The sequence below is a fragment of the Ranitomeya imitator genome, chromosome 6 (genome assembly GCF_032444005.1).
Source record: "Ranitomeya imitator isolate aRanImi1 chromosome 6, aRanImi1.pri, whole genome shotgun sequence".
In the NCBI taxonomy this organism is placed as follows: Eukaryota; Metazoa; Chordata; class Amphibia; order Anura; family Dendrobatidae; genus Ranitomeya; species Ranitomeya imitator.
Window position 1 is genome coordinate 47031211 of NC_091287.1, and position 72089 is coordinate 47103299.

Consider the following 72089-nt stretch of genomic DNA (forward strand, 5'->3'; position numbering starts at 1 on the left):
CCTCCTCAGGCAAGCAATTCCAGATTCTCACTGCCCTAACAGTAAAGAATCCTCTTCTATGTTGGTGGAAAAACCTTCTCTCCTCCACACGCAAAGAATGCCCCCTTGTGCCCGTCACCTTCCTTAGTATAAACAGATCCTCAGCGAGATATTTGTATTGTCCCCTTATATACTTATACATGGTTATTAGATCGCCCCTCAGTCGTCTTTTTTCTAGACTAAATAATCCTAATTTCGCTAATCTATCTGGGTATTGTAGTTCTCCCATCCCCTTTATTAATTTTGTTGCCCTCCTTTGTACTCTCTCTAGTTCCATTATATCCTTCCTGAGCACCGGTGCCCAAAACTGGACACAGTACTCCATGTGCGGTCTAACTAGGGATTTGTACAGAGGCAGTATAATGCTCTCATCATGTGTATCCAGACCTCTTTTAATGCACCCCATGATCCTGTTTGCCTTGGCAGCTGCTGCCTGGCACTGGCTGCTCCAGGTAAGTTTATCATTAACTAGGATCCCCAAGTCCTTCTCCCTGTCAGATTTACCCAGTGGTTTCCCGTTCAGTGTGTAATGGTGATATTGATTCCCTCTTCCCATGTGTATAACCTTACATTTATCATTGTTAAACCTCATCTGCCACCTTTCAGCCCAAGTTTCCAACTTATCCAGATCCATCTGTAGCAGAATACTATCTTCTCTTGTATTAACTGCTTTACATAGTTTTGTATCATCTGCAAATATCGATATTTTACTGTGTAAACCTTCTACCAGATCATTAATGAATATGTTGAAGAGAACAGGTCCCAATACTGACCCCTGCGGTACCCCACTGGTCACAGCGACCCAGTTAGAGACTATACCATTTATAACCACCCTCTGCTTTCTATCACTAAGCCAGTTACTAACCCATTTACACACATTTTCCCCCAGACCAAGCATTCTCATTTTGTGTACCAACCTCTTGTGCGGCACGGTATCAAACGCTTTGGAAAAATCGAGATATACCACGTCCAATGACTCACCGTGGTCCAGCCTATAGCTTACCTCTTCATAAAAACTGATTAGATTGGTTTGACAGGAGCGATTTCTCATAAACCCATGCTGATATGGAGTTAAACAGTTATTCTCATTGAGATAATCCAGAATAACATCCCTCAGAAACCCTTCAAATATTTTACCAACAATAGAGGTTAGACTTACTGGCCTATAATTTCCAGGTTCACTTTTAGAGCCCTTTTTGAATATTGGCACCACATTTGCTATGCGCCAGTCCTGCGGAACAGACCCTGTCGCTATAGAGTCACTAAAAATAAGAAATAATGGTTTATGCTTAACCCAGCAGGAAGTGCGGCAGCGTCTAAAAATCACTAAAATTGACAAATCTCCGGGCCCGGATGGGATACACCCTCGAGTACTGCAGGAATTAAGTACAGTCATTGAAAGACCATTATTTTTAATCTTTAAAGACTCCATAATAACGGGGTCTGTACCACAGGACTGGCGTATAGCAAATGTGGTGCCAATATTCAAAAAGGGGACAAAAACTGAACTCGGAAATTATAGGCCAGTAAGCTTAACCTCTACTAGGGCAGCACGGTGGCACAGTGGATAGCACTGCAGCCTTGCAGCGCTGGGGTCCTGGGTTCTAATCCCACCCAGGACAACATCTGCAAAGAGTTTGTATGTTCTCTCTGTGTTTGCGTGGGTTTCCTCCGGGCACTCCGGTTTCCTCCCACATTCCAAAGACATACTGATAGGGATTCTAGATTGTGAGCCCCATCGGGGACAGTGATGATAATGTGTGCAAAACTGTAAAGCGCTGCAGAATATGTTAGCGCTATATAAAAAATAAAGATTACTGTGGGTAAAATCCTGGAGGGCATTCTAAGAGATGCTATACTGGAGTATCTGAAGAGTAATAACCTCATGACCCAGTATCAGCACAGGTTTACTAGGGACCGTTCATGTCAGACTAATTTGATCAGTTTCTATGAAGAGGTAAGTTCCGGACTGGACCAAAGGAAGATGTAGTGTCTATGGACTGTAGTGTAGTGTAGTGTAGATGTAGTGTCTATGGACTTTTCAAAAGCTTTTGATACGGTGCCACACAAAAGGTTGATACATAAAATGAGAATAATGGGGATAGGGGAAAATATGTGTAAGTGAGTTGAGAGCTGGCTCAGGGATAGGAAACAAAGGGTGGTTATTAATGGAACACACTCGGACTGGGTAGAGGTTAGCAGTGGGGTACCACAGGGGTCAGTATTGGGCCCTCTTCTTTTTAACATATTTATTAATGACCTTGTAGGGGGCATTCAGAGTAGAATTTCAATATTTGCAGATGACACTAAACTCTGCAGGGTAATCAATACAGAGGAGGACAATTTTATATTACAGGATGATTTATGTAAACTAGAAGCTTGGGCTGATAAATGGCAAATGAGCTTTAATGGGGATAAATGTAAGGTCATGCACTTGGGTAGAAGTAATAAGATGTATAATTATGTGCTTAATTCTAAAACTCTGGGCAAAACCGTCAATGAAAAACACCTGGGTGTATGGGTGGATGACAAACTCATATTCAGTGGCCAGTGACAGGCAGCTGCTACAAAGGCAAATAAAATAATGGGATGCATTAAAAGAGGCATAGATGCTCATGAGGAGAACATAATTTTACCTCTATACAAGTCACTTGTTCGACCACACTTAGAATACTGTGCACAGTTCTGGTCTCCGGTGTATAAGAAAGACATAGCTGAACTGGAGCGGGTGCAGAGAAGAGCGACCAAAGTTATTAGAGGACTGGGGGGTCTGCAATACCAAGAAAGGTTATTACACTTGGGGCTATTTAGTTTGGAAAAACGAAGACTAAGGGGTGATCTTATGTTAATGTATAAATATATGAGGGGACAGTACAAAGACCTTTCTGATGATCTTTTTAATCATAGACCTGAAACAGGGACAAGGGGGCATCCTCTACGTTTGGAGGAAAAAAGGTTTAAGCATAATAACAGACGCGGATTCTTTACTGTAAGAGCAGTGAGACTATGGAACTCTCTGCCGTATGATGTTGTAATGAGTGATTCATTACTTAAATTTAAGATGGGACTGGATACATTTCTGGAAAAGTATAATGTTACAGGGTATATACACTAGATTCCTTGATAGGGCGTTGATCCAGGGAACTAGTCTGATTGCCGTATGTGGAGTCGGGAAGGAATTTTTTTCCCCACGGTGGAGCTTACTCTTTGCCACATGGGTTTTTTTTGCCTTCCTCTGGATCAACATGTTAGGGCAAGTTAGGTTAGGCTATGGGTTGAACTAGATGGACTTAAAGTCTTCCTTCAACCTTAATAACTATGTAACTATGTAATTGGCTTTTGGTGGAAGGGTACCCTCCCTTGCTGCAGCATTCCAGAAGACATAATCACTCTTCATCCTCCTTGACTGCAATGACCAGGATGGCTTAAATACCTGTTGTTGGACCTTGATTGAGATGTTCTCTCTTCCCATTTTTTGGCTTCCGTCCTTAACAGCCCCTCCACTAACACAATCTAATTTTGGCACTTTTCAGATCAAGAGGGATAAAGCGATATCCTTTGTTATTAGTACACTGTGGAATGACATGCCTACGTATTGACATTTATATTCTACAACCAGGGTGTTTTTCAACTTTGGCTTGGTCCTCAGTGGCATAGGAGAAATGGGAGGTTGAAAGGGGCAACACATGAAGGAGGGGTCTTTGGATTCCCTGTATGTGGTTATACATGAATATGTTTTCCTGTCCCCTGGGATATTTGATATTCAATACTGAAATATTCTCCTGTTATCTTTTATTTTTCAGTGATTTTAATGGAATGCATAACAGTACTATTAACAGGTTATCAGTTCTTTTAGAAGATGTACCTCCTCCCGTCATCCTTTCATAGAAGCTTCCTGAACTGGATGGGGGAATGTTGTTTATTCAATCATAAGATTTCTGCTACTAAATAGCACTTTGTAGTGTGCTTATTTTTGTCCCCGTAACCTCTCTGAGGTGGGAGGTTGCTCAGGGTCGTACCCTGAGCGGTTAGCATTAGCTTTAGTCTTCTCTTCCTTTTCTCATACACTTCTCTTGTCTACTCTTTGTCCGTTTCCCTTTGCAAAGTCTTTCTTTCCTCTTGCAATATCTCCCTTCAGTGTTGATATTCCCATTCCTTTATCCCCTGTAAGAATGTATTCAGAGTATGATTCTGAGTTGATGGTGTTGTCCTTGAATGCTAAGGGCTTACATAGTCCTGGAAAAAGGTCCAGACTACTGAATTTCTTTACAAAAGTAGGCTGGATGTAGCTTTCTTGTACCCATTAGTGTCAAAGCAAACTATATAAGATTTCAAATTATAGGTTTTCTACAGCCTATCATAGTCCCTCACCAGACTCAAAATCCAGAGGCTCCTGTATACTTATACGCTCGATGCCTTGGGTGTTCTCTGTCTCGCGCACTGATGGAGAGGGACATATGATAATGGTCAAAGGTACGATTGCCTTCAACAAGGTCACATTTGCCTCCTTGCATCTTCCCAATTCAGGCCAGGACAAAGAGCTCCACAGTTATTTAGATCAGTTGACCGAGTTTGCAACATAAAGCAAAGGCTGATTATACTAATTATACTAGGTGTCATCTCCTTTACTATGAACACGGAAACAAAAGCGGTAAACCACTAGCTCGGGCCTTACGAATACAGAGAGCCAACACATGTCCCTTTCATTTTTGATTGGTCGCAGAGACGCAAACATTTACTACCTGATATTACTAATACGTTTAAATCCTCCTATTCCTCATTATACTCTGTAGACTCAGCTAATTCCGAAACGCAAAACAGTCTTTAAGTCTCGTATTCAGACATACAATAGAGTGTCTGGCTTACCCACTTTGTCAGGGGCCCTAGAGTCGACATTTAGTGAGGGGGAATTAAAGGTGGCCATTAAGGAGTCTAAATCCCTAGTCTACTATAGAGTAGACATTTCCTGGATTTCCTTTCCCCTCTTATGTTATCCAACTCCAATGAGATCCCCAAAGGCTCTTCCTTCCCGAAGGATTCCTTGAGAGCTCATATCCTTAAGGAAGGGAATGATCCTCCCCAATGTGCAAGCTATAAATCAAAATCTCTCCTTATCATGGACATTACATGAAAATATTTGCAAAAATTATCGCGTCTAGATTAATATTTAGAATTGAGAGTCCTCAGTGGTTGATACCGTTTAATGGCTAACTGAAAAGATGGTAACAAATTGCAAACTTTCGAGACTACTCAGGTCTCTTCATCAGGCATAGACTAAAAGAAATTCTAAACAATCACACATTTATGCACAACACAGTACAGATAAATGCCATAGATAAGACAGGTGACGTGAAGCCAGGGCTGAACTGGCCATCGGGCACTTCTGGCAAATGCCAGAAGGGCCTGTGCCAGTAGTGGGCCGCTGCATGCCGACTCACCCCCCCCCACCAGCGCCGTCTCTGCATTCAACTCTACCGGCGTCTATGACGCCGGCACAGTTGAATGCAATGATAGAGGAGAGAGCGTCTGCTGACGCCCCCTCTCCCATTATTCCCCGCTCTGCCTCTGACACTGCGGGTGCGCGCGCACTCACTGTGTGACAGGCAGTGAAGCGGCAGCCGCCGAGACAGGAGCAGGGAGCAACGCGGGCAAGAGGAGAGGTGAGGAGTGTTTTTTTTACTGGACTGTGGGGCTATTCTTGGGCGGGGGAGGAGAGATGCAGGCTGCGCTGTATACTACTATGTGGGCTGTGCTGTATACTGCTACTTGGGCTGTGCTGTATGCTGCTACGTGGGCTGTGCTGTATATCGCTACGTGGGCTGTGCTGTATACCGCTACGTGGGCTGTACTGTATACTGCTATGTGGGCTGTGCTGTATACTACTGTGTGGGCTGTGCTGTATACTACTGTGTGGGCTGTGCTGTATACTACTACGTGGGCTGTGTTATCTGCTATGTGGGTTGTGCTATATACTAAGCGGGTTGTGCTATATACTATGCAGGCTTTGCTATATACTATGGGGAGTATATTATATTCTATGGGGGAAGCCGTGTTGTATACTATGTGGCTGTGTTATATACTATTGTGGGGGTATATTATATTCTATAGGGGAGGCTGTGTTATATACTATGGGGGGTATATTCTATGGGGGAGGCTGTGTTATATACTATGGGGGACTGCATTATATTCTATGGGGGATACATTATATATTATGGGGAGGTGGGCTGTATTATATTCTATGGGGGCTGTATTAGATTTTATGAGGGATGATTGCATCATACTCTTTGATGGGGCTGCATTATATTCTGTGGGGAGGTGGGCTGTATTATATTCGATTCGGCGCTACATTATATTCTATGGGGGCTGTATTATATTTATATTCTTTGAGGGGTGATTGCATCATACTCTATGAGGGGGCTGCATTAAACTATGAGGGGGCTGCCTTATACTCTGGGGTGGCTGCATTATACTCTGGGTGGCTGCATTATATTCTGTAGGGTGGTGGCTGCATTATACTATATATAGATATATATATTATACAGCTGATCTGTGACTTCCTCTTCATGTTCAATACGACAGAAGACAGGGACAGTGACACCGATGCTGATTGGGCGTGTGTTATGATACGGTGGTCTAGGAGCAACATGGAACGAGCTCTGAAGGATGTGGATGTGGAGTTAAATAGAGCAGCCAGCTAACGAATTAACCTCGTCACCTGTGGAAGGAACCTCAGAAACCGCCGCCCCACTCACAACCACCAGAGGAAGCCCATGGACAGAACCAGGCGAAGCACCATTCATGACCACAGGAGGGAGCTTAACAACAGAATTCACAACACTCTGCGTGGTCTTTTTGTAGTTTTTTGTGCTGACCGCAAAGATACCTTTCCTATCCTCAGTCTGTTTAGTAAGTCTTGGCTCCTTTGCTGAAACCTGTTTCATTTCTGTGTTTGTGACTTTCATCTTAACTCACAGTCAATATATGTGGGGGGCTGCCTTTTCCTTTGGGGAATTTCTCTGAGGCAAGGTAGGCTTTATTTTCTATCTCTAGGGCTAGTTAGCTCTTAGGCTGTGAAGAGGCGTCTAGGCAGAGTTAGGTACGCTCCACGGCTATTTCTAGTGTGTGTGATAGGATTAGGGGTTGCGGTCAGCAGAGCTCCCACTTCCCAGAGCTTGTCCTGTGTTAGTTTAACCATGAGGTCTTTCTGGGTGCTCCTAACCACCAGGTCCATAACAGCCCCCCACAAATAATGACTGTGAGTGGAGAGGGAAAAGATATACACAGAATGAAACCAGGATGAGCACAGGAGGCCAGTCTAGCTAAATAGATAGGACAGGATGGAATACTGTGCGGTCAGTATAAAACACTACAAAAATCCACGCAGAGTTTACAAAAAAATCTCCACACCTGACTAAAGGTGTGGAGGGCAAATCTGCCTCCCAGAGCTTCCAGCAAGACAGAATCAATTCACACTGATAAGCTGGACAAACATAGAAAGCACAGAATGGATAAGTCCACAATCTATGGACAGAAAAGAGCAAGCAAAAACTTAGCTTAGCTGAACTGGTCAGGATAACAGGGAACTCCAAAGAGATGTGAATCCAACCAGGAACCATTTACAAGTGGCACTGGCTGAAGAAAGAGCCAGACCTAAATTGCCGAGCAGAAGAGACGATAAGTGGAGGCAGCTGAAGATAGCTAACTCCAAGGAGCAGCCATACCACTAGAAACCACAAGAGGGAGCCCAAGAGCAGAACTCACAAAAGTGCCACTTACAACCACTGGAGGGAGCCCAAGAGCGGAATTCACAACAGCGTGTCACTACAACCGCATGGGAGCCCCAGAGAGAGCGAGTGCTGACACTGCGGGATCGGTGCTGGCATGGGAGCCAGAGCTGCAGCTGATCTGTGACTTCCTCTTCATGTTCAGTTTGACAGAAGGCAGGGACAGTAATGCCAGCACTGATTAGGAGTGTCACAACCACTGCACAGGAGCCCCAGAGAGAGCGAGTGCTGACACTGCAGGAACGGTGCTTGCATGGGAGCCAGGGCTGCAGCCAAACTGTGACTTCCTCTTCATGGGCCATTTTACAGAATGCAGGGACAGTGACACAAGCACTAAATGGGTGTGTCGCAACAACCGCACGGGAGTCCCAGTGAGAGTGAGTGTCGGGACTGCGGGAATGGTGCTGGCATGGAAGGTGAGTATAAGCTTTTTAATTTTATCAGGGCCAAGCGTGGGGTATGACAAAGAGCTGTGAGCAACTTCTTTAACTTGCATGACCAAAGAATGTGTAATAGATCACTTTCCTCATTGCCACATCTCCAAGACATGGGGCTAGCCTCAGGGAAAATAGAGTGTAGTGTAGTCAGGACTCTAAACCATCAAGATAACAATTTACACTTGGTCTTGTGAAAATGAAAGCAAATCGACACAAGAGAAAATTGATCTTTCATATAGAGAAGCCTAAATCCCCTTCCCACTGTTTCTAAAGCCTAGCGATAGGAAGGTCTGGTGGGTTAATCAGCAGAGTATGAAAATGACAAAGTGTGCATCAGAGGTCCTGCACTTGAACAAGCTGCCTCGAAAGTCATTTTCTCACTATAAAAGAAGGCTCTAAGAAGGGGTGACTGGAAAAAATGCAATAGCTGACCTACTTTCCAGATGTCCAGGGTGAATGTTGAAGAAATACCAAGGAGATGGTCCTCTGAAGGCCAGTTGTGTCCTTCTCCAAAATGACAAATTGTGACATTGCCCCTATTCATACAGACTCGAAAAACACAGACATCAAGACCTGGGTGGATTACCAAAAATGGGAAACATATAAGGGTATTGCAGTATGATATGGTCACGTACTGCAGGACGGGAACAGCTGACAGTGTAGCCTCAATTCTGGGATTTGTTTAAAGCGCTTTGATTAAAGATGAGTTTAACCAGGGGGCTAATATGAGAGGGATATTTGTAAAGCTTTGCTCAATACTGACCCATGCTTTTTTAGACTAGATGTCCGTCATCTAGGTAGACCCCGTAGTGGCCGTGTACCTATCAATAAGTGTGACTATTTGTATCACTGCCTATGGGTGTGACACAAACAGTTACACTTATCGATAGGTACCCGGCCACTTCGGGGTCCACCTAGATGATGGACATCTAGTCTTTTGTGTACTCCATGTCCCACTGACTCTAATATTATTTAACTTCCCTGATGAATCCTCGTGACTGGGGAGGAAATGCATAGGGAGACCTATACTTCATATTTAGTGGATGGTGGTTTGTCCCTAGGAGGGTTCACTTGGGGCCTGTCCTTGTTAGGACAGGAGCAGTACAAGGGGCACGACAGGGAGTTCAGAGAAACCCTATACCCCCTCCCTTCCTATCCAGTGAAGATAGCAGGAGGAACCTGTCAATTCCTATTGGTGAGATCAAACCAATTTTTAATCTTGAGCACTAGTTTGCATGAGCACTTTATACATGTGTCATTTGTGTCATGTTAGTTTTTCCATTTTATCTTAGTGATTAAAAGTTAAGTTTTATTTTAGTGGGAGACTTTCCATTCTATACTTAATTGATATCCCTGAGGGTACTGTATAGCTGTGATTAATTTCACACTTCTGCTAGTTTTGCAGTAATGACCTCAATGTCAAAATGTTACGTCACATTCCTTATGGCTATGTATATGGACTATTGTACTATGTCACTTGCCGCTATTTACAAATGCGGCACATTCAGCGCCTTAGGTTTTTGCAGTTTCTTATGCAATTAAATAATTTAATTACGGTAATTTAAAAAAAGAGAAAATCTCCAGAAGGTCAAAGTTAGAACGTTTCCATCTCACTGATCTTGCATTAATTCTGGGGCACATGAGCAAGTGAGACCCAAGGGGAAAAAAAGTGGATTACTAGTACTCTGTTTTAAGACTTAAAACACTTGTAGCTTTCTAGATGAAACATTGACATTAAAAGAGAGTCATAAAACATTAGGCTATTTTAAGGTCCATGTTCAATCAGAAAGCTACAAGTTTTTTAAGTCCTGTAAATTTCCCTTCTTACACTTCTGCCTCCAGAGTGTCAGATTGACATTAGATCATGTTTTATCTAAACCCAAAAGTTTTCCTTTCTAAAACAATGAACTCCAATAATGTTAAAGAATAATGAGACTCGTTGCCAAATCTTTGCAACAATGTTTTTTTCTGCGTCCTATGTTTTGTATCATACTTGGAAAATTTCCAGCCATTGTCCAGATGCCGGTTATGATCTCTTATGTAACCTTTCATTAGGAATCACTGATTCATACTGAATGGGACTCCTAATCGAATGTCACAGTAAACTATACACAAAGCAAGATTTCAGCTCTCTGTCAAAGTAATTCTTTTCGAATCTCGACACATCATCAGCCGGCATTGTGCCCATTGACTATATTATTAGCTTTCTCTCTGCTTCCTGAATATGGTCCTAGCTGTCACTGCCACTTACCCCTATATTATTATCTGCCAATTCTCCCTTCTGAATGTAAATGTAGCCACGACTGTGCCCCCTGTATATAATCCTAGCGGCCATTACACCTCCTGAATATAGTCTTAGCTGCCTCTGTGCCCCCTGACTGTAGTATTAGCCACTTTTTGCCCCCTGAATCTAATCTTAGCAACCATTTTGTACCTCTATATATTATTAATATCTATGCGTCCCTTGACTATATTCAAAGCCACCACTGAGCTCCCTGAATATAATCTTAGTCATCACTGTGCCCCTTGAATAAAATCTTAGCCACCATTGTGCTACCTGAATATAATCTTAGCCACCAATATGAATCATGAATATAATCTTAGCCACCGTTGTTACCCGAGAATATAATCTTAGCCACCACTGAGACCTCAAAATATAATTTTAGCCACCATTGTGCCATCTGAATAAAATCTTAGCCACCAATATGAACAATGAATATAATCTTAGCCACTGCTGGGACCCGAGTATATAATCTTAGCCACCACTGGGACCTCAGAATATAATCTTAGCTATCACTGTGCCCCTTGAATATTATCCTAGCCACCTCAGTGCACTTTGAATATAATCTTAGTCACGACTGTGCCCCCACAGTATAAATTAGTATTATTCATTGACAATTTTCCCCTACTATACTGTAATTGCAGCCATCACTGCCCCCCCTGTACATAATCTCAGATGCTACTATAATCCGTGTATATAATTTTAGCCATCACTGTGCCTCCTGAATGATTTTATCCACCTCTGTGCCCCTTTACTATAATCTTAGTCATGACTGTGCCTCCTGGATATAATCTTAGCAATCATTGTCGCTTCTGAATATAATCGTAGCCACCACTGTGCCCACTCTATATGCCATTACCTGACTCTGTGTCCCCTGACTGTTATTATAGCCATCGCTAATTTGCACTTTGAATATAATCTTAGCCAATACTATGCCGCTTTATTATATAATTTTAGCACCACTGTACTCTCTAAATAAAAAAGCAAAAAACTCATCCTACCTCCAATCAGGCTATTCCCATGTGATGTCTTTATCTAACCCCTCTACAATAATGGACAACAATAAGGGGTTTGATAGAATTCTATAAATCCACACCACTCCAGGAGGACATGATCGGCTCTCAGCCTTGCTACTAGGTTCCGCTTAAAAAAAGAAAAGAAATGGCAAGATATCTGGGAGGAGAGGGGTCCAGACCCTTTGGACCCTACCCTTAGGTGCACCTCTGTAAATAATTGACACTGTATGTAACATGCATGTCTATACTAATGTGATAAAGTGACTGGACACCGGAATCACATTAGACATAAAACGACTGAAGGACACTTTTATAGTTTACGTGTGTCGCATCTAGAATTCATCCAATGGTTTCTCCAGACTTCTGGCACTCATGTGCATCTACTTAGGAGGATTCTGGAGCAGCAATCCCAGTGATAGTGACAAAAAGGTTTATAAGTTATTGTGTCCTCTCTCAGCTGAAAAAGATCAGCACTTTTTTTTTTGGGGGGGGGGGAACCTCAAGGCGGGCTATAATTTACTCAAAGAAACCTACACGAAGTAGCATTGTTGTTAGTGTACGCCACAAAAATTAAAAAAAAGTTTGAGCAATACGAAAGTATAAAAAGTTTTGTTTGTTTGCCAGGTACATTTTAATTTCTTTACTAATTTTTCTTAGACAGGTACTTTATTTTTTCTTTACTTGCTTTCTGTTTCAACAATGGAAATATTATTGTATGTATTATTAATTTGTGCAATTGTTGCGATATCTGTTATAAATGAAATTCTGAGCCAAAATGTTCTTGCTATATTGACATATTTTATTTCCTGAAATGTTCATCTGCATCTGTGGTTTTTAGAATTAATTCTTTCTCAAGTTCACGGTCATTGATCACCGTCAATATTTATTTTATTTATAACCATTGTGTAATCATTCTATTCCTTATTTTCGCTGTGAGATGGCACGTACATCTTGTCAGATTACAACCTGCACCTTTTTAGTAACAGTGAATGCACTATGTTTCTAAGAAACGTCACATTAGATATCTAAGCCGAAAATGCTAAAAGTTGAATCAAAAGTTTCAACTTCAACTTTCTTTTTTTTACTCCTATCAATCTGTGATACACAGAAGATGTAGAAGCCAAATGGCCCCAATTTGTAATAAAACTTTAGGTAAAAATACTAAGTAAATAAATATGCACATGTAAAAAAATTACCTTGATGGTCTCCAAACCTTTACGGCATGTTTAATTTCACACCGATTTGTGGATTTGGCCCTCTATTCAACCACCATGAAAATAAGTATCATAATATATAATAATATACAAGTAAATAATATATTATGTACATGAAATAATCATTACACATTGGCCCTGATTCATTAAGACTGGTGTTTTGTACAGTGTTAATGAGGGGTGTGCTAGAATAAGTTGTGCCAAATACATTAAAGTCCCTGACTTTAATGTGGGCTTGCAAGCCCGCATCTTTCCTGACAGATGATTGCTTTTTTTATTCAGCCATCATCTCCCTGTAATGGTGCAGCGCCCTAGAGTCCTGGTCGTTGCAGTAATATCGTTCTTCCACCTGGGGGAGCGATGTTACGTCTGATGGCACCAAAGGAGTTCACCCTGCCAGGTATCACAGCCACACACACACTTCACACGCCGGTCCACCAGGGGGAGCTAAGGGTTCTATGTACTAGGCCACTCGTCACAAAGGGTAAAACTGGTGGGTTGGTTAGGAAGTCAGTCAGTCAGAGTCGGAGAGTCAGAAGCAGGAGAGGGAGAGAAGCAGACTGGGCTCGGCCCAGGAAAAAGGAAAGAACATCAGCGGCTCAGTGGGAAAGAATGACACAGAGCTGCGCCTGCAACCCATGCGGCAGCCTCCTAAGAAAGGACACGAAAGGAAGTGTGCTGTAGTAAATGAGCACCGAAGTCATAGCAACAGGAGTGAAACATCAGTGGGAGACCAGCTAGAAGCAGGCTGCCTCCATCTGAAGCGCAGATCCGGTGGCCGGAACACCGAGGGAGTAATAGACTCTATGCTTTACTTCAGAGACCGGCAGGGCAGTCGATTCCAAGTTGGCTGTCCGACCTAAACACCTAAGTGGCAACGCGGAGGAGGGGCGACACTAGGGTCCCTATAAAATAGCCTCAGGCCACCACCGCCATACGGGTATGTCCTATCCATCTGGGGGACAGAGAGAGAGAAGTAACAACAGTGAGGACCTTATGGTAGCTAATACAAGTAGGGACCTACTACATTACTGTGCGCAAGGGGAAGGCTACTGATTTCCACCTGGATAAGGGGACTTTGGAATTGCCATCAGACCATCCAGACCCTGCCTACCCTGTCATCCGGCACTCTGGACTGTGGATGCTGAAGCCTTCAGTAAAGGTAAAGAGACTGCACCCATTGTGCCCTCGTTATTTACCGCATCTTGCACCATCCACCATCAACATCTACATTTCTGGGAAGCCCTGGGGATATACTTCACCTGTGGGAAGGTATACCATCTAGCTGCCATTCCATCACCCCAGCGGACCCCTAAGCAGCGTCGGTCACTCTGACTGAATACCACAGGTGGCGTCACGAACACTACCGTTATCTACGAACTCTGCCTTTTTATTGGGCGCCTTTCATAGGGCCACGGTCCGGGTTGGGCCACCATGACATCCTCGCTGAGGGAAATGAAGGACCCGGTACCGAGTACCCCATTGCCCTTACGTGGGGGCGATCCAATGGCTCATGCTGATGAATGTATAATTCAGACGAGTACAATCCATCATTCTGTCGGATAGCACTTGTTCCCATTATTCTATGAAACTGTGCACGTGTCAGATTGCAGCATGAACAACTGACTTTGGTCAGTGGAAAACATAGGATGGCACTCGGATGACATGGGATGACAACAAAGGGATCCCACTCTGATCAAACTTTGATCAGAGTCTGCACCTGCCCTGCCAGGCAGGGGTAGAACAAAGCTTTACCCATGGCTGATAACCTGTTAAATGTCACTGTCAATCTCTGACAACAGCATTCAATGCTTTGGCAAGGGGGTGCATCATTTTATGGGCCCATCTGCATGATGTGAATGCGAGGCACCTAAGGGTTGCCATGTTGACTGGAGGTCTGCTAAGGACCCCCGTACCTGTCATAACAATACTCCTGTGAAAGCCAGCCTGTAGCTGAGGTTTACAGGAGACCATGATTTTCACTATACATAGAAATACTACGATATTGTTGCGTATAGTACAAGGGATCAGACAATCGCTGTTCCCATTTTGTAACAACTTTGTACATTTTTTTAAAATGCTGCTTACTTTTTGATTAAATATATAAAATTGAATTACCTCACTCCTCCACGCGGTGGAATCAGATGTGTATATACTGTACTATACACTCACTAGGAGTTCCCCAACAACTGGAATAGTAGAGGAAACAGCCATGTCCATCCCTGATCAGTTAATTGAGTAATTGTCCTGACAATTGAACGTGCCGTCTGTAATTCTCCTAACAAATTGGCGGCAGCGGTGGAAACTGCAAGATCTCTCGGCTGTTATTCTTGACAAATTGGTGACAGCAGAGGGATCTGTGTGATCTCCCGGATTTTCCTCTGACAAATGGTGACAGCGGTTGGATCTGCGTGATCTCCCGGCTGTTCTCCTTCACAAACTGGTGGCAACAGTGGGATTTGCATGCTCTCCTAGGTGTTCCCCTGAACGATGATGGAAAACATGAAAACATTTCTCCATCTTTTTCATTCAGTCTGTGAAAATCGGACTATACTCAGATGTCATGCGAGTGTAGTCCAATGCTTTCCACAGATCCATAGACATGAATTGCGATAGACATGAGAAAAAAATCGAACATGTGTACTGCCCTATAGAATAACATGGGGACGAGTGCCATCCATTAAAACGATGTATAGTGCTCATCCGATGTTTAAGTGCATGTAACACTAGCCTGGCTTAACTTCAGGTATGAACCTCGCCAATTCCTGTAAAAGTCACTTGGAAGGTAATGGTAATTTACAAGAAATAAAGGAGTGCAATAATTGTGTTGCCAACAACATAAAAGTATAAAATTACATAATCCTCTGCAAACATAGATGTGTGGCTCTTCTTGCACGTAGATATGATTCATCAATTTTTATGCACACGAAAAACTATTTGACTAAAATATAAAAATCAAAGTAAGTAATAAATAAAAGATACATTATTAATGAATGTGAAAATATTTATATATTTGTTTCATGGAACAAAACACAAACAAAATTTTAAAGAAATTATAAAGTTTATTTAAAGTTTTTTCAATTAGATTTGTTCTAATATACAGGTCAGGAACACACCCCGAGGTTTTTTGACCCAGTCATTTATCCTTCACAATTTGGTTCTTCTAGCCTTTGTTCAAGTCCTTCATCCTTCCAACTTCGGGCGATTTACGATTTTTCATTTCTGTTTTTTTCTCCCATTTTTCCATAACTTTTTTTCCATCAATATGGCCACATGAGAGCTTGTTTTTTGCAGGATGAGTTTTACTTTTGAATAACATCATTCATTCTACTGCATAGTGTACTGAAAAACGGGAAAAAATTTGAAGTGAAAAGGTAAAACTGACCTGGCAAGATGATTCTGCAGGTCAATACAAGTACGCTGATACCAAACCCATATATCATTTTTTTTCTTTAAGTGGTGACATTTTTTTTTAAAATTTGTAAGTAGTTTTGTTTTGGCTTTTGTCGTTTGTTGTTTTTTTGGATATGTGGTTATGTGAGAGGTTTTTTTTTTGGTGCCCTCAGCTGATATGTTTATTGATACCATTCTGGGGTAGATACAATGCTTGGAGTGCCTCAGATTGCATTTTATTGCAATATAGCGGCTGCAAAAAAAACCATAATTCTGGTGTTTTTATTTTGTTTCTCATTACCCTGTACCGATTGGATTCATTTATTTTATATTTTAATAGATCGGACATTTCTGAACACAGTGATACCAAATATGTCTATTTTTGTAGTTTAGGGGGGTGATTTGAAATTGTGCTTTTTTCATTTTTTCAAAAATTTTATTATACTTTTTACTGTATTTGTAAGTCTTGTTAGAAGTCTTGAAGCTGCAATCGTCTGATCGCTTGTACTAAACCTAGCTATGCGTTAACACTGCTATGTATAGCAGAAATCAAGATTTCCTATAAATACCCTCGTTCATAGGAGAATCATAATAACAAAAATGGGAGTTATCAGCAGATCCCCGGCTGTCATGGCAATCCATCGACACTCAGTGATCATGTCACGGGCTGGCCAATGAGAGCGTGGAATGAAGCTCTCTCTGCCCCTTTTTGAAATTTTTCATGTTTGACATTTAAAAATATTTAAGGTCTTCAGTGTCACAAGATCTCTTACATGGTCTAGCGGAGATTATATTTGTGGGATATTTGCAGAAATCTGGACTTTTCTAAATTATTTGAAAACTTTGCCTTTGATTTAATCATCCATCACATTCCTCTAACGGCCAAGTAAACCTGTTAAATCCCATTGTCATTCTCTGACAGCGAGATTAATTTGAAAAATGTAAAAACTACTATCACAAAAACACTTTGAGGATGCACAATGCTACACTAAGATTTGGGTACTAATCCAATAGGTTTGCACAGTATAAGTAATTAAGCATGTTTAGTGGTAAATCATAAATATCATCTGGCATGCTCCTTTATAAGTCACTGAGATCAACATCACGCATTTCTTCTGAAAAGTGTTTGCAAAATTCCTAAAGTGTTCGCTCATCTTTTGGAGCTTTAATATCCTCATTATTAAAAAAGCAAGCAATAAAACCATTTAAAGAAAAAAAAAAGGAAGCAATAAAAGGTGGTAAAAATTGTTAACCTGAGAAAATTATTAATTTATTCCCACAACTGGATGATCAGTTAAGAAGGAAGCCCTCTTCATTTTCCTTGGGTGATCTGTTTTCCTCATCTGCATGTTCACAATCAAACATTCTTTTTTTGTTTTCTTCTAACTGTAAATGAAACCTCCACATCTGAATGTCCATCTATCCCATTTGCAACAGAAAAGGCTGATTCAAAACCATCTCCGTTGTCACCATGCAGACTGCAGCCTCTTCCCCTGATGACCCTTTGCGTATCCCAGCATGCACAGGGAATTCTCAAACAAAGCATCATCCAAAGGGAAATTGGCAAAAAACAAAACAGCATTTAGATTATTAAATTAAATTATTAAATAATTAATTAAAGTATATTAGAAAATAATTTAGATTATGGCATTAAATAGATAGCCATATAGGATGAAAATGTACCGTATATACTAAGTATAGGCTGACCCGAATATAAGCTGAGGCACCTAATTTTGCCAAGGAAAACTGGGTAAGCTTATTGACTCGAGTATAAGTATGTGTGGCTCCCCCTGTTGTATAAATGGCTCCCCTGATCCCGCATGGCTCACCCCCCACCGTCCCATCGTCATATGCATAGCTCACACCCCCCTCTGTCCTACTCACACTCCTCATGCTGTCGCTGCATCTGTTGTCCTGGCGCCACAGCTCTCATGTGCTGAGCGGTCATGTGGTACCACTCATTAAGGTAATAAATATGCGTTCCACGTCTATGGGAGTGGAGACGCGTGCATATTCATTATCTTAATGAGCGGTATCATATTACCGCTCAGCACAGGAAGAGCTGCTAGCGCCGGGATGGAGATGCAGCAATGGTGTGAGGAGGGTATGATGGTTTCTGTTAGCTGGCTCCTGCCGCTGCTCCGCCGCTCTCCCTTCCCCACAGGCTTTCTGGACAATGACTCATGTATAAGCCAAGGGGGGCATTTCAGCACAAAAAAATGTGCTGAAAATCTCAGCTTGTACACGAGTATATTCAGTATTTGTATGTTGGACCATCCCTTAAAAGTCCTTTTATAGTCAACTGTCTGCTGGACACTAGGGATGAGCGATCGTGTTCAGTGATACTTGGTTAACAATTGAATATGATGGTCTTCGGATGAGCTTGTTACTCAGCAAGCAATGGGCAGTGCTCGATGTAAAACTTGAATTCCCAACCTGCATTTTTGATGCCTGTTACACAGCCAATAAGAATGTGAGGATTACCTGTGAGGTACTGTAATACCGTAGCCATCTTGGTTGTGGCATAACTGTGATTAGCTGTCTGTCTGAGATCATCAGGTATTATAAAAGACACAAACCACCTGTGTCTTTCATCATTCAGTTCACTCAAATCAACCAAAAAAACATAGGGAACACAAATTCTACAAAAACACAGCAAAAACTTGGGTTTTTGCAGCTACCTTTTTCCTGCCAGAGATGCAGAAATGGAGCAGAAATTTTACTTAATGTGTGCACACACTCTCGGTATTATATTGCTCAAACATAGACTATTCCGTGGTTTGGAGTACATTTCCTTGGTATATAACCCTCAAAAGTGCCTTTATGAGTCTAGGATAGGAGTATAAATACATGACAATTTGAACAGAATGTACATGCGTGCATGCATATATACAGTATATGTATGCAGGCTAGGCCTGGCCCAAGGGGAAACTGGTGAATCCTCCGGTGGGCCCCTCCCTCACCAGCTCAAGCATAGGGATGCACTAATCAGATTGCTTCCAAGGTGTCAGTCTGACTTCAATATGAAGTCCCTTGCTGTGCTAGTAAATTAAGTCAGACTGACACCTTGGCATCAGCCAGTTGAGGTGTCAGTATCAGTGATAGCTCTCCTGCAGAGGTGTCAGTATCACTTCATTTACTAGAACTTGCCCAGCAGGGGACTTGGTGTTGAAGTCAGATGGACACCCTGGCAGCAGTCAAAAGAGTTGTGAGCTCACCTCACCCGACTTTAGCAGTGCACTGACCAGCTGAGGCTCATCCAAATCAGTGCACTGTCTCCTACCTCTGCCAATATTTATTATTAACATATAAGTAAATGAAAACTAAAAGAAATAACATAAAGCGACAAAGACTTGCATAATATAGTAGGGAGACAAAATGACTCCTTTTGGTAATAATAATAATAATAATAATAATTTTATTTATATAGCGCCAACATATTCCGCAGCGCTTTACAAATTATAGAGGGGACTTGTACAGACAATAAACATTACAGCATAACAGAAATACAGTTCAAAACAGATACCAGGAGGAGTGAGGGCCCTGCTCGCAAGCTTACAAACTATGGGGAAAAGGGGAGACACGAGAGGTGGATGGTAACAATTGCTTTAGTTATTCGGACCAGCTATAGTGTAAGGCTCAGGTGTTCATGTAAAGCTGCATGAACCAGTTACCTGCCTAAGTATGTAGCAGTACAGACACAGAGGGCTAATACTGCATAAAGTGTATGAGAACATGATGCGAGGAACCTTTTTTTTTTTTTTTTTTTTATTATAAATAGGCCACACAGGGATCGTTAGGTTAATGCATTGAGGCGGTAGGCCAGTCTGAACAAATGAGTTTTTAGGGCACGCTTAAAACTGTGGGGATTGGGGATTAATCGTATTAACCTAGGTAGTGCATTCCAAAGAATCGGCGCAGCACGTGTAAAGTCTTGGAGACGGGAGTGGGAGGTTCTGATTATTGAGGATGCTAACCTGAGGTCATTAGCGGAGCGGAGGGCACGGGTAGGGTGGTAGACTGATACCAGGGAGGAGATGTAGGGTGGTGCTGAGCCATGGAGTGCTTTGTGGATGAGGGTAGTAGTTTTGTACTGGATTCTGGAGTGGATGGGTAGCCAGTGTAATGACTGGCACAGGGTAGAGGCATTGGTGTAACGGTTGGTGAGGAATATGATCCTGGCTGCAGCATTCAGGACAGATTGGAGCGGGGAGAGTTTTGCAAGAGGGAGACCAATTAGTAGAGAGTTACAATAGTCCAGACGAGAATGAATAAGTGAAACAGTCAGAGTTTTTGCAGAGTCGAAATTAAGAAAAGGGCGAATTCTAGAAATGTTTTTGAGATGCAGGTAAGAAGAGCGAGCCAGTGATCGGATGTAGGGGGTGAATGAAAGGTCAGAATCAAGGATGACCCCAAGGCAGCGGGCATGTTGCTTTGGAGTAATGGTGGAACCGCACACGGAGATGGCAATGTCAGGCAAAGGTAGGTTAGTAGAGGGAGAGAACACGAGGAGTTCAGTTTTTGACAGGTTTAGTTTCAGATAGAGGGAGGACATGATGTTAGAGACAGCGGTAAGACAATCACTGGTGTTTTCTAAAAAGGTCGGTGTGATATCGGGAGCAGAAGTGTATAATTGGGTGTCGTCAGCATAGAGATGGTACTGGAAACCAAATCTACTGATTGTTTGTCCAATAGGGGCAGTATACAACGAGAAGAGTAGGGGGCCTAGGACTGATCCTTGAGGAACCCCAACAGTAAGGGGAAGGTGAGAGGAGGAGGAACCAGCAAAACATACAGTGAAGGATCGGTCAGAGAGATAGGAGGAGAACCAGGAGAGAACGGTGTCCTTGAGGCCGATGGAGCGGAGCATAGTGAGGAGGAGCTGATGATCCACAGTGTCAAATGCTGCAGAGAGATCCAAGAGAATTAGCATGGAGTAGTGACCATTAGATTTAGCTGTTAGTAGGTCATTAGAGACTTTAATGAGGGCAGTTTCAGTAGAGTGTAAAGAGCGGAAGCCAGATTGAAGAGGGTCGAGAAGAGAGTTATCTGAGAGATAGCGGGTAAGACGGGAGTGGACCAGGCGTTCGAGGAGTTTAGAGATGAAGGGAAGATTAGAGACAGGTCTATAATTAGCGGCACAGTTTTGATCGAGGGATGGTTTTTTAAGTAATGGATGTATGATGGCATGCTTAAATGAGGAGGGAAAAATACCGGAAGTGAGGGAAAGGTTGAATATTTTTGTTAGGTGAGAGGTGATAGCCGGGGAAAGGGACTGGAGGAGATGTGACGGAAAGGGGTCACTGGTGCAAGTGGTCGGGCGCGAAGATGCAAGGAGCCTGCTTACTTCTTCTTCTGTAACTGCTTCAAAGTCAGAGAGTGAACTAGATGCAGTGGGGGAGGGAGGACAGTGCATGGTATGAAGAGATTGGGAGATGATTTCCTGTCGAATGTGGTCAATTTTTTCTTTGAAGTAATTGGCCAGATCGTCAGCACGGAGATCCGTGGTTGGGGCCTGCTCTCTTGGGTTGAGTAGGGACTGGAACGTGTCAAAGAGACGTTTAGGGTTATTGGACAGGGAGGTGATGAGGGTGTTGAAGTAGGTTTGTTTGGAGAGGTGAAGGGCAGAATTGTATGTCTTTAGCATGAACTTATAATGGATGAAATCTTCGGGTAGATTAGATTTTCTCCACAGACGTTCTGCGCACCTGGAGCACCGCTGCAGGAAACGTGTTTGCAGCGTGTGCCACGGTTGTTGCCGTCTGTGCCGAGTTGTTTTATGTATAGGAGGAGCAGCTTCATCCAGAGCACTTTGCAGGGTTTCATTGTAATGCTTCAATGCAGAATCAGGACATGAGATGGAGGAAATAGGGGCCAATGAGGACTGCAAGTTCATCATAAGTTTCTGGGTGTTAATGGCCTGTATGTTTCTATAGGTGTGGAAAGTGGGGGTGACCTGAGCGGGATGGCAGTTCTTGATAGAGAATGAAAGAAGGTTGTGGTCAGAGAGCGGGAGAGGGGAGTTTGTGAAGTCATCCACTGAGCAAAGTCGGGAGAAGACCAAGTCAAGGGAGTTTCCATCTTCATGTGTTGGAGAGTTAGTATGCTGCGAGAGGCCAAAAGAGGAGGATAGAGATAAAAGGTGAGAAGCAGATGGGGAGAGGGGAGAGGCAATGGGGATGTTGAAATCACCCATGATAAGGGTGGGGGTGTCACAGGAGAGAAAGTGTGGAAGCCAGGTGGCAAAGTGATCCAGGAACTGATGAGAGGGGCCGGGAGGACGATACACCACCGCCACTCGCATGGAGAAGGGGACGTTTTGGTAAGTAAAGGTAAATTTTGAAAAAAAGGTAGTCTTTTTTTCCAAAATTATTTATTATCACAAAATCTTTTTTCGCATCCTAAATGAGTAAAAGTCACTGTTAGAAAAAAATAACACTTCCTTACTTTTTCAAGAGCCCGGTGAGGATTGAAAGGAAAGCAATATTGAATAGTGTGGATAAAACAAATCTTGTTTAATGTCCATTCAAAAAGTGATTACAAAAATGAAGAAAAGCATAAGTTCATAGCACACAAAAATAAGTATTAAATTATAGAAGAGAAATCAAGCATTCATTGATCTTACATATGGTCTTGAGGCATGATGCGGTCCGTGTGTTGGAGATTCCCAAAATAATGGCTGAACAGAGTTGGGTCTGTTTTAGATACCCTTTTTGACTCATAGACTGACATTGGTTACTATTTTTCTATCTTATAACCACATATGATGACCTATCGCTCTATAGTTACATAGTTATTAAGGTTGAAAGAAGACTATAAGTCCATCTAGTTCATAGCTTCTACCATATTAGACGAAACTAGTAACTTGCAGAATATGCATATTAGTTCTGTACATTACCTCATTTTAAAATGCCTAAATATATTGCTTGTGACCTTTAAAAGAACCACTTGTCATCTCCATATGGCCACATTTTGGCAGTTCTGACAAGTGTTAGTTAGCTTATGACATACAGCGCACAGATTTTTCTAGCAAGGTTCTCACAATAACTCAGTTACAAACTAATCAGAGTATCTGCTAATCTCTTTCTAGTTGAACTCTGTATATACGTAGTCTTCTATATTTTTTATTATTGATATAGTGATATTTTACAGTCACCAATTCTCAAGCCGAAATTCGGAAAAATGTAGTCACAGATGAGAAATATAAATCGCGAGGAGTCAAAATGACTCCATCGGTAGTTCTAGTGTTAAAGAGGTTGTTCCATAATCACAGTTTAGTAGCTAACATCAGGAGAAGGGTTAAGTTGCTGATTGATGCTGGGTCTCACTTCTGAAACCCCAGTCAATCACAAGAGTCCCCCATTTGAATAGTTGCAAGGCATAAAGTTAGAAAAATGTTGTGGTTGTTCCCGTCACAATGAAAACAAGGATGAGAAGGTACAGCAAAAAAAAAACTAACATCTATTAAAAGACAGCAATGAGTTTCAAAATCAATCTGATTTCTTCCTTAGATAATTAGTTTGATTTTGAAACAATATCTTTATCATGACAGCACCTACCACAATGTTTTTGTTTTGTTTGTTTGTTTGTTTTTTTATCATTTTTTGCCTCACAATTGTTTTAATGATGTACAGCACCATGGAATCAATGGTGCTATATAAATAAATAATAATAATAATAATAATAATGATCCATTCTGTCAGCTTCAATGGGTGGAACAGCAGTCTATACGAAGATTACTACTTCACTACTACTCTAAACAGAGTTGTGCCTGAAAGGCACAACTCCACCAGGTGAGCAGATTCCATCTACTCTTCCCTGTTTCTCACCAGGACTTCACCATGGAGCTCTCCTATTTTCTCTTCTAACCACATTTGAATAAACGGAGACAAGAGAAGAAATGATCCAGCTGAAGGCAGAGGCGATTCAAGCTTTGTGAAACTTTATTGGACAACTAAAACAATAAACAATAAACAACAATAAACACCTAGGCACACCAGTGAGGACGATCAACGTGTTTCAACTATGTAGTCTTACTCATGATCATTTTGATCATGAGTAAGACTTCATAGTTGAAATGCGTTGCCTATGTATAGTGTGCCTATGTATAGATTTTTTTGAAGAATGTTGTCCAATAAAGTTTCACAAAGCTTGAATCGCCTCTGCCTTCAGCTGGATCATTTCTTCTCTTGTCTCCATTTGGCGTGGGTGCTCACCCCGATCTGTGCTGGGCATTGGCAGATCTGTGGATTTCTCTGAAGACCAGGAAGCTGACAACACATTTTTTTTACATTTGAATAAACCTGCGGTTGAGTATAGACCCTATCGACTTTGTATGAAGCAGCAGTGCACATTAGTCATACTTGAAGCAAACAGTTTGACTTTAACAATAAAGATCATAAATATGATCTTAAAGGCCAGACCACAAGCCATAATAGAAATGACCTTTAAAATGGTCCAACAGTATCAACCATCAGGTCCGTTTTTCCACCTTGATCCTTCATAAATAATACCCAATAGGCTTCTTCAAAGAGACACTTGCCATTTTATTTATGAAGTGTTCTTCTGATTTTTTGATGTTTTTCTCTTTTTTTGGCAAGGCTTATATTAGTTATTTCCCAAGTAACATTACATTGTCATTTCTTCTTCCTTTTGGAAGGGTTTACTGACTAATTCGTTCCAGTGAAGAGATTACTGCACAACGGAGTTATGCTTTATTGGGAAATTTTTGACCTTTTGCAAAGTGTTACCAACAACTTAATTGTAAAAACTGTAAAGCATTGTGCAATGTGTACGGCAAATATATGTATAGTAATGATCCAGTAATGAGGCTGTTCAGTACTTTAATATTGATGATCTATCCTTAGGATAGGTCATCAATATCAGATCAGCGGGGATGCGGCACCTGATCAGCAGTACCCCGCTTCGACCACTAGACAGTTGATGGAGGAACTATTCCGCTCTGCAACTGATCACATGCTGATGGCACTGGGAACAACTGATTGGCAGCAATGCGTATTGTTGCCCTCCACCTGTCTGATACTGCTGACCTATCCTGAGCCACCATTATAATAGTAATGGTCAATAACTTAAATTTTAATGCATCCTGACACATTTTGGCAAAATGATGGCTAAATTTGGTTATATGACAATAAATAAAAGGAATGAATAAAAACAAACATTGCCTTTATCCCCTTCCTGACCTTAGACGTACTGGGTACGTCATGGAGATTTTGCATGCATAGAAGCCTCCAGGTGTTTAGCTAACATCATAGCTGACACCTGTCTCTCACTACCGATGCCTGCCAGTTTTACCTCTAAATGTTGCGATTGATATCGATTTAAGTTAAGAGAACACCACATCAAAACCCTGTTATGGGCAGCCCAATCCCCAGACCTGAACCCCATTGAAAACATCTGGAATGTAATCCAGATGATGGATAGTCACAAGCCATCAAACAAAGAAGAACTGCCAGAAGCAGTTCGTAATGCATTCTTTTCGGGCCTCCAGCCCCTCTTAACCCACCATCGGACTACCCCCACCGATCGATCCTCCTGCTGTTCTTTTCGGACTTGATTATGAGTCAGTTGAGGGAGTGAGTCTGGGGTTACATTTGTCACTCGGCAGTACAACAACGGGAGCGCTTCACTGGATACTCCTAAGAATTCAGCACAACCCTGCATAGGGAAAGCATTAGTTTGATGTCTATGGCACAGAGTATTCACCTCAGGGGCAGGGACCTCTATCCATCCCCCTTCTTCTTCCTCATTTTAGGGGTTCTCTAGGCAGGCGGGAGAGTGTGTCTGCATCAATGTTACTCATCCCCAGTTGATACTTTAAGCTGATATCGTACAAAGAGAGTGCGGCAAGCCACCAGTACGCTGTGGCATCCGGTTTTGCTGTGGTTCTCACGTAGGTTAATGGATTGTTGTCGGTATGAGCCACAAAGTGTACAGCATAGAGGTAGACATGCAGCGTGTTCACTACGCCAGAAACTCCAGTTTGTGAGCTGGGTAGTTGCGTTCACTGGGAGTCAATCCTCCACTAATGTAGTAAACAGGACGCAGACAGCCATCATGGTCTTGATAGAGAATCCCTCCTAGTCCGTCGAGAGAAGCATCTACATGTAACACATATGGTTTACTGGGGTCTGCATAGGCCAACACTGGGGTTTGGGTCAAGCATGACTTCAGTTTCTTGAATGCCTCATCGCATGTAGGTGTCATCTATCCCCCAAAAGTTCATTAACTTTGAAGTAGACCCTCTTTCCTGACCTTGAGGAGTGGGCTGTCCTCCCGGAAGGGGGATACCCCTGTGTAAGGGCAGTTAGTGGCTTCGCAATCCGAGAGTACTGGGGTACAAATCTTCGGTAGTATCCGCAAAATCCTAAAAAGGACCTAAGCTCCCTCAGTTTGGTGGGCTTAGGCCAGTTTACAACAGCCTCCATTTTGGTGGGGTCGGCAGAAATTCCTTCTCTGCTGACTATGTGCCCCACATATTTCACAGTCGTCTGGCAAATCCGGCACTTGTCAAGGGACAACTTCAACCCAGCCTCCTTCAACCGATCCAGCACCTTGAACAACCGCTGGTTGTGTTCTTCCAGAGTCTTCCCAAAAACAATAAGATCATCTAGATAAACCAGGACCTCACGTAAGTGCGTGTCCCCCACTACTTTGTCCATACATCTCTGAAAAGTGGCCGGAGCACCTGTCAGTCCTTGAGGCAGTCTCTGAAACTTGAAGAACCCAATGGGGCAGATAAAAGCGGTCTTCTCTTGATCTTCTTTTGACATGGGCATCTGATAGTAGCCACTCCGGAGATCTAACACAGAAAACCATTGGCTCCCTTGCAGGCAATCCAAAGCTTCATTGATTCGGGGCAGTGTACTGGTCAGGGATCGTACGTTTATTCAAAATACGATAATCCACACACATCCGAATAGCTCCATTTTTCTTTTGAGCTATCACGATGCGGGAAGCATAAGGGCTACTAGACTCTATGATGACTCCTGTGTCTAACATACCGAGTAGATGCTGCCTGACATCTTCGATATCCGCCGGGGCCAGTCTTCGGGATCTCTCTCGAAAAGGCTTTTAATCCTTCAACCGAATGTGATGCTCCACTCCTTGGGCGAGTCCCATGTCCCATTCGCCTAGAGAAAAAACTGAACCCCGCATCATCAGGCTGTCAATGACCAACTCCCTCTTTTCTCCTTTTAGCTCACTTCCTTCAAAACAAGGGTCAAAGTTTTCAAGCTGTAGTTCCCTCTTCTCCTCCGTTCTCACATAGGCCTCCAGGCAGACTGGGTGGATGGATAGGGACTGCGAGTAATTTTCTCCCCCAACTTCTCGACACCACTGAGCTAACGCACGGAAGATGTTGGCATTTGTTCCCACTATGACAGGTGTTGGTCTCTCATCTGCCTCGGCCTCTGGGCAGATTAGCGCTATGATGGGTATCTCTTTATCCACTCCAACAACAGTCTTTGGGAATCGTAGCGTCACATACACGTATCCTCTGTAGGGGTAGCTGTGCTCACTCAGTCCTCACACCATGAGTCCAGACAATGGTTTCAGAGGCACGTTGGATAAATATCTTATACCATCCTTCAAAGATGATGGATACCCGCTATGCAGCAATGCTGTGCAAGGCTGACCATTGATATATGCGGGGACATGTGGGGATGGTCCCACTAAACCTTCAGACAGGGTTTTCGATGAGGCACTATTGGATGGGGCGGTAGAGGAGGTCTTAGTTGCTGATGGGGCTCAGTATGGGGTTCTACTGGCCCCCTTTCCCGTTTTCCGACTGCCTCTGAGGGTGAGGGGGAAGATGTGAAGAGTTCTTTGCATCATCCACAAGAAGCAAGCAGGGGGGCGGCAATCATAAGATGGGAGGTGCAAGACCAAGACCAGCGACACCCATAGGACTGGACCGCCCTGCAGGTGTATAAAAAAACGTATTTTTCAGTTCTTCCAGGTCGGGTTGAGGGCTTATATATAGCATTATTGTATACTGTGTATAAGCCCTGAATGGTGATGGCCGTATCTTATATTGGCCAAAACGTCTGACAGGTTCCCTTTAACCCCTTAACAACCAATGACAGATCTATCCATCATTGGACGCCTCCCCCTGTTTGATGCGGGCTCCGGGTCACCGATGGGTTGGAATGACAACCAGAGGTCTCCTGGAAACCTCTATAGTTGTCACTGCTGGACTGCTATGAGCGCCACCCGGTGGTCAGCTCTCATAGCAAGTGAGGTATTCAGCTACATGCAGGCAATCTGATCATCGCCTGTATGTAGCAGAGCCAATCGGGTTATGGCAGCTTCTAATCTCCCATGGAGACTGTTGAAGCATGCCAAAATTGAAAAAAAAAAATGCTTTTGAAAATATAAAAGTTCAAATCACCCCCCTTCACCCCATTCAAAATAAAGCAAAAAAAAAAAAAATCAAACATACACATATTTGGTATCGCCGCGTTCAGAATCTATCAATAAAAAAAGGATTAACCTGATCACTAAACGGTGTAGCGAGAAAAAAAGTCAAAATGCCAGAATTACATTTTTTTGGTTACAGCAACAATGCATTAAAATGCAATAATGAGTAATAAACTATCATATTTGCACCAAAATTGTATCATTAAAAACACCAGCTCAGCGCGCCAAAACTAAGCTCTCACTCGACCCGAGATCACGAAAAATGGAGAAACATTTTTTTTTTTTAAACAAAGTTTGAAATTTTTTTTCATCTCTTATATAAAAAAGAACCTAGACATGTTTGGTGTCTATGAACTTGTAATGACCTGGAGAATCATAGTAGCATTTAGTGAACCTAGTGAAAAAAAACAAAACAAAAAAACAGCTGTGGGATTGCACTTTTTGCAATTTCACTGCACTTAGAATTTTTTCCCCATTTTCCACGATATGTTAAAACCAATGGTGTCATTCAAAGTACAACTCATCTGCAAAAAACAAGCCCTCACATGGCCATAGTGACAGAAAAATAAAAAAGTTATGGCTCTGGGAAGAAGGTTAGCAAAAAAAAAAAGCCATGAATCAGATGTGAACACAGCCTTAGGCTATGTTCACACCTTGCGTCGGGTCCCTGCGGGTTCTCCCGCAGCGGATTTGATAAATCTGCAGGGCAAAACAACTGCGGTTCTCCCTGCAGATTTATCGCGGTTTGTTCCGCGTTTTCCGCTGCGGGTTTCCGCCTATACTATTGATGCTGCATATGCAGCAATATGCAGCATCAATAGTAATGTTAAAAATAATAAAAATTGGTTATACTCACCCTCTGATGTCCGGATCTCCTCGGCGCTGCAGGCGGCGGTCCGGTTCCTAAGATGCTGTGGGAGAAGGACCCTTCGTGACGTCACGGTCATGTGACCGCGACGTCACCGCAGGTCCTGGTCGCACAGCAACTCTGACCGGACGGCCGCGTGCAGCGCCCAGGAGCTCAGGACATCAGAGGGTGAGTATAACCAGATTTTTTATTTTTTAACCCCAAATATGGTTCCCAGGGCCTGGAGGAGAGTCTCCTCTCCTCCACCCCGGGTACCACCCGCACATTATCCGCTTACTTCCCGCAACGTGGGCACAGCCCCATGCGGGAAGTAAGCGGTTCAATGTATTCCTATGGGTGCAGAATCGCAGCGATTCTGCACAAAGAAGTGACATGCTGCGGGTTGTAAACCGCTGCGTTCCCGCGCGGTTTTTCCCGCAGCATGTGCACAGCGGTTTGCGGTTTCCATAGGGTTTACATGTTACTGTAAACGCTATGGAAACTGCTGCGGACCCGCAGCATCAAAATCGCGGCGGTTCCGCGGTAAAAACCGCTAAGTGTGAATATAGCCTTAAAATGGCACTATTTGCTAAAAAAAATGCCAATGTGAATCACATTTCATTCTATACAATAAATAATTTTAGATCACACTGTAAAAATGTATGTTCTCCAGAACATCTGAAAATGAAAGGTAAAAAAGGTAAGCAACTACATGTGACAAATGCTTCTAGAAATCTAAAAATACTGTGCACACCAAGTAAAAGGAAGGATTAGTATAAATGAAAATGCACTAACATTTGATGAAGCATGTCAAAAGGTTATGAAATAATAGACTGTGGTGAGGGAATGGAATTAAAGTCCGGGAGTCTGTATATAATCCAACAAGGAAGTCAGAATCATTAAACGAAACAAAATGTGCAAATTCGTAGACGAGTCAAACATAAAGTTGGACTCATCCCTACTTGTCAGCTTTCATTTCTAGATTAAGTCATATCAAGCCATCTCTTTGGCATGTTTATCACAGCTAATCCTTCTTCTGAGGAAACCCAAGTTATCAAAAATAAGGATGGGCTGGGGGATTGCAAGTACAAAATGAGAGAATCCCATTAAATTCCTACCACACACTCAATATCCCAGGCATGTAAGTACTACTAGTACTGGTATTTTTTTTTGCTATTGAAGCCTCTTTTACATTGGTTGTGCCTGCCCATGATATAATTTATTTCTGTTGTGATTGGATAATTTGATTTGGAAATTTCTGTGCACATAATAATAAAAGTGAACTGCCGTTGAACATGACCTTTTTTGTCTAGTTCTAGCAAAGTCATTATTTACTGGAAAGTAAGGTAATCTATTTATTGTTTTATCATTTTAATAATAGCAAATTGCATGACATTTTGAATCTGTTCTTTTTTTTAATAACATATGTTCTTATGCTAAAAATATTTTTATGCTATATAAATACAGATTAATCCCTGCATAGTAAAGGCAGGCAGCTCGCTAGTGCACTTTGTACATCAATTCCTTGATCATGATTCTACTTCTCTGTGAGACACTGCAAATACTCCTGGTTTCATCGACAGGCTTAACCCCTTCAGGGGCAACTATTTTGACCTTTGAGGACACAGTTTTTTTTTTTGTTTTTTTTTAATTAATGAATGTGTTCCATGAATCAGTTGAATTATTATGTTATTGTAATAGGGTAGAAGTTGCATTTTTATTGATATTATTTTGTAGTAAGTTTTTGTTGAAAAACTATTATTGTTCTTTTTTTGGAAGAGGGAGGAATGGAAAGGCAATTGTGCAATTTTTTTCAGTTTTGTTTTTTCAGCATCTACTCTGCATAAGTAGAATTATAACTTTATTCTACAGATTAGTATGATTGTTGTAATAGCTCATTTATAGTTAATACTTTTGCCCAAGAAAATCTAGTTAAATTTAAATATAATTTTGTTTTGAAACTTTTCTATTTTTGAGTACGGTACTTGTTCTTTGAGAGATCACTTTCATTGATACTATTTTGAAGTATATGTGAATTTTTTTCTTGCTTTATTTTTTTTTTGGGGGGGGGGGGGGGGGGGGGCAGCAGCAATGAAAAAAACCAGCAATTCTAGCATTTTCTTTTCCCAGCAATGTAACAAAAATGTTATAAATTACAGCAAGCAGGGAACCTGGAAATTGGAACGAATTAAAACATACATATTCAAGAATGATTAATATTTTTTTTTTTTTAGAAAATAAGTGCAGTTAACATATGGCAGCTAAAACTTTGGAGTAAAAATATTAATCAGCTTTAGTGCAATATGGCATTTTTTTTTAATGTATTTTCATAACAATCCCTGATGTACTTTCTTGGATAGGGTGTTGATCTTGATAACAGAGGTGACATAATATATAGTAAGCTCATAAATTCCCACTAGTGGCAGCTGAAAATTGTTTTTTTAGGTTTAAAAAGTAACTGAACTTTTGCGCTTATTTTTTATATGAAGATTATTTTTTAATGCAAGTAGATTGGTGGGGGTCTGGGTTCTGAGACCCACACCAATTGATCAAAAATGCCTACAGAGGTGAGCAGCTTAGGAGACAGGTGGTGCTGATGTTTCAATGGACACACAGACTGGGGTTCGGATAATCTAGAAAGCCTATTCTTTCTACCGCACCTGTACTCCACTATGCATGTGCAAGAGTTGAGCGCTCCTGAGCTGTGCACATTTTTGTGCATTTTTCAGCAATCGCTGAGTATTTCAACAACCCAGACTCCCACCAATGTAATTGCAATTAAGAGAAAAATAACGAGTAAAAAATAATAATTTACATCAATACAAACAGGATTTGAAACTCTATTACTATGTGCACACGTTGCAGATTTGGTGCATTTTTGTTGCGTTTTTTCTAGCAGATTTGTGACAAAACCTGATGCCAGCAAAGTGAAAAAGCACCAAAAACATGTGTTTTTGCAGCTGCGATTTTCCTGTCAAGAGATGCAGAAATTTTACTCATATCAGGAAAAAAAAAACCTTACCAAAAAGAGCAAGCCCTACAAAATGTTAGGGTATGTTTCCACGGTCTTCAAATCCAATCCACCATGCTGTAACATCTTGCCAATGTGGGTTTGACGCTGTGGATGAACGTAGTGTCAATCCCGCAGCGTTTACTGACCATGGAAATATACCCTTAATGTGATTAAAAGTGGACATTAAGGCTGGAGTCACACACAACGTATAAAAAAAAAATCGGTTCGTTTTACACGGCCGAGAATCGCAGAAATGTTCCCTGAACTGTGATCCGTTTGTCATTCCTGTGCAATGCGAGAATGCAATTTTTTTGCATGTAAGCATCCGTGCGACATCCGTGTGATATCCATATGGCATCCGTATGGCGTATCTATCTATCTATCTATCTATCTATCTATCTATCTATCTATCTATCTATCTATCTATCTATGTCAGTGAGACACATATATATACTGTATTATATATATAATAGATGGCAGCCTGATTCTAAAGAATCGGGAGTCTAGAATCCATATATACTTTATTTATTCAAATGTAAGAATAATACAATTAATAAATAATAGTAAGAAAGAACAAAAAATGGCTGCACTCACCAGCTCTTGACAATTCTTGTTATTTAAGGTTGGTAAATGGTATTATCATTTTTTTGACGAAATTCGGCAGGAGCTTGAAGAGCAACGTCACTGGGCCCGCCTCCACGCAGTAGAAACTTGCTGTGAGGTAAAAATTCAAAAATCACACCAAAATGGCGGGCGGAGTGTGTCACAGTACGGCACGTTTCTGATTGGTCGCTCGCAGCAGGCGGCAACCAATCAGACACTGGACACTGTTGACGTCACTTATCTCCGGACATTAGCTCCGGACATTAGCTCCGGACATTAGCTCCGGACAAAGCCACGGAAGTTGGCACAAATTGCAGGAAGTAGTATTCTAGGCAATTATATATTAGATATATATATTTATATTTCATACAGAGCTGGAATAGCCGGTAATTCATTTGTCGGCTTTTGTTAAATCATTACAGAAACCGACAGGATATGAAACATGGTTTACATACAGTGAACCATTGCATATCCGTTAGATTTATATATGTCCCGCACTAATAATGTTAGTAGTGTGTGTGTCCAATTTTGGAGCTGTAGGTGTTAAACAATTGAATCACGGAAAAAAACTTGCGTGGGCTCCCGCGCAATTTTCTCCGCCAGAGAGGGAAAGCCAGTGAGTGAGGGCAGATATTAATAGTCTAGAAAGGGACCATGGTTATTGGCCCCCACTGGCTAAAAACATCTGCCCCCAGCCACCCCAGAAAAGGCACATCTGGAAGATGCGCCTATTCTGGCACTTAGCCTCTCTCTTCCCATTGCCCTGTAGTGGTGGCTTATGGGGTAATAAAAGTTTATGTCACCTTGCTATTGTAAGGTGACATTAAGCCTGGTTAATAATGGAGAGGTGTTAATAAGACTCCTATCCTTTATTAAGCCACTAGTCTGAAAGGGTTAAAAAAAAACACACATTAAGAATAAAGACTTTTATGAAATAATTAAACACACAGGTTTTCCATCTTTATTGTATTCTCAATCCAAGCGAAGCCCTCGTTCTCCAGGAAAAAAAATTGTAAAATAAAAAAGCAAAAATTATTATTATTATTTATTTATATAGCACCATCAATTCCATGGTGCTGTACATGAGAAAGGGGTTACATACAGAGTTATAGATATCGTTTACAGTAAACAAGTTTACAGTAACAGACTGGTACAGACTGGTACCTACCCGCCGTACAGTCATGTACCATGCTGCAATCCATCTCAAGGGGTTAAATAGTTTACAACCGGGAGCAGTGCTAATGCTACCACCCCGACTGTAAACCACTATGTAATGAATGAAAAGCTGCCTGCGCAGCCTCCCCGCCTGACAGGACAAGAACTCATTAGCATGGGAAAGTTTCTGAACATTTTCCCACACTGCACTGTCAGTCCACTGCATCAGGGGGGAGTCTGCGCACCCTCAGTGACTACCGCTGACATCACTTAGGCTGCGCATCTTACAGATGCATCTTTTCTGGGGTGGCTGGGGGCAGATGTTTTTAGTTGGGGGCAATACCCATGGTCCCTCTCTAGACTATTAATATCTGCCCTCAGTCACTGGCTTTCCCTCTCTGGCGGAGAAAATTGCGCTGGAGTCCACGCAAATTTTTTCCGTGATTTAATTCTTTAATTTAACACCTACAACTCCAAAATTTGACACACACACACACACACACTACTAACATTATTAGTGAGGGACATATAAAAATCTAACAGATATGCAATGGTTTACTGTATGTAAACCATGTCTCATATTCTGTCGGGTTCTGCAGTGATTGTACTGAAGCCGACAATTGAATTATCGGCTATTCTGCTACCTAACTCTCTATGAAATATAAAGATACAGTATATATATGTGTGTCAATGAAATATATAGACCTATACTATGTGTATACATTTATTCTATCTATTCTAAGCTTCTAACCTGTCAGTGTGATTTTACTGTACACCGCAATGAATTGCTAGCTTTTCGAAAGGACAGCAGTGCGTATTTCTCGCAAGTCACAATGATGGTCCCTGTGATGTGCGAGTTTTTCTCGAACCCATAGACTTTCATTGGCGAGTCTATAGGTGCGAGAAAAACTCACATGTATAATTTGGCCAAGAAAAAAACGGCTGATGGGAGCTGCCATTTTGTTCTCGCATTGCACTCGTCCGTATTTCTCTCTAGTGTGACTCCGGCCTAACTTAAAATATGGTACAAATCAATATTAGTACGTGAGTGTTCTTATATCTAATAATTAATTTTCAACACAAGGACAATTTATATTGCTAAAAAATATTTTAGAAACTTAACTTTTGACACTGGGAATTAGAAAAGTGTACAATGTTCGCATAATAGCAGAACTAAGAATTTCTTGAAATAAATGTGAAACGATGCACTGTTGTAGCATTTATCAACTTGAATACAAAAACATAAAACTTGAATTAATCATTCAGCAAAATTGTATAAATAGTAATTGCTTTCTGTCATAAGACCAATATGCTAATCTTCAATTTTTTTTTTTTTTTAGAACTAGAGGATCAGGATGGAGGAGGGAGAAGATCACATAGCAGTTGTTGGCATAGGATGCAATTTCCCTGGAGGTGAGTGAGTGTTATAAACCATGATTCACAATTTAAAGGGGTATTCCCCCAAAAAATAGATGGATTAGTGCAGAGGTGGGGAACCAACGGTTTGTGTACCGATTATGGCCCGTAATTTCATTTCTTCGGCCTCAAGCAGATTGCTCCAGCCCCAGGCTTGTTTTGCCAGCCGCCACCCTTTATTTAATTCTTAGAGTAAGACCACGTGCACACAGCAGTGCATACAATGAAGGATTACGGGAATGGGGTTAGGTAGGTAATTTTATTTCTTTTTTGTTACAAATCAGCACTTGGGAGAAACTGTGGGTGCTCTCATAATATGGGGATGAAGGAAGGGATGAGGTTACATCATACTTATGTGGGGGCTATAGTACTGTTTGGGGGCTGTGAGATGTTCATATTTTGTGGGGCACTCTGTCTGGCCATCAATCACAATGTGTGGGAGCCTGTGGGGTTCATTATAATGTGTGCGTAGGCTGTGTGGTTCATCATGCTGTATGTGGTGGGCTGTGTGGTTCATCATACTGTGTCTGGGGGATGTGGGGTGCATCATTATATGTGCGGGAGTTGTGGGGCCCATTATACTGCATGGTGAGTTGTGGGAACCCGGATACATGGAGTGCGCCGGCTGATCACCTGTCCGGTGCCGAAGCTGCATGTGTCGCGGCTGTGTCACTGTTACAGCTCATGCATGGACAGCCTGTGTGTTGGGATCTCCATGCATGTGTTGTGACACATGCAGCTGCGGCGCCGATCAGCTGGCACGCTCCATGTATCCGGGTTCCCTCTGTAGCTTATTCGGTAAGCGCCATAGCATGACGAATAAGCAGAGATCCGAACAAATTCGCTCAACTCTATTAATAATGCTGAGAACAATTAAGTTTGGCTTGTTGGTTTGGCCCTCTTTAACAGTCAAGGACTTTCATGTGGCTCCTTGTGAAAATGAATTGCCCGCCTCACTTTCATTCACTACAAGGGGTCAAAGATTTATTTACCTAACAAACTAATTTAGGGGTTAATACCAATTATTGTTTAACTTTTATTATTTCTTATTTCAAGAAATTTAAATATATTTAAACAAATATAATAAAAGGAAAACAAAAAAGCAGACAATGTTTCTTTTTAGTCTACTTTTTTCTCTGTTATAATTATCAACTTTTGTGCGATCAAATTATTTTGATACAATTCTCTTCTATAATATTAAAAATGCTCATTTACTAGGTGAAGGGATTGAACATTTTTGGAAAGTTATTTCTAACGGGAAAAATTGTGCAACAGAGATACCAGAAGAAAGATTTGATCTGAAAAAATGGTATGATGCCGATCAAACCAAACCAGGCAAAATATATACCAGTCGAGCAGCTTTTGTAAATGGGTAAGTACACAAGGAGGAATTTTTTAAGCACTTTGTGTCATTTTTACTTTTCTGACACGATATTGATATTGCTGCATGTTTAATGAATTTTGCATCAAAACTGTTTTTATTTTTATTAGTAGCGCTTAAGAAGGGGCAGGTCCTCATCATTTTCAATGTTTTGCCATATTTTACATTAAAAGTGGAATAATATTTCTAGATAGAATTTTAATATCTGAACTTGTGGCAAATTTGTCCTACATTTTGTGACCGTTTGAAATCTTTGGCACAAATAAGCAGTGGCAGACATACCACGTGTAGTCGGTTCAACTACACAGTGGTCCTCGGAGGAGATCCAGTCACACATCAGGTTTCTAAGATGCTACTGTGATTGTTCCACTTTCTCCCTGTGTACAATCTCCTTCTCCAAATCAGGACATTAGGGGAATGGCCCCTTTGTCTCTCACTGTTTTAGTACATAATTTGATATATAGTTAAATGTTATCTTTAAATGTGGTAGGTCTTGGAATTCAACTCACATACTTTTCATATCAGGCTGGTGATTTAAATGTGAAAAAAAAAATTCAGCTTAAAGATCTAAATTGTATTCTTCTTCTTTACAGGCAAACTGTACCGCTAGATAGAGATATATCTATATATACCAGTACTCTATATACCTGTAATAGAGTAAGATTCTCTACAAAATTACTTGCAAAATAATAAAAAAAAAATTACAATAATCACACTTAATATTTAAAAAAAATAGATGTCACAAATCAGTAAATAACAAACATATTTGACATCCCTGTAATTGTAAAAACTCATACAATACAGTGAAAAGATTATGTTGATTGGTAAATAGCGGAAAAAAATGCAGACTTTTTTCTCTATTACATCCATAAAAAAGTTAATTTTTTCTTCATCTTTATTAGTATTAAAATATATAACTATAAATCCATAAAATACTATGAATATTTAGTACGCAAAAGTTTGTAACATCATAGGGCAATTTATTAAATTTGAAAAAAAAAACCTCACAACTAATACATTTTGGTTTTGTTTTGCATCTTTCTTGATGATACTGGCATCATGCACTGTATCATAATACCTATCTAAGCTATAAAGAAGATTTTTAGAAATATAAAAAAGGCTAAAAATATCTTTTCATTTATTAAGGATTGATGAATTTGATAATAAAGTATTTGGAATGAATAAATCAGAGACTGAACGTATGGACCCGCAACACAAGTTATTGCTTGAATGCACATACAGAGCTCTTGAAGATGCAGGTTATGCCTCTGAAACAATACATGGAAGTAAAACTGGAGTGTTTATAGGTAAGAAAATTATAATAAATATTTCTAAAATATATAAGTAAAATGTTTGAAAAGATAAGTAAGTTGCATAGAGGAGTCTGCACCAGGGAAAGAAATAAAGAAACTGGAGCCCCCTTTGCACAGCGAGTAAGAATTAACAAAGTTCCTGTTTTGTCTTAAAACCAAAACTCTGAATTTTCTGGAGCTGCCAGTGACCTCTGAGACTCATACAAAGTTTGGCTACAGGGCCCTATGATTTATGTGCATACACCTGATCGTACTCTTCAGCTTTGGTTAGCAAATTCACTACAATAAGTTAACTATATTACGCATTGTATTTAGTTATATGACTATGTTTATACTTTACATTCATTCTTTAACCCCTATCTGACCTCGGACGGGATAGTACGTCCGAGGTCAGATCCCCTGCTTTGATGCAGGGCTCCGCGGTGAGCCCGCATCAAAGCCGGGACATGTCAGCTGTTTTGAATAGCTGCCATGTGCCCGTAATAGGCACGGGCAGAATCGCGATCTGCCCGCACCTATTAACTAGTTAAATGCCGCTGTCAAACGCAGACAGCGGCATTTAACTACCGCATCCGGCCGGGCGGCCGGAAATGACGTCATCGCCGACCCCCGTCACATGATCGGGGTCGGTGATGCGTCAGGATGGTAACCATAGAGGTCCTAGAGACCTCTATGGTTACTGATCACCGGTGGCTGTGAGCGCCACCCTGTGGTCGGCGCTCACAGCACACCTCCACATCTGCTACATAGCAGCGATCAGCAGATCGCTGCTATGTAGCAGAGGCGATCGAGTTGTGCCTGCTTCTAGCCTCCCATGGAGGCTATTGAAGCATGGCAAAAGTAAAAAAAAAAGTTAAAAAAAAGTGAAAAAAATAAAAAAAATATAAAAGTTTAAATCACCCCCCTTTCACCCCAATCAAAAAAAAATCAATAAAAAAAAAAATCAAATCTACACATATTTGGTATCGCCGCGCTCAGAATCGCCCGATCAATTAAAAAAAGCATTAACCTGATCGCTAAACGGCGTAGCGAGAAAAAAATTCGAAACGCCAGAATTACGTTTTTTAGGTCGCAACGACATTGCATTAAAATGCAATAACGGGCGATCAAAAGAACGTATCTGCACCAAAATGCTATCATTAAAAACGCCAGCTCGGCACGCAAAAAATAAGCCTTCAACCGACCCCAGATCACGAAAAATGGAGACGCTACGAGTATCGGAAAATGGCGCATTTTTTTTTTTTTTTTTTTTTTTAGCAAAGTTTGGAAATTTTTTTTCACCACTTAGATAAAAAATAACCTAGTTATGTTAGGTGTCTATGAACTTGTACTGACCTGGAGAATCATAATGGCAGGTCAGTTTTAGCATTTAGTGAACCTAGCAAAAAAGCCAAACAAAAAACAAGTGTGGGATTGCACTTTTTTGCAATTTCACTGCACTTGGGATTTTTTTCCCGTTTTCTAATACATGACATGCTAAAACCAATGATGTCGTTCAAAAGTACAACTCGTCCCGCAAAAAATAAGCCCTCACATGGCCAAATTGACGGAAAAATAAAAAAGTTATGGCTCTGGGAAGGAGGGGAGCGAAAAACGAACACGGAAAAACGAAAAATCCCAAGGTCATGAAGGGGTTAAGCAGCTCAAAACCAGGTCATTTTTGGGGACTATATGATAGGCAGGTTTGAGATGTTCTGCAGATAACACCAACATGGGTTACCATATTTTTCGGATTATAAGACACTTTTTTCCTCCAAAAATGTGAAGAAAACTGAGGGATGCATCTTTTAATCCGGATGTACCTGCTCTGGCTGTGGATGGAGAAGTGGGGGAGTGGCAGTGGCAGAGCAGCAGGTCACAGGAGGCAGTTGCTGCAGTTAATCCCTGTCCATGCCGCTACAGAGAAATGAATATTCACTACTCTCCATGCCCAAGAAAGTGGAGAGCAGTGAATATTAATTTCTCTTTAATAGCGGACACATTGTTAGCCACAGCTGCCAACTTCCTGCAGCTGTCAGGCTTTCAAGTGTGCCCGCTACTAATGAGAATGAATATTCGCTGCTCTCAACTCCCATTGGAGTGAATGTCAGTGAATATTCATTCCCTTTAGTCCCATAGTCCTGACGTGGAGAGCAGTGAGTATTCCGGCAGCTGTCTTCTGCTTGTAGGCAGCACATAACGTCACTGCCATGCGCTGCTTACAAGCATAAATCAGCTGCTGGCATCAGAACAGGATGCTGCGTAGGAGCGCAGGGAAGGTAATTATTATTATTATTTATTTACATAGCACCATTAATTCCATGGTGCTGTACATGAGAAAGGGGTTACGTACAGAGTCATAGATATCTTTTACAGTAAACAAATTTACAATGACAGACTGGTACAAAGGGGAGAGGACCCTGTCCTTGCGGACTTACATTCTATGGGGTAATGGGGAAGAGACAGAAGGTCGGGGGTGCGGCAGCTCTGGTGGTGGTGGTGAGGCGGCAGCTCTGGTGGTGGTAGTGAGGCAGCAGCTCGGGTGATGGAGGTGAGGCAGCAGCTCGGGTGGTGGTGGTGAGGCAGCAGCTCGAGTGGTGGTAGTGAGGTGGCAGCTCGGGTGGTGGTGAGGCGGCAACTTGGGTGGTGGTGAGGCAGCAGCTCGGGTGGTGGTGAGGCAGCAGCTCGGGTGGTGGTGAGGCAGCAGCTCGGGTGGTGATGAGGCGGCAGCTCGGGTGATGGTGAGGTGGCAGCTTGGGTGGTGGCGAGGTGGCAGCTCGGGTGGTGGTGAGGCAGCAGCTCGGGTGGTGGTGAGACGGCAGAATGGTTATTGCAGGCTGTAGGCTTTCCTGAAGAGATGGGTTTTCAGGTTCCGTCTGAAGGATCCGAGGTTAGTGGATAATCGGGCATCTTGAGGCGTGGAATTCCAGAGGACAGGGGATATTTGGGAGAAATCTTGGAGGCAGTTGTGTGAGGAATGAATAAGTGTGGAGGAGAGTAGGAGGTCTTGGGAGGATCGAAGATTACATGAGGGAAGATATTGGGAGATTAGTTCAGAGATATAGGGAGGGGACAGGTTGTGGATGGCTTTGTAGATCAGTGTTGTGAATTCCGCTCTTGGGCTCCCTCCGGTGGTTGTAAGTGGCACTTTTGTGAGTTCTGCTCTTGGGCTCCCTCTTGTGGTTTCAAGTGGTATGGCTGCTCCTTGGAGTTAGCTGTCATCAGCTGCCTCCACTTATCGTCTCTTCTGCTCGGCTATTTTGGCCTGGCTGTTCCTTCAGCCAGTGCCACTTGTAAATGGTTCCTGGTTGGATTCACATCTCTTTGGATTTCCCTGTTATCCTGACCAGTTCAGCTAAGCTAAGTTTTTGCTTGCGCTTTTCTGTTCACAGATTGTGGACTTATCCGTTCAGTGCTTTCTATGTTTGTCCAGCGTTATCAGTATGAATTAATTCTGTCTTGCTGGAAGCTCTGGGAAGTAGATTTACCCTCCACACCTTTAGTCAGGTGTGGAGATTTCTTGTAAACTCTGCGTGGATTTTTGTAGTGTTTTATACTGACCGCACAGTATTCCATCCTGTCCTATCTATCAAGCTAGACTGGCCTCCTGTGCTCATCCTGGTTTCATTCTGTGTATGTCTTTTTCCTCTCCACTCACAGTCATTATTTGTGGGGGGCTAATCTATCCTTTGGGGATTTTCTCTGAGGCAAGATAGTTTTCCTGCTTCTGTCTTTAGGGGTAGTTAGCTCTTAGGCTGTGACGAGACTAGGGAGAGTTAGGAGCATTCCACGGCTACTTCTAGTGTTGTGTTGAGCTTAGGGACTGCGGTCAGTACAGTTACCACTTCCTTCAGAGCTCGTTCCATGTTGCTCCTAGACCACCGCATCATAACAGTACAAGTGGCCAAACGAAAAGACACCGAATTAATAATTTCAGAAATTTTATAAGGAACAATAAACCGAGGCTTAAACTTAGTGGAAGAAACCTTCATAGGAACATGACGAGAAGACAACCAAACCAAATCCCCCACACGAAGCCGGGGACCAACACACCGACGGCGGTTAGCAAAACGTTGAGCCCTTTCCTGAGACAACGTCAAATTGTCCACCACATGAGTCCAAATCTGCAGCAGCCTGTCCACCACAGAATCAACACCAGGACAATCAGAAGGCTCAACCTGTCCAGAAGAAAAATGAGGATGAAAACCAAAATTACAAAAGAAAGGTGAAACCAAAGTAGCCGAACTAGCCCGATTATTAAGGGCAAACTCGGCCAACGGCAAGAAAGACACCCAATCATCCTGATCAGCAGACACAAAGCATCTCAAATAGGTTTCCAAGGTCTGATTAGTTCGCTCAGTTTGGCCATTAGTCTGAGGATGAAATGCCGAAGAAAAAGACAAATCAATGCCCATCCTAGCACAAAAGGCCCGCCAAAATCTAGAGACAAACTGAGAACCTCTGTCAGAGACAATATTCTCCGGAATGCCATGCAAACGAACCACATGCTGAAAAAATAATGGAACCAGATCTGAGGAGGAAGGCAACTTAGGCAAAGGTACCAGATGGACCATTTTAGAGAACCGGTCACAAACAACCCAGATAACAGACATCTTGTGGGAAACAGGAGGATCTGAAATAAAATCCATGGAAATATGCGTCCAGGGCCTCTCAGGGACCAGCAAAGGCAAAAGCAACCCACTAGCGCGGGAACAGCAAGGCTTGGCCCGGGCGCAAGTCCCACAGGACTGCACAAAAGCACGCACATCGCGCGACAAGGAAGGCCGCCAAAAGGACCTAGCAACCAAATCTCTGGTACCAAAAATCCCAGGATGACCAGCCAACACTGAACAATGAACCTCAGAAATAACCTTACTTGTCCATCTATGAGGAACAAACAGCTTCCCCACTGGACAGCGGTCAGGCCTATCAGCCTGAAATTCCTGAAGCACCCGCCGCAAATCAGGGGAGATAGCAGAAAGAATCACCCCCTCCTTAAGAATGCCAACCGGCTCAAGGACTCCAGGAGAATCAGGCGAAAAACTCCTAGAGAGGGCATCAGCCTTAACATTCTTAGATCCCGGAAGATACGAGACCACAAAATCAAAACGGGAGAAAAACAGGGACCATCGAGCCTGTCTAGGATTCAGCCGCTTGGCCGACTCGAGGTAAATCAGATTCTTATGATCGGTCAGGACCACAACGCGGTGTTTAGCTCCCTCAAGCCAATGTCGCCACTCCTCAAACGCCCACTTCATAGCCAACAACTCCCGATTGCCGACATCATAATTGCGTTCCGCAGGCGAAAACTTTCTGGAAAAAAAAGCACACGGTTTCATCAAAGAACCATCAGACTCCCTCTGAGACAAGACGGCCCCTGCCCCAATCTCAGAAGCGTCGACCTCAACCTGAAAAGGAAGAGAAACATCCGGCTGATGCAACACAGGGGCAGAAGTAAATCGGCGTTTAAGCTCCTGAAAGGCCTCAACAGCCTCAGAGGACCAATTCGTCACATCAGCGCCTTTCTTCGTCAAATCAGTATGGGGCTTAACCACACTGGAAAAGTTGGCAATGAAACGGCGATAGAAATTAGCAAAGCCCAAAAATTTTTGAAGACCCTTCACAGATGTGGGTTGAATCCAGTCATGAATAGCTTGGACCTTAACAGGATCCATTTCTATAGACGAGGGAGAAAAAATAAAACCCAAAAAAGAGACCTTCTGAACTCCGAATAGGCACTTAGACCCCTTCACAAATAAAGCATTATCACGAAGGATCTGGAACACCATCCTGACCTGCTTCACATGAGACTCCCAATCATCGGAAAAAATCAAAATATCATCCAAATATACGACCATGAATTTATCAAGATAATTGCGGAAAATATCATGCATGAAAGACTGGAACACAGATGGAGCATTAGAGAGCCCTAATGGCATCACAAGATATTCAAAATGGCCTTCGGGCGTATTAAATGCAGTTTTCCATTCGTCACCCTGTTTAATACGAACAAGATTATATGCCCCTCGGAGGTCAATCTTAGTAAACCAACTCGCCCCCTTAATCTGAGCAAACAAATCAGTAAGCAAAGGCAAGGGGTATTGGAATTTGACCGTGATCTTATTAAGAAGACGATAATCAATACAGGGTCTCAAGGAGCCATCCTTCTTAGCAACAAAAAAGAAACCCGCTCCCAATGGTGACGAAGAGGGCCGAATATGCCCCTTCTCCAAAGACTCCTTAACATAACTCCGCATGGCGGCATGCTCTGGCACAGACAGATTGAAAAGTCGGCCCTTATGGAACTTACAACCAGGAATCAAGTTAATAGCACAATCACAGTCCCTGTGCGGAGGAAGGGAACTGGACTTGGGCTCATCAAATACATCCTGGAAATCCAACAGAAACTCAGGGACCTCAGAAGAGGGGGAAGAGGAAATTGACATCAAAGGAACGTCACTATGTACCCCTTGACAACCCCAACTAGTCACAGACATAGTTTTCCAATCCAGCACCGGATTATGTTCCTGTAACCATGGAAAACCCAGTACAACAACATCATGCAGGTTATGCAACACCAGAAAACGGCAATCTTCCTGATGTGCTGGAGCCATGTACATAGTCATCTGTGTCCAGTACTGAGGTTTATCCTTGGCCAAGGGTGTAGCATCAATACCCCTCAAAGGAATAGGGCTCTGCAAAGGCTGCAAGGAAAAACCACAGCGTCTGGCAAATTCTAAGTCCATTAAGTTCAGGGCAGCGCCTGAATCCACAAATGCCATGACAGAAAAGGACAACAATGAGCAAATCAGGGTCACAGATAAGAGAAATTTAGGCTGTATAGTACTAATGGTAACAGACCTAGCGACTCTCTTAGTACGCTTAGGGCAATCAGAGATAACATGAGCAGAATCACCACAGTAAAAACACAGCCTATTCTGACGTCTGAATTCCTGCCGTTCTGTTCTAGTCAAAATCCTATCACATTGCATAGGTTCTGGACTCTGCTCAGAGTATACTGCCATATGGTGCACAGCTTTGCGCTCGCGCAGACGCCGATCAATCTGAATGGCTAGAGACATAGATTCGCTCAAACCGGCAGGTGTAGGAAAGCCCACCATAACATCTTTAAGGGCTTCAGAAAGATCTTTTCTGAAAATAGCAGCCAGAGCTTCTTCATTCCATTTAGTGAGCACAGACCATTTTCTAAATTTCTGGCAGTATAACTCTGCCGCTTCCTGATCTTGACACAAAGCCAACAGGGTTTTTTCTGCATGATCCACAGAATTAGGTTCGTCATACAATAATCCGAGCGCTTGAAAAAATGCATCAACATTCAATAATGCCGGATCCCCTGTTTCAAAAGAAAAAGCCCAGTCTTGAGGGTCACCACGCAGCAAGGATATGATGATTTTTACTTGCTGAATGGGATCACCAGAAGAACGGGATTTCAAAGCAAAAAACAATCTGCAGTTATTTTTAAAGTTCAAAAACTTGGATCTGTCCCCAAAAAACAAATCAGGAGTAGGAATTCTAGGCTCTAAAGCCGGACTCTATTGTCTCTGACAGAGGTTCTCAGTTTGTCTCTAGATTTTGGCGGGCCTTTTGTGCTAGGATGGGCATTGATTTGTCTTTTTCTTCTTCGGCGTTTCATCCTCAGACTAATGGCCAAACTGAGCGAACTAATCAGACCTTGGAGACCTATTTGAGATTCTTTGTGTCTGCTAATCAGGATGATTGGGTGTCTTTCTTGACGTTGGCCGAGTTTGCCCTTAATAATCGGGCTAGTTCGGCTACTTTGGTTTCACCTTTCTTTTGTAATTTTGGTTTTCATCCTCGTTTTTCTTCTGGACAGGTTGAGCCTTCTGATTGTCCTGGTGTTGATTCTGTGGTGGACAGGCTGCAGCAGGTTTGGACTCATGTGGTGGACAATTTGACGTTGTCTCACGAAAGGGCTCAACGTTTTGCTAACTGCCGTCGGTGTGTTGGTCCCCGGCTTCGTGTGGGGGATTTGGTTTGGTTGTCTTCTCGTCATGTTCCTATGAAGGTTTCTTCCACTAAGTTTAAGCCTCGGTTTATTGGTCCTTATAAAATTTCTGAAATTATTAATCCGGTGTCTTTTCGTTTTGCCACTTGTACTGTTATGATGCGGTGGTCTAGGAGCAACATGGAACGAGCTCTGAGGGAAGTGGTAACTGTACTGACCGCAGTCCCTAAGCTCAACACAACACTAGAAGTAGCCGTGGAATGCTCCTAACTCTCCCTAGGCATCTCGTCACAGCCTACGAGCTAACTATCCCTAAAGACAGAAGCAGGAAAACTATCTTGCCTCAGAGAAAATCCCCAAAGGATAGATTAGCCCCCCACAAATAATGACTGTGAGTGGAGAGGAAAAAGACATACACAGAATGAAACCAGGATGAGCACAGGAGGCCAGTCTAGCTTGATAGATAGGACAGGATGGAATACTGTGCGGTCAGTATAAAACACTACAAAAATCCACGCAGAGTTTACAAGAAATCTCCACACCTGACTAAAGGTGTGGAGGGTAAATCTGCTTCCCAGAGCTTCCAGCAAGACAGAATTAATTCATACTGATAACGCTGGACAAATATAGAAAGCACTGAACGGATAAGTCCACAATCTGTGAACAGAAAAGCGCAAGCAAAAACTTAGCTTAGCTGAACTGGTCAGGATAACAGGGAAACCCAAAGAGATGTGAATCCAACCAGGAACCATTTACAAGTGGCACTGGCTGAAGGAACAGCCAGGCCAAAATAGCCGAGCAGAAGAGACGATAAGTGGAGGCAGCTGATGACAGCTAACTCCAAGGAGCAGCCATACCTGTTGTGAATTCCGCTCTTGGGCTCCCTCCGGTGGTTGTAAGTAGCATTTTTGTGAGTTCTGCTCTTTGGCTCCCTCCTGTGGTTTTGAGTGGTATGGCTGCTTCTTGGATTTAGCTTCAGCAGCTGTTTTCACTGATCATCTTTCTGGCTCGGCTATATTAGTCTGGCCTTATCCCTCATTCAATGCCAGTTGCCAATTGTTCCTGCCTGGAGTCATTGCTCTTAGGACTTTCCTGACACTCTGACCAGTTCATCAAAGCTAAGTCCTTGCTTGTCCTTTTGCGGTTCTCTTGTTGTGGACTTTGTTGTTCAGCACTTTCTTTGTTTTTGTTCATTTGTCCAGCTTTTCAGTATGGATCTATTCAGTTAAGCTGGAAGCTCTGGGCAGCAGAGTTTGCCCTCCACACCTTTAGTCAGGTGTGGAGATTTTTGCATTTCTCTGCGGTGGACTTTTTCTAGTTTTTATTACTGACCGCACAGTGTTCTGTTCTGTACTATTTCTATCTAGCTAGAAGTGGCCTCCTGTGCTAAATCTTGTTTCATACTACGTATGTCATTTCCTTCTCCTCTCACAGTCATTATTTGTGGGGGGCTAATCTATCCTTTGGGGATTTTCTCTGAGGCAAGATAGTTTTCCTGCTTCTATCTTTAGGGGTAGTAAGCTCTTGGGCTGTGACGAGATGCCTAAGCAGAGTTAGGAGCATTCCACGGCTACTTCTAGTGTTGTGTTGAGCTTAGGGACTGCGGTCAGTATAGTTGCCACCTGCTCAGAGCTAGACGCATGTCGCTCCTTAATCACCAGATCATAACACATACCACTTGAAACCACAAGAAGGAGCCCAAGAGCAGAACTCACAAAAGTGCCACTTACAACCACCGGAGGGAGCCCAAGAGCGGAATTCACAACAGATCAGTGTTAGTAGTTTGAAATGGATTCGTTGGGGAATTGGGAGCCAGGGAAGGGATTTGCAGAGGGGAGAAACAGGGGATTAGCGAGGAGAGAGGTGGATTAGCCTGGCAGCAGAGTTGAGGACAGACTGGAGTGGTGCAAGGGAGTTAGCGGGAGGCCAGAGGGGGGTGTTGCAGTAATCGAGGCGGGAGATGATGAGGGCATGCACAAGAGTTTTAGTAGATTGTGGGCTGAGGAAGGGACTGATTCTGGCAATATTTTTGAGTTGGAGGCGACAGGAGGTGGCAAGAGTTTGGACGTGCAGTTTGAAGGACAGGGCAGAGTCAAGTTACCCCGAGGCAGCAGATTTCAGGTGTGAGAGAGAGCGTGATGCCGTTTACCATTATAGACAGATCAGGTAGGGGGGATACACGAGATGGGGAAAGATAATGAATTTGGTTTTGTCTACATTGAGTTTTAGGAAGTGAGAGGCGAAGGAGGATATGGCTTATAGACATTCCGGAATTCTGGACAGCAGAGAGGTGACATCTGGGCCAGAGAGGTAGATCTGAGTGTCGTCTGCATACAGGTGGTACTGGAAGCCATGGGACTTTACGAGTTGTCCTAGGCCAAGGGTATAAATGGAAAAAAGTAGGGGCCCTAGGACAGAGCTTTGAGGGACTCCAACAGAGAGGGCGGGATGAGGAGGTACTGCAGGAGTGGGAAACGCTAAATGTGCGGTCGTAAAGGTATGAGGCAATCCAGGACAGGGCAAGGTCTTTGATGCCAAGGGAAGAAAGAATCTGTAGCAGTAGGCAGTGGTAGACTGTGTCAAAGGCAGAGGACAGGTCGAGAAGGAGGAGGATGGAGAACTGTTAGTTTTGGCTATGAGTCATTAGTAATTTTGGTCAGGGCAGTTTTGGTGGAGTGGTGGGGGCGGAAGTCAGATTGGAGGTTGTCAAGGAGAGCACTAGATGAGAGGTGGGAGGAAAGTTGAGCATGGGCATACTGCTCAAGGAGTTTTGAAGCAAACGGGAGCAGTGATATGGGGCGATAGCTGGGCATAGCAGTCAGGTCAAGGTTAGTTTTTTTTGAGGATGGGTTTGATGGTGGCATATTTGAAGGCAGAGGGGAAGGAACCAGAAGATAGGGATAGGTTGCCCAGAGACTCCACTACAAAACCCTAACCATGACGTACAAAGCCATCCACAACCTGTCTCCTCCATACATCTGTGACCTCGTCTCCCGGTACTCACCTACACGCAACCTCCGATCCTCACAAGATCACCTTCTCTACTCCCCTCCTATCTCCTCTTCCCACAATCGTATACAAGATTTCTCTCGCGTATCACCCCTACTCTGGAACCCTCTACCACAACACATCAGACTCTCGCCTACCATCGAAACCTTCAAAAAGAACCTGAAGACCCACCTCTTCCGACAAGCCTACAACCTGCAGTAACCACCGATCGACCAAACCGCTGCATGACCTGCTCTATCCTCACCTACTGTATTCTCACCCATCCCTTGTAGATTGTGAGCCCTCGCAGGCAGGGTCCTCTCTCCTCTGTACCAGTTATGACTTGCATTGTTTAAGATTATTGTACTTGTTTTTATTATGTATACCCCTCCTCACATGTAAAGCGCCATGGTATAAATGGCGCTATAACAATAAATAATAGGTTAAAGAGATGGGTTAGGGCTGGAATGAGCATGTTAGTGAGGTTGGGGAGCAGGTGGGAAGGTGATGGGGTCAAGTGCACAGGTGGTGTGGTGTGATTTTGAAAGGAGGTGAGTAAGCTCTCCTTCAGTGATGTTGGTTTATGTTTTTTGATGGGGGCCAGGCATACCAGGACAGGGATGGGGGCCATTCATAATAGAATAGGGATGAGGAGGCCAATCATACCAGGATGGGATGACACCATGAGTAACAGGATGGAGATGGCGGCCCTGCATACCAGGATAGGAATAAGGGGGCCATGCATACCAGGACAGCGATGAGGGGGACCATGCATAACAAGATAGGGATGAGGTGGCCATGCATACCAGGATAGAGATGAGGCTATGCATACCAGGATAGGGATGAGGAGGCTATGCATACCAGGATAGAGATGAGGAGGCTATGCATACCAGGATAGGGATGAGGAGGCTATGCATAGCAGAATAGGGATGAGGAGGCTATGCATAATCAGATAGGAACGAGGAGGCTATGCATACCGGGGTAGGGATGAGGGGGTCATGCATACCAGGATAGGGATGGGAGCTATGCATACCATGATGGGGATGAGGTGACTATGCATACAAGGATGGGGATGAGGAAGTCAAATCATTGAGCACAATGACTTTTCCCCCACTGACGGCACAAGCTGATGAGCTTAGTTATTGGCTGCGGCACTGTTGACGTGATGAGGGTGCTGCAGACAATAAAAGAACAGAAACGGGGAATGCAAACTGGACCTGGGGAGGGTGAGAACAGTTCAGTTTGTTTTTAAAATAAACTGCAGGTGGGAAATATATACTCCCAAACCAGAAAACTCTTCTACATTTTTGATTCAGGGGATGTGCGCATCTTTTTACCCTGCGTGATTAAACAAAATCAAATGATCTTCATTCTCCTATGTCAATACAGCTATTCCACATGTCATCATCACTACCATTACTGTTTGCTCTGTCCCTCCCTAACTACATTGCACTTGGTCAATAATTAGAATGTGTTGGATTTTACGTTTTCATTATGTTCTTTCTATATATTTTAGTAATGTTTTCATTACACTATCATTAATCCACTATGTAGAGAATAAGAAAATAAATAACGATATTAACTCAGAATAATGTACTATTTTATACATTTTAGGTCTTATGAACAGAGATGCCAACGGTGTCTATAATAATTCTCCAGATAACATTAATCATTTCAGTGGCACTGGAACAGCAACGAGCATAGCTGCTAACAGGATATCATACTGCTTTAATCTGACGGGACCATCCCTATCAATTGACACTGCCTGCTCTTCATCCTTAGTTGCTTTACATTATGCATGCCAAGCCATAAGACAAGGTAAAACCAATTAAATAGACTGAAACTTGATAGATGTCTTTCATTATACTTGACATATATATTCCATATGAATAAAAGCTTTACAACTTCTTTTCTTATTGTGTTGCACCTTTGATGACCGTGCTCAGCACATAATCATCTGAAGCCTGAGCAACCTGTGAATGGTGACCTGATGGATTGAGATGAGTCAATCCGTTTGAGTTGGATTGAATAAAATTATCCTAAAAAAAATCAAACTCACCCTAATAAAAGGGGTTAAGAAAACAATCATACTCACCCAGCCCTGCAGCGCTGCTCTAGTGGTCTTCTTCTGTCCAGTCTGGCATCTTTATTGTCTTTCTTCGGCTCCTGGCATCTTTCACACTGACAAGGCCTTGCAACAACATGACATTGTAACACATGTCATAATCTCATTACACGTCATGATGTAGTGTGAGGCCTTGCAAGGCACCTTTGGCATGGTCTAAGCCCCACATCATCATTATGTCTTGATGTTAGTTCTTTGCACTGCTCATGACCTAGCTCATAAAGAGCCACAGTGAATAGTATAAATGTGGAGTCCACATGGAACAGTCATGAATCTTGATTGGACTATCAATCAGGGCTTCTATAGTGAACTAACAACTAATCTTGGAGGTCATAAAACATCTCTAGTTGACCATAAAGGCAGTTTTCAACACAGATTTTGAACAGTACTGTACATATGTACGCTTCTGTTTAATGTGTTAAAATTTATAGATTTATTTCTGTATATTTAAGGTGATTGTGAGATGGCGATATGTGGCGGAGTCAGCTGTATCATCGAACCTCGCATCTTTGTTGCACTTTGCAAAGCGAAAATGCTTTCTATTGATGGTATAAGTAAACCTTTCTCCAATCAAGCTGACGGATATGGAAGAGGAGAAGGATGTGGCATTGTTCTTCTAAAACCCTTAAAAAAGGTATGAAATGTTTACAGTCTCAATGTTTGCTACTATCTCATTGTTATTATTAGAAATTACTCAAAATATTCCAGACATCCAGTTTCAATGTCATTTCCAGACTGTTTTGGAAGGACTTCACTTCTGTGGCTGACATCCTTATCTCGGTATCTTCTAGCCGATATCTTCTGTCGCTTCCTAAGACACATGACATCATCACATTGTGTGAGGCTAAAGGTACCTTCACACTCAGCAACTTTACAACGAGAACGACAACGGTCCGTGACGTTGCAGCGTCCTGGATAGCGATCTCGTTGTGTTTGCAACAGCGATCTGGATTCCGCTGTGATATCGCTCCTGCAACCCTCAACCTACTGTCTCCTTCCCCATAATCCTGTAGAATGTAAGCCCGCAAGGGCAGGGTCCTCGCCCCTCTGTATCAGTCCGTCATTGTTAGTTTGTTTACTGTATGTGATATTTGTAACTTGTATGTAACCCCTTCTCATGTACAGCACCATGGAACCAATGGTGCTATATAAATAAATAATAATAATAATAATAATAATAATATCGCTGGTCGGAGCTAGAAGTCCAGAACTTTATTTGGTCATCAGGTTGGTGTGTATCGTCATGTTTGACAGCAAAAGCAACGATGCCAGCAATGTTTTACATGGAACTAACAACCAGCGAGAACGATAAGTGAGTCGCCGTTACGTCACTGGATCGCTCCTGCATCGTTCTGGAGCTGCTGTGTTTGACGTCTCTACAACTACCTAAACAACGACGCTCCAGCGATCGGCTCGTTGTCTATATCGCTGTAGCGTCGCTGAGTGTGACAGTACCTTTAGTCACTAGGTCAGATCTGTGTCCCACAAATTTTTTCTTACATCTCTATGTATCATTCACTTTTAGTTGTTTTTTCTTCTCACTTTAATTGCAATCTTCCGATTGCTAACTGCCTATGTTTCATCTACCATCAACCTTTCTCCAAAGTGACCAAAACTTTTGTGAGGCTTTTCCTTTTCCCAAGTTCATTTAAAAGGGATTACCTGGGTGTTTTTTTTTTCTTCCATGGGACAAAGCACTCAACGGTAGGTAGTTGCTAATTAACTGCTTGTTCTGCCAGGCGCCAATCTCTCCTGACTCAAAGAAGTCACAGACCACCCCTGGCAGCGATTTTCCTACTTTCTGTGATGTCACGTTGACAGAGCAGTTCCTTAGCTTCTGCTCTGTCAACGATGTGTCACTGCCAACATCATGTTGTTTGACAGGCAGCTCACTGCTACCTAACTCAGCGCAGACACACTGAGTTTCTGTGATTTGCATTGCATGAGCAGTATAGTCTCATTGGACTGCTTGTGACACATATACTCAGCGAAGGTACTGAATATCAGAAGCACAAAGTTTTTTGCACTGCTCATGCGGTAGCTCATAAAAAGTGAATCACACTAGCTTAATGTATCTATGCTGAGTTTGGCAGTGGGGAGAGAGGCTGTCAATCAGCATGACATCAGCACTTATTCTCCACTGACAGAGAAGAGCGGAAGAGAAGAAACTGTTCTGTCAACATGACATCACAGAAAGTAGGAAACTCGCCACCAGGAGCAATCTGTGACCGATTTGATCCAGGAGATCATATGGCAGAACAAGCATGTATTAAACTACAGACTAATAAGTGTTTAGTCCCATAGAAGAATAGATAACCCATTTACATTTTGGTGAGAAGGTTATTATTACGCTGTCTACTTCCATTTTCCTCTAGGAATTCTGTTTAACATTTTTTAAAATTTTTTTCAGGCTAAAGAAGAATACTGCAAAATCTGGGGACTTATAACTGCAAGTGCAGTAAACCAAGATGGACACACTGTATCACCAATCACACGACCATCTCAACATCAGCAGGAACATCTATTACAGCATATCTACAGTAGGACAGATCCATGCTCTGTACAGTATGTTGAGGCTCACGGCACTGGGACACCAACTGGTGACCCAACAGAAGCTGCCAGCTTAGGAAATGTCATTGGGAAAAAGCGCTGTAATGGAATGAAGCCCCTGAAGATTGGATCAGTTAAAGGAAATATTGGTCACACTGAATCTGCTGCTGGGGCTGCTGGGTTGATCAAAGTTCTTCTCATGATGCATCATGAAATTATTCCGCCATCATTACATTACTCTAAAGAGAATGGCATCAAAATCATAGAGGAATCCAATCTCGAAATTCCAACCAGTTCTGAAAAATGGCAAGAGGACATCAAATTCGGAAGAATGGCAGGAATAAATTGTTTTGGGTTTGGAGGAACTAATGTTCATGTTGTTGTAAAGCAAGATAATCAAGAATACCCTAAGTATCATTCGAAAAGATCAGTAGAATTATTTATATTATCAGCGGCTTCCAGCAATTCCCTTCAATTCTGTATTGAAGATACAAAGCAAGAATTAAGCAACACAAAATCATTATCCCTGGAGAACCTGGTCTACACAGCAGCTTGCAGGAGAAGTCACCTAAATTACAAATACAGAACAGCATTTCTCGCCTCTTCTATAACTCATTTACGCCAACAGCTACAAGCTGTGAGCAAATTGGTTCCTGTTGTTAAATCCAGTCCTCATATTGTGTTTATATTTTGTGGGAATGGAGTCCTTTATAAAGGAATGTGTAAGATGCTACTTGAACATGAGCCAGTGTTTAGAGAAAAATGTGTGTCAATCGATAAGTTGATCCAAGCTTACACCTCCATTTCTGTGCTGCAGTTGTTAGAGACAGAGTTTGATGATTTCTCAGGGCCGGATGTGGCCCAGTTGCTGCTCTTTACAATTCAGGTGTCGCTAATGGCTCTTCTGACACATTGGGGAGTCAAGCCAGGTGGCATTGTTGGACACTCAGTTGGAGAAGTTGCTGCAGCTCATTGTTCTGGACTTCTATCACTTGAAGATGCTGTAAAAGTCATTTATTGCAGAAGTATGCTGCAATGCAAAGCCACCGGAGGCAGTATGCTGGTAGTTAGCAATCTACCAGTCACTGAAGTATCAGAAATAGTTCAGTCATACAAAGACAAAGTATGCATTGCTGCTTACAACAGTCCTACTTCATGCACATTGTCGGGCGATTCTTACTCAGTAGAACACCTTCATGGGGAGTTGATCAAAAATTACAGTGAAAAAAATATATTTCTCCAAAAGCTAAATGTTCCTGCAGCATACCACAGCCCAATGATGGATCCGATATTACATGAAGTAATAGAGACTTTACATGATTTGCATGAAAAAAACATGGAAGTTGATCTTTTTTCTACAGTGACAGGTAAGCTAGCATCCAAAGGAGATTTCACCACAGGTGATTATTGGGCTAAAAATATTCGCGAACCAGTTGCTTTTCAACAAGCTGTAGAAGCATCAGCAAGAGATAAAGAAAATCCACTGTTCATTGAAATAGGTCCTCGGAGAGCATTGCAAAGGAACATCATTGAAACTTTAGGAGCAAAAACAACAGTATTACCTGCTATACAGCCCCAAAAAGAATATGAAACTGTCTTTTCCATGCTAATGTCACTTTTTACTCAAGGACACAATCCTGACTGGAGTAATGTATTCGATGCCTATAAATCTTCACCCTCAACAATTCCAAGATATCAATTTGATTGTATCAAACAAGATATTAAATATGAAAAAATTAGACAAGGGAACCAAACATCATCAAGTCCCAATCATCCATTAATCCATAGCTTGAGTGAAGATTTGTCTGAGTTCCACTGCAAGGTTTCAAAAGTCAGTACACCATATGTCTATGAGCATAAAAATGGAGGCTCTGCCCTTATCCCAGGTGCATTCTATGTAGAACTTGGATTGGCGGCTGCGGCTACCAGCTTTAAACCTAAATTGCCGTTAAGTTCTTTGGAAATCAGTGCAACATTTTCCAGCCCCTGTGTTCTCCACCAAGACTCTGTGGACTTAAAAATCAAGTTACGCCAAGAAGACAAAGCAACCCTATTTGAAGTTCTAACATCACATGTTTTTGCACGTGGGCAAATACAAAAACATAACTATAAACTAAACAAAGACAAAAAAATCTCAGCTGAACAAATCTTCAAAAGATGTACTTCAGTTTTCAAATCAGAAAAAGTATATGAACACCTCTCCACAGTTGGGTTTGAGTATGGGAAGGCTTACAAACAGCTGGGCGATGTTCATTATGGAAAAGATCTTAATGAAGGAATTGCCAGAATAACAGTGAGTGAAGAAGTCAGGGAAACAATGTACGAGTACCACATACATCCAGTCATTTTAGACTGCTTCCTTCAAATGGTAGTTTGTGTGGGAACGGGAATGAAAGACTCAGCACTCTTCCCGTCATCCATAGGAAGTTTAACAATGCTACAGCCTCTTCAAGAAGAAATGATTATTTATATGAAAATTATAAAAACAACTGAAAAGTACATTGAACTATGTGGATGTTTTGCAGATATCAATGGCTCCATTTTAGTAGAAATAAAAAGTGTTCAATTGACATATGTAAGGCAAACTGCAAATAAAATAGAAAACACTTTTTTCCAAGTAAACTGGACAAAGAGCTCACAATTCGGTCAAAGATCAGAAATGGAGACAAAGCTATTGATTTATTCTGACAAAGTTGGAATAGGTGAAAAATTATCAAACTACATGCAGAAAGACGTGAAATACATTGCTTTCAATAGCTGGAATTCAGATATTCAAGCACATAAACTTCTTAATAGTGATTGCGAAGATGTTGTATTTATGTGGGGAATCCAAAAATTAACTGAAGATATTCCAGATAATCTTACACAATATCTAGCGAAATGCTGTGAAGTCTATCAACAGCTGATTTTATCAATGAGAAAAAAGACCCCCAAGCCTTCCATCCGGACAGTCACATTCAGAACTGTTGGCAATACTGCTGATCGCATTAACCCTGGATTTGCTTTTGTCGGAATGACGAGATCGTGTATCATAGAAATACCAGAAGTAACATTTCAGCTGATCGATGTTAGCTCCTCAAGTTCCCAAGATGTCGCGGCATTAGCCCAGGTTCTTCTTCATTATAATCCGGAGGAGTATCCAGAGGTCTGGATTAAAGAAGGGTCAATTTACACAGGTGAAATTACTACCACCATCACTGAAAGGAGAAGACAGGAAATAAAATCTGATAATTTTACCCTTTACACTTCGGAGCCTTATACAGTGGCTAAAATTTCTGCTGAACAAACTAATTTCAATGTTTCTATGCTTAAAAGCCAAGACTTAGAAATTCGTGTTGATCAAATTTGCATCCACACAGATGATTATTTTCCTGTTAGCCTTTCAAGCTGGAAATATGGGAATACTCTGTACTGGAACTCTTTGGCTAGTGATAAGCATAAGCTCGTTGTTCTGGATTTTGCCGGTGTAGTGACTGCTGTTGGCAAAGCTGTTAAGAAAACTCACGCTGGTGATCGAGTTGTTGCCTGCTATCCAATAACTGCAGACTCTAATGTCATTATTCCAGAAAATGTTTGCTACTTAGTCAAAAAAGCACCACTGATAAAAAATGCACCTTGTATCTCATTCTTTATCTTGGCCTGGGAAATTCTGCACAATCAACTACCATGTGCAAAGAATAAACCTAAACTTGTTATTCTAACATCTGATGTAAAGTCAGTTTTATGCACAGTTTTGTCCAAGACAGCAAAAGAATCTGGATGGGAGACAGTGATATCTGATGGAAGTAGCGTGATTGATAAGCAGTGCACTTCCATGGTTATTCTTCCAACAGCTGGAGCTGTCACTATAGAAATGCTTAATACATTACCACTTCTTAAAGATTTGGTATTTTTATCTGATCATAAAAATGTTAAAAACTGGCACAATCTAATTCTTAGCAGCAATCAAGACTTTCGCATTCACTTGCTTGATATTTCTGCTCCTTTCCAGAAGGCATATTTACATCAGAATGCAAAAGAACTGCATAAGTGGCTTTATTCTATATCTCCAAAAACCTGCATTATCATTCCAAAAGTTTTGGTTCAACATGAACCTGGTTTGGACATTAAAGAAACCAGCTACTTTGTAACCCAGTCCTTACCTGTAATTGAGCTAACCAATGCTATCTCCAAGATACCAATGTCAGCACCTGATCCAATGCTTTTCAAAGATAATGCAGTCTACATTGTCACAGGTGGTCTGACTGGTCTCGGATTCGAAACTGTGAAATTCATTATGAACAATGGTGGTAGCCATATAGCAATTTTATCCAGAAGAAAGCCAAACCCAGAAATGGAACAACAATTAACCGCAGTTCAGAATCAAAAGGAAACTGCCAAGATAGTTGCCATACAATGTAACATTTCCTTCTACCCAGAAGTAAAAACTGCTTTGGAATTATTGAAAACAATATTTCCAAATATCCCAGTAAAAGGCGTTTTCCATAGTGCCGTTGTTTTTCATGATGGAATTCTACAGAACCTAAACTTGCTTCACTTTGAGAAAGTTCTCAGCCCAAAAGTAGATGGAGCAGTGAATCTTCACCTTGCCACATCAAACATGAAACTTGACTACTTTGTGTGCTTTTCATCTGTCGCTTCGTTTGTTGGAAATCCAGGACAAGCAAATTATGCAGCTGCCAACTCCTTTCTAGATATTTTCTGCCAATACAGAAGGAATAAGGGCCTTTGTGGACAATCGATCTGTTGGGGTGGCCTCAACCTTGGAGTTTTACTCAATCAGTATCAAATTCATAAACTCTTAGAAGCAAAAGGAATTCTCCTTTTAAATACTGTGGAAATTCATGAGTATCTGAAGAAATGCCTTCAAATAAATAACTCAAATCAAGCAATTGTCAGCTTTAACGTCAAAAACATGTATGAAAGCATGCTGTCACATATTCCAGGCTTGAAGAAGCGGTTCTATAATGTGGTAATGGAAGAGATGAAGAGTTGGGAGCAAACCCCAAAAGAAAAGAAACCTGCTGATGGTAATCGAGAAACTTGTGAAGATTATATTTTGTTAGTAGTTACGGAGCTCACGGGGGTCAGCTCAAGTGATATCAGTAGCAGTACTCTTCTCAGTTCTCTGGGGATTGACTCAATGTCGGCCATGACATTACAAAGTCGTATCTTTAAAGAGAAGACTGTAAATATACCTCTGGTAAAACTACTGGATCCCAGCACAAGTGTCTCCAGTTTGGTGTCACTGGTTAAAGAAACTTGTGATGTAAAAAAGCAAAGTAGCGAAATAATAGAGGAAACTTATCTGTGACATGGAAACAAGTTGGCAACAACTGAATTAAACTGAAGAACTTTTATTTAGAGCGTTTTGTGCAATTTTATTAATATATGATAACACATTGCAATTTTAGGCAAGTTTCTCCTTATATGTTGATCATTTTGCCAAAATGCTCAGTATATATTATATATTTTCTGCTTTGGCTACTTCTGATATATTATATAATACTACTCAATTCTTTAAAGGGAACCTGTCACAATGAAATGCAGTCCAATCTGCAGGCACCGTGTTAAAGAGCAGGGGGAGATGAGCAGATTTGTGCATACTTTTGTAATAAAGGATTTAGGACAACTTGGTTTTCAATATTTAAACCTCTGCTTGTTCTGGGATTTTTGGTCCAGTGGGCGTTCATATCAGTGATTCACAGCTATCTCTGAATACACCCTTATACAAAGAAAGACATTAGTCACTGAGCGGGCAAGAGGTTAGTCACTGAGCAGACAATAGTCACTGAGCGGACAACCCAGTGGACCAAAAATTCCCTAACAAGCAGAGGTTGAAATTATGAAAACACAGATTATACTGACTCTTTATCCACAAAACTATATAATAAATCTACTAAGCTTCTTTTGCTTTATATGCTGGAGATTAACCTGTATTTTCATGGTGACTAGTTCTTTTTAAACATGGTAAAGAAGTTCTAATTGGCACAGATGGGCTCAAAATTAAAAAATTAACTCAATACACTTGTATTATTGCAAGCCATTGCGATAGCTGTGGCCATATTCTGCCCATAGTAATGTTACTATGACACTGTAGTTGTCACTCCTGAAGTGGGAGCGCACGCGAAGAACGAAGGCAGTCAGTATTATTGAACAACTTATTATTTTTCAATTTTTAATCTGTAAGTACTGATTTTTGTATTCAGTTATTAACGTAAAAATCCATGATAATTTGATCTTCTGTATATAGTTATCTCATCATTTTATTAAAATACTACTGATTCTCCATTTAAATTTGTTTAGAACATTTATTTTATATATTGACCAGGTGTTTGTATGACTGTACTGTAACTGATTTTTCTGGATGTTTTTCCTTCTCCCATCTTTGTTATGAATATGTGTCCAATTTATATGTATTTTTAGATATAATTTAAACAAAGTATAAATATACTTACAGTGAGACGTGAATAGGAATATGTTGCCGATCTATTACTGCGATGTGAAATAATATTTAAAATGAACTACAAGTACTGTATTTATAATCTGCTTAATAAAAGTATTCACTCCCTCTACTTGGGCTTTTATAGTCTTATTGTGTGACAACAATAATTCACAATAAATTCATCTTTTTATCAAAAAGGAATAAATACATAATTACTTACCGGTAATGTGTAGAGATTGGGCAGACCCCTGGATGTTTGGGTCCACGGGTTCAGAAGAACAGTTAAAAAAAAGTTTGGGTTCGGGTACCAGAAGAGTACCCAGACCCGAACCCGATTCACTTGAATGGGAACGCAAACATCCAGTGTTTTGCCACACTGTCATGTGCATGACATTGCGGAAAACACTACTTCTGAGTGGTGGTAAAATCATCACTGCCAGTCAGACAGCTACGGTTCCCACACTGTCAAATGAAAGCGTGAGCCCGCAGCTGTGATTGGACGTAAAAAGTTTACCTCCGGTCACTGGTGTCGGCTGATGGGACTACTGCTCCCATCAGCCTATGCCTGCTACCACTAATAACAGCGAGAGTAGGTGGCGGCTGATGGGAGTATTCATCAGTTGGTGCTATAAATTAAAAAAGAAAAAAAAAAACGTTGTGGGTTCCCCTGTATTTTTGATAACCAGCCAGGCAAAACTGACAGCTGGGGGCTCCATCCCTCAGCTGTCAGTGTTAGCAGGGTTGGTTATCAAGAATAGAGGGGTCCCTATGCTGTTTTTTTAAATTATACAAATAATTAAAAAAAACATGGGGTCATAACATTTTTGACAACCAACCTTGCTAAACCAGACAGCTGGGGGCTGGTATTCTCAGGCTGTAAGAGGCAATTGATATTGGCTTTCCCAGCCTAAAAACAGCAGCTGGCAGACACAAAACCAAAAAAGACACATCTAATAGATGATATACAATTAGACGAAGGAGTCAGAAGCTGCCAGTATAAGTCGATAAGACTGTTATCAAATATTTATTAAATACCAACATAATAGACAGAAGATCAAGATACACTACTAGTACAAAAATATATAGACCATGTAGGGTTAATATGTGAAGGGTACAGGTAACATATTCACGTACCACACCAAAATGTCATACAACTTAAGGTCACAGGTTCAAAACAAGGGGTAAGTATATCATATAGTATTAGAACACTGTTAATCCCACTGGGAATCCATGTAAAGTGACTGTCTCAGTAAGTGTTTAAGACTGGACCTTACCCATGTTAGTCGTGGAGTGGACATGAAAAGCGCCAGCTGGGATTAACAGTGTTCTAATACTATATGATATACTTACCCCTTGTTTTGAACCTGTGACCTTAAGTCGTATGACATTTTGGTGTGGTACGTGAATATGTTACCTGTACCCTTCACATATTAACCCTACATGGTGTATATATTTTTGTACTAGTAGTGTATCTTGATCTTTTGTCTATTATGTTGGTATTTAATAAATATTTGATAACAGTTTTATCGACTTATACTGGCAGCTTCTGACTCCTTCGTCTAATTGTATATGTACTGTTGGGAGTTTTGTCTGTCCTTGAGAGGACGTATATGTGGCTCTGATCTAATTAATTACATCTAATAGATGAGCCAATTCTGGCGCTTTGCTCAGCTCTTCCCACTTGTCCTGTAGCAGTGGCAAGTGGGGTTCATATTTGTGGGGTTGATGTCACCTTTGTATTGCCCGGTGACATCAAGCCCATGGCTTAGTAATGGAGAGGCGTCTATAAGACACCTATCCATTACTATTCATATAGTTATATTGTAAATAAACACACAGCCAGAATATATTCTTTAAATTGAAAGACTGACACAGACTACTTTAATTATTCTAAATTAAACCATACTCACGTCATCGTTCATTCATTGATTGTCTCCTGTAATAAAACCAAAATAAAAAACAACATCCCTCACCTTGCTCTTGCTGACGGCTGAGGGTTGCAGCCCTCAGCTGTCAGTTTTGCTTGGCTGGTTATCAAAAATACAGGGGATCACATGCCACTATTTTTTTTTTTAAATGTTTATTCATAGCGCAGGCGCCAGCTGATGAATACTCCCATCCGCCGCCTGCTCTCACTGTTATTAGCGGCAACAGCCGTTGGCTGTTGGGAGCAGTAGTCCCATCAGCCGATGCCAGTGACCGGAGGTAACATTTTTTTCCTCCAATCACAGGTGTGGGCTCACACTGTCATTTGACACTGTGGGAACCATGGCTGTCTGACCGGTGGTAATAATTTTACCGCCGATCTGAATCAGTGTTTGCCGCACTGTCTTGCACATGACAGCACGACAAACACCCGGTGTTCCGTCAAGTCCGTGTTCGGTGTCTGTGACCGAACAGTCGGTGTTTGGTACGGACACCAAACTGTTCAAGTTCACCCATCTCTAGTAATGTGTCTTTCAGAACCCATGAAAGCACTAGAGGAGAGGGGCGGCACCTCTCTCCACTTCAGTTGGATTACAGAGCATGAGAGGACCTTCAATAGTTATTTACACAACATTATATACAAACTCTTAACTCAACGAGTGAGACCCAACAACCTGAAAAGTGAACAGTTTAGAAACGGGAGGAATATAAGGGTGCTGTTCAGAAAAAAAACATTACCGGTATAAAATTTCATATTTCTCAGTCACCCATGACAGCACCAGAGGAGAATTACAGAGAATACTTACTTCTAGGGAGCGACCACAGCATGTAGAACCCTTCTCCCAATTGTGAGGTCAGAAAAGGTATATAAATCCAGCCTGTAGTGCTTTTAAAAGGTGGAAGGGAAAGACCATATTTCTGCCTTAGAGATTTGTCCAATGGAGCCATCCGACCTCTTTGCCCAGGAAGCTCCCATCACTCTTGTGGAGTGAGCCTTCAGACCTCCTTGAACAGCCCTACCTGCCCTTACATAGGTTATTTTGATGGCTTCTCTGATACATCTTGCTGAAGACCCCTTGTCTTTGCCTGATGAAGAGACATGCGTAGTCTCGAAAGCTTGCAATTTGTTACCATCTTTTCAGTTAGCCATTTAAAGGTATCAACCACTGAGGACTCTCAATTCTAAATATTTTTCTATCTACTGGCTAACACGGTACCAAGATATATATTTCTTTCCTGAAGACCCCTTGGACACTTTAAATCTCTTTCTAGGTCCTGAAAGGGTATAAAGAGGGCTCTACATTTCCTCCAAGGTTCTGTGACTGACAAACATTATAATACAGGAAAGAAATATATCTTGGTACCGTGTTAGCCAGTGGATAGAAAAATACTTAGAATTGAGAGTCCTCAGTGGTTGATACCATCTTTTCAGTTAGCCATTAAAAGGTAACAAATTGCAAGCTTTCGAGACTACATACGTCTCTTCATCAGGCATCAACCACTGAGTACTCTCAATTCTAAATATTATAATAGGCATTTTCTGGCATCTAAAGTATGCAACCTTTCTTCCTTATCATTTTTAGGATTAGAACAAAATTATCGCAACACTATCTCATATGACCTATGGAATTTGGAAACTAGAGGGATAACCTGTGTCTAATTATCCTATCCTCCAGAACCTGGGTAAATGGTGGATCTGTGGTATAGTAAAACAAAAGAAAAAGAGGCTAAGCCTCTGCCAGCTCACTGATACCACAGGTGCGCGAAACTTGTCCTGACCCGACGTGCAGTGGATACAATATATGGAATGAAGTGGTAGTTCCAGCTCCTTAAAATTCAAAGTCTTTATTTTCCAAGTTAAAACTTCATAATCATCAATGAATCCTTGTACATCATGGATGCATAGGCAGCGAAAAAGAAAGGTATAAGCAACGCGTTTCGATCAACTAAGATCTTTATCACAGCTTAATCCTACATCTACCTTCTAGTTCTTATAAGGTGTTCCATATACTCTTACACAGCTGATATGATCACCTGGTATTAATTGCAGAGTCTGCACCTATCAAAATTTCACAGAAAAGGGGCGTGGCTTGCAGGGGACTGGGAGCAGACCTGTGTCTCAGGAGCTCCTGCTAAATCCCTTATTATAAGCGGCTATTTGCTTACTTCTTTGGGAAGAAACTGCTCAAAACTTATGCTAAAGTGTCCAGGACTTGGATACATAATGGATAAATCGGCTTTCAAGAGGGCACAGGCAGCTCAGGGACATGCGGTCCCCAGCCGTGGCTTTGCTGCAAGCCTGCACAAACAGAAGGACAAGACGCTGCACTCATCGGTGCCTTTATGCTCCAGACCAGCCTCATCTACAGGAGGACCCCCGGAGAAGCCCTCATCCACAGCGACTCCCGCAGTGAAGTTCACAAGATCCCCTATGGCGGGTACAAGGACCGGGGGTGCCTCCAGAACCAGGCCCAAAGCCTCGGCCTCGCCTGAGCAGGCGAGTCCGAGCAGAAGGGGAAGCGCTGAAGCTCCGTCCACAACTCCGCCCACCCAGCGCGGCAGCCAAGCCCCCGGAGAATTGTACCCGTACCCTGACGCGGAGAGGGCCCCAGGTGAGCTCCGGTCGCGGGCGGTTTCCGTTCCGGGACACCTGGGGAGCTATGCTCTGCATCAGTGAACCAGAGGGAACTCTGGAGCCGGCCGGGGAGCAGCGGCTCCACATCTGCAGGCGGAGCGAGGAAGCCTGAGTGGAGTCGAGGCCCCGCCTACGGCTCAGTCCAAAGCTCCGCCCATGGCAAGCGACGCTACGGACACTGTGAGAAGGAGCCGCAGCGCGGCCGAAGAGGAAGAAAGAGGTGAGCCGGCGCAGCTAGCGGTGTTGCCGCAGGAGTCCCCGAACTCCCCCGGTTCAGGTCAACGGACCGGCGCAGCCTGGATGAGGGGACTCAGAGCCGCAAATAAACAGGGGCAGACGAGACAGGGGAGGGGGAGGCCGGACGAAACCCCAATCATAGCCCCGCCCACAGCCTGCAGCGATGCTGCTGCTAGGCTTATGATAAGCAAGAATACAAGCCGCACACTGAGATTCGATGCCCCCACATTTGTGCCGCAGCCCAGACCCCAAATGGGGGGAAAATATCAGGCTACAAATACTGCGGTGACACAGATTAAACCAAAGGGTACACCACAAAAAAATCACCGCTCACAACAGGGAGATAACAGTCATGACAATCAGGGGGAGGGAGGCTCCACTTCAGAAATCCCACACCCATCCTTTGGCACAGAGGAAGTGATAGATGCAGAAGGACCCCCCACTGAACTAGCAATGGATAATATGCTAAAAAAAAATTCTGCGACATCGTTAATAAAAAAATGGACGAAAGACTCCTGCTACTGGATAAATACTTATTCTCTTTCAATGCATTAAATACGAGATCATCAGATACAGAGACAGCGTCTGAATCCTATGTCAGGGATGCACTGACTTCCATTGCCGAAAGTCTCGGTTCCTCCTCAACTGGGTCATCCCCAAGGTCTTCCCAATGTAACTACTCTTCACATAACGACGACTCGGACGCTTCCTCTATATATTCCTCAAATAGTAGTATAAAAGACTATTCACTTGAGGATTTGGACCTTCCCTTCTCAGACAATTCACCGACCCCTCCTATTTCCACAGCTTTGCTTAAGAGTTTACAAAAAGACATTGATTCACTAAAATGTAACCTGATGACTCTCGAAGACCATAAACGTAAAAATAATGTTAAAATTTCACAGAAAAATTACAAATCTTTAAAACGTCATAATACATATAAATGACATAATACATAACAACTATTTACAAATAATGGTACATTAATTCATTTCTCCTATTAAGGCCATTTGGATATCTTGTTTCTAGATTATAAATCCAAAATGCCTCTCTGGTTAAGAGGCGTCTTTTTATATCTCCGCCGCGCGGTGATTTTTTTATTTGTGCTATACCTTGGACTTTCATTGCTGATATATTTCCGGCGTGGTGGGTTATAAAGTGTTATGCTACCAAGGAAATATTGCGATTATTACTATTTCCTTTTAGTGTGTCTCTCAAATGTTCGGATATGCGCGTCTTTAATTTTCTTGTGGTGCAACCAACATATGTTAAATTACAGATCTCACAATCTATTTTATAGACCACATTAGTTGTAGCTCGTATGACAATTTATGAATTGCTTTATATTATACATTGATTATTTTTTCTTATCAGTGAAGGTTTTACTTATAAGTGTATGTTCACATGTGCTGCACGATGTGGTTCCTCACTTGTAGAAGCCATTGACTTCCAGCCATGTTCTCGATTTGGTTCTGGTCAGAAATAGTCCCAGGGAGATTAAGTTTCCTATTGTAGGTGCTCTCCTAGCTACCACATTAATGCCCTCCCGAAATATATTGGCTAGTGTAGTGTTCTCATATTGAATTGGCAAGCATTTACTAATAATGTTTTATTTGATTGAATTGTGGGCTATATTGTAAACAGATGAATGGTTTCTTTTTTCAGTGATCTTTAATTTTCCTATCCTGTCTCCTAGGTGCTAACATGCTTTCTCTATCTTTTTTACCCACTATATTTTCTGCTCTTTTTAAAGACCATCTGGGATATTTTCTTGCACCTAATTTAATTTCCAGTTCTTTAAATTTTTTATTCATATCATCTGCTTTGCTACAATTTTTTTTTAGTCTAGTGTACTCCCCACTGGTATCGACTTGATGGTGTCTTTGGGGTGGCTACTTGTAGCATGCAGGACAGTATTCCCACTGATAGGTTTTATATGCGTTTTGCTAATAATGGTATGACCTTCTGTGCCTAGTAACTCCAGATCCAGGAATGAAATATGTTTACTATCACACCTGTGAGTGAATTTAATATTAACCCCTTAATGACCGCCGATACGCCTTTTAACGGCGGCCGCTAAGGGTACTTAAACCACAGCGCCGTTAATTAACGGCGCTGTGGAAAAAGTAAATAGCGCCCCCCAGAGTCGGATTTTCTCCGGGGTCTCGGCTGCTGGGGGTAGCCGAGACCCCAGAGAACATGATTCGGGGGTTTTTTTACCGACCCCGCATTTGCGATCTCCGGTAATTAACCGTTTACCGGCAATCGCAAAAAAAAAACGCGATTTCTTTTTAATTTCTCTGTCCTCCGATGTGATCGCACATCAGAGGACAGAGAAATGGGGTCCCAGGTAGCCCCCCAATACTTACCTGTCTCCCCCGATGCTCCTCGTGGCTCCCGATGGGCGCCACCATCTTCAAAATGGCGGGCGCATGCACAGTGCGCCCGCCGGCCGGCACCGGGAGAATCTTTGGGGTCTCGGCTGCGATCGCCGGTAATTAACTGTTTACCGGAGACCGCAAAAAAAAAAAAAAAAAAAAAAAGCAAAGTGTAATTCTCTGTCCTCTGATGTGATCGCACATCAGAGGACAGAGAAATAGGGGGATTCGGGGACCCTATTATACTTACCGGTGTCCCTGGGTCCTCCTGCTGCTCCACCTGGCCGCCGGCGTCTTGGCAAAAGAAAATGGCGGGCGCACGCGCAGTGCGCCCGCCATCTGTCGCCATCTGCCGGCCGGCAGGAGAAGAGCAGTTGGGGCTAAAATTAGGGTTAGGGCTAGGGTTAGGGTTAAGGCTAGGGTTAGGGCTAGGGTTAGGGTTAGGGCTAGGGTTAGGGCTCGGGCTATATTTAGGGTTAGGGTTGGGGCTAAATTTAGGGTTAGGGTTGGGGCTAAATTTAGGGTTAGGGTTGGGGCTAAATTTAGGGTTAGGCTTCTTTCACACTTACGTCGGTACGGGGCCGTCGCAATGCGTCGGCCCGACATACCGACGCACGTTGTGAAAATTGTGCACAACGTGGGCAGCGGATGTAGTTTTTCAACGCATCCTCTGCCCAATCTATGTCCTGGGGAGGAGGGGGCGGAGTTACAGCCACGCATATGTGACGCCCAGGAGACCGGGGTACCCAGCACCGGACCAATGGGGTCTGTCTCTTGAGGGAGATGTCACGGTTGGCTTGACCCGGTGCTGTGGCCTCAGGCAATGCACAGTGTAAGGGGTATCGTGAGGGAACAGGCACTTACTTGATCAGCAACAGGTTCTCCCAGCGGTGATGATCCTGATCCTGGATAGATAGCTATTGTCCAAATGAAAGTCTGAGGCACTGAAACGTTTAACCAGTTTACTTTAACATAAAAGGATTTACAACCAGTCCTGTCACCGGAGTCTGTATGGGAACTCTGAGTTACTTTGACCCTGCCGGGGTCTTCGCCTCTTATTGTACGCAATTTCTGTGTGGCCCTGCTGCTGTATGTGAACTGGCTGCCGGCCCAATCTGTCCCCTCCGGGTCCTGGTTCGACGGGCAACCCGAGTCCTTTTATCGGCTTACCCCCTCCAGGAGTACCGCTGAACTCTGTGTCTGTTGCTGCGTCCGGCCCTAGTGAAGCTGATATCACCTCACGTTTTTCCGGTTGCTGTATTATATATAATGAATACAGCCACGGATCCGGTATCCGTCTTTGCGACCGGTTCTGGGTAGTGATTAATGCTACCCGGTTCTCACAATGTCCTTTTTCTCCGTCCCTTTTCTCCTCAGGCCGGTGATTTGGGCCTGGAAACCGTCATAGGACTGTTAGAAATTCAGTTGTATGACCTCTCACTTTCAGCTCCTTAGCCCAACTGCCAGTTTTTCTCTCAGACCAGAATGGATCAAGGGGAGTCTCTGGAGCTCCCCCTTCTGGCCGGAGGTAGTAGTGCAGTTTTGCTATCTTAGTACCTGTATTTAGTGTCAGTAACTATTTTTGTGGCAAATACCTCTAGGGGTGCCACATTCCCCCTTAGTTAAGAACAGTACTCCGGGACTGTGGGACGATAACATTTTGAAATAACAATTAATATGTACAGAGTCTTAAAAATGAAAAGTTACAAAAACCACTCAAGGAAACAAAAATAGAGTTCTGTAAAAAGTCACTTCAAATAGCGTCCATTAATACAGTTCTATCCTTGAAGGTACTAGGAAAGGCACTGCACTTTGTGTCCAAGAATTTAGTTCCATTTTTCCAACGGAGTTACCAATATAAAGTCTACAGAAAGTTCAAAAAGAGCAAAAAGCAAAGTTCAAAAAGCAGTCTTTCCGGAGCTTTGATTTAGTGCCTCCGGGCTGATAAAAAGTTCAAGAATATGCAATAAGTTCATACAGACAAGTCTCTGTAGGCACTGGGCTTAAACGTTGCAGACTGATAACAATGACTATACTACATTTTCTGTTTAACTATATACGGCATAAGATATATACAATTCACATTATGAGCTTTATAGTTGGTAATCTGCATACCTGGCCGGTAATTGACCCTGGGTACTACGCTGTGATCTACGTAATAGCGGTGTCTCTTCATGTGGTGTACTACTGTCTACTGCGGATGTAGTATCTGCCCGCTCTGCTAAAGATAATTCCACGACTATGGAGTTGGCAAGTCCACCGTGAATGGGATCACTCTGATCAGGAATCTGTTCTTCCTGGCCTGGAATCTCCTGTAGTACGGGGTCAGCCTCTTCCTGTCTTGGGACTTCTGGTATTGGGTTCGGTGTTGGGTAAAAGGCCACCATGGGAACCACTACTGCACCATGGTATGTTAGTAGGGTTTTGGGAAAGTCTCCTATACAGGTGTGATACATTTCCTCTTCTTTTTCCTTTACTGGTTGGACCTGCATGGGTTGAATAACTTCTGGTTCTGGCTGGACAACTTCTGTCTCTTTCAATGCTTCCGGACATAATTTAAGATTGTCTCTTGACACTAGTACAGATGATAAGCCCCCGTTTTTGCTAATGAGACACATTTTAGGATTATCCATTCTTGTTGGTAAAACTGTGTAGGGTACGGCTTCCCACTGATTGTCTAGTTTATTGGTTCGACGATTTCTCTTGAGCACTTGGTCACCCGGTCTTAATGGGGTCGCTAGAGCATTCTGGTTGAAAGTTCGCTCTTGTCTTTCTCTAGTTTGCTGAAGGCTTCTTTCCACACTCTCTTGCACTTGGCGATACTGCTTTTGCCGTATGATATCCCAATTGGAGTCTTGGACTTCTGCGTCTGGTTTCAGAATTCCCATTTCTAGATCGATTGGTAATTGGCCGGGTCTTGCACGCATAAGGTAAGCTGGGGTGCAATTGGTGGAGCTCACCGGGACATGATTATACAGATCCACCAAGTCAGGCAATTTCTCTGGCCATTGATTCCTTTCTGTCTCAGGTAAAGTCTTTAGTAGGTCTATTACAATATGGTTCATCTTCTCGCATAAGCCGTTTGTTTGTGGATGATAAGCCGTCGTCCGGATCTTTTTGCAACCATACATATTACAGAATTCTCTGAAGATCTCTGATTCAAAGGCTGTACCTTGGTCGGTGAGAACCTGTTCCGGATATCCATGGGGTCTACAAAAGTACGTTTGGAACGCTTTGGCTGCTGTTTTTGCTGTCAGATCTTTTACGGGTACTACTACCAAGAAGCGTGAATAATGGTCCACGATTGTCAAGGCATAGACATAGCCAGACCGGCTTGGTGTCAACTTCACATGGTCCATGGCTACAAGTTCAAGTGGTTGTTTGGTGATTATGGGCTGCAGTGGTGCTCTTTGGTTCTTTTGATCGTTTCTTCTGAGGTTACACGGGCCACAATTTCTGCACCACTGTTCGATTGATTTTCTCATCCCGACCCAATAAAATCTTTCTCTTAGAAGTACTTCTAACTTTTTCCAACCGAAGTGACCAGCACCATTATGGTAAGCTTCGAGGACCATCTTGACATCTTGTTTAGGCACGATAATTTGCCAAACCAATTCATGTGTTTTCGGATTGGTGTACCTTCTACAGAGCTTCCCTTGATACAGGAACATTTTGCCTCTCTCTTTCCAGAGTTGATGCGTCTCTTCTGGGGCATCCCCATCGGGATATGCACTTTGCTCAGTCAGCAGTTCCTTCACCAACTTCACAGCCGGATTGCTGTCTTGGGTGTCAGCCCATCTATGGTGTGCTAACGGATTAAAATTCACCTCTTGTTGTTTCTGATAGGTACTTGACTGATGATGTTTTGCCTTGGGATGATGGAAGGCTGGTAATTCAATTTCTTCAAGCTCCCCCGTTTCCTCTTCTACATCTCTCAAGTGTGGCATCCGGGATAGGGCATCGGCATTTCCATTCTTGCGACCTGCTCGATACTTGATTATGAAGTTGTAATTAGATAACCGGGCTATCCATCGCTGTTCTAACGCACCTAATTTGGCTGTGTCCAGGTGGGTCAACGGATTGTTGTCAGTATAGACAATAAATTCTGCAGCGGCCAGATAGTGTTTGAAATGTTCAGTCACAGCCCAAACTACTGCCAGTAGTTCCAATTTGAAGGAGCTGTAATTTTCTGAATTTCTTTCAGTAGGCCGGAGCTTTCTACTTGCAAAGGCGATTACTTTCTCCAGACCTTCTTGCTTTTGTGACAGCACCGCTCCTAGTCCCACATTACTGGCATCGGTGTAGAGAATGAAAGGTTGATGGTAATCTGGGTATGCCAGAACCTCTTCTCCGGTTAGTGCCTTCTTTAGTTGTTCAAAGGAGTCTTCCCTTTCGTCGTTCCACTGAAAAGGAGGGTTTCGGTTTGAAGGTTTCTTCGTCTGCCCTACCAAGGTGTCTTGCAAGGGTGCTGCCAACTTGGTAAATCCTTTTATAAATCTGCGATAG

General features: G+C 42.4%; 1 protein-coding gene across 1 annotated transcript; it reads left to right on the plus strand.

Annotated features, from left to right (window-relative positions):
- The first annotated feature begins 30442 nt into the window (after positions 1–30442).
- Positions 30443–59372, plus strand: LOC138643300 (mycolipanoate synthase-like). Its single transcript, XM_069732231.1, has 7 exons — positions 30443–30593; positions 35564–35636; positions 36858–37011; positions 38167–38327; positions 50902–51105; positions 51865–52046; positions 53823–59372. The coding sequence occupies exons 2-7, from the start codon at positions 35579–35581 to the stop codon at positions 59274–59276; spliced, it is 6213 nt and encodes a 2070-aa protein (XP_069588332.1). The 5' UTR covers positions 30443–30593; positions 35564–35578; the 3' UTR covers positions 59277–59372.
- Positions 59373–72089: the final 12717 nt, after the last annotated feature.

What these genes read in the sequence shown, in the direction of transcription:
- LOC138643300 (XM_069732231.1), top strand. Translation starts at nt 35,579, where the DNA reads ATGGAGGAGGGAGAAGATCACATAGCAGTTGTTGGCATAGGATGCAAT. An exon ending in AGGATGCAATTTCCCTGGAG is followed by an intron (nt 35,637 to 36,857) that starts GTGAGTGAGTGT and finishes CTCATTTACTAG; the next exon opens with GTGAAGGGATTGAACATTTT. An exon ending in CGAGCAGCTTTTGTAAATGG is followed by an intron (nt 37,012 to 38,166) that starts GTAAGTACACAA and finishes TCATTTATTAAG; the next exon opens with GATTGATGAATTTGATAATA.